The sequence below is a fragment of the Poeciliopsis prolifica genome, unplaced genomic scaffold, assembly GCF_027474105.1.
Source record: "Poeciliopsis prolifica strain line A6 unplaced genomic scaffold, Auburn_PproV2 SCAFFOLD010, whole genome shotgun sequence".
Classification (NCBI taxonomy): Eukaryota; Metazoa; Chordata; class Actinopteri; order Cyprinodontiformes; family Poeciliidae; genus Poeciliopsis; species Poeciliopsis prolifica.
Genome location: NW_026562385.1, coordinates 2,402,916 through 2,474,530, shown reverse-complemented (window position 1 = coordinate 2,474,530; position 71,615 = coordinate 2,402,916). Strand labels below are relative to the sequence as shown.

Below are 71,615 nucleotides of genomic sequence, written 5' to 3'. Positions count from 1 at the left end.
AAGAAAGAGAGTTAGATCCATAAACTATCCTCATCAAGTTTATAGTAAGAGTTATTACTTATACACACTCACAAGTTCTCTATGAATTCTAACCTGCAGCCCACAGAAACAAACAATGTTATCCAAGAAAGTAGATAAAGAGCACTGTAAAAGGTATCTGAAAAGAAAGCCTCAGTGGTTTACAGACACTTCTTCATATTTGTTTGATTTTTTGTGGCTAATTAGAAAGTGTAAGGCTATCAATATTTAATGTCCAGTTCACCCCTAGGAAGTTTCCTTCATTCAGTTCGCCACTGAAAGCTTCTTCTGCCATCTGTTGAAATGCTCAATAACAGACAACTGGAAGTTTATTTCTTATTTATTATTTTCATTATTGTGGGTATAGATCAAGTCGTCTGTTTAACCGATTCTTTAAGACATTGTAAGTCGGATCACTTGGTCAGGTATTTTTTATTTTGGACATCTGATAAATTTAGAAGACAGATTTAAAAATCCACTCACCTTCAGGTTAAAGCTTTTTCTATATATAATATTTATTTCAAAGTCTTACCTAAAGATTGTTTCATCTACTTGAAACTGTGTCTCAATGATTCCACATGTCCTCACTCTGTCTCTCAGGACATCCATCTCCGTGGGAATGTAGTTTGGCGAGATGATTCGACTTATGTTTCCAAAGAAGCTGCAGACGACCAGGAAAAAAGGAAGATATCTGACGATACACAATTGTTCTTTTTTCCATATTCTTTATCAATTCTTAATCGGTTCACAAATGTATTTTTAGAAATATTTTTAAAAAGCATATGAAAGAAAAAACAAAGGAAGCTTTAGTTTTTAAATACAAGATGCACAATTATTGTCAGCCAATAGTTTTTCAGGACTTTTGTAACAATTGTAATTTCAGTCTGTAGTAATGTCCTCCAACCTACAGTATAGTCACCAAAAGCAGCAGAAACGCTTCCTATATACACTTGGGAAGAAAAAAAACCCTTCCTATGAGTCATGATGGTACTTTCACACTTACCCACAAGACAATTAGTTCTTTTCATACCTAAGGATTGCTTACACCCCAACACAAGTAAATTGGGAAAGCCCTGTAATGTACCGCAAAACTGAATTTTGAGAATTGCCTTTGATGTATAAGCATCAAAAGAAACTGCATTAGAAACTGAAATCTCATCTCATGGAAGCATACCTGAACATTTAAATCTTTCAATGAAACTCTGCCTCCAGGTGTCTTATGTGAGTCATGCCATTAATCACTTGATGTGACTTAATGTTACACAGTAATCATTTGTGACAAGATGAAAAAAGGTTTTGCTGGAATTGCTCAAATAAAAAAAAATTAAAAAGCTATCCTGACTATCAAAATCCTGCGAAAATTTTAATTCTGAGAAAGTTTTGCAAGATCCCGTGAAATATTTGAAAAATCCCGAGCAGTTTAGTGTCCTCTTTAAATGCCTCAGAAAAAGTTAAAAATTCATATATTTGGGGCCAGCTGTGATTTTTGTATTTTTTAGAACTGGCTTCTATATAACTGGGAATGCCTTTGACTTCTTTTTTTTTTTCTACAAAGTGCTGTGATGATGACATTTGCTCTGACACTGCACTACATAAAATAAAATGAACTGAATTTTACAAAGACTCAGAGAAAAAGCTAAACCTGTTCCAAACTGATTGCAATTTAAAACATCCCAAACAGCTCGGAGGCTTGCATTTATAGTAGGGCTTAATTAGAACGCTTCTCATCAACACACCTTACAACTGCAAAGTAACTTACTATAATTACATATTTTCCTTTAGCAACATTAACCGCTCACTTCAAGCCCACGTTACCATCAGAGAAGTCATTTTGCACATTTGGGTGCCTGAGGAAGTCAAGTGTGTCACGACACAGTCTAATCCAACATTTCTGGAGGGAGAAATCAATGGCGGGCCGAGCAAGGTGAGATCACTGAAAGAGAGACAGGCGAGTCTCATATAATCCCCCAGCAAGCGACTTTATCGAGTTCCAGTAATGAAGCTGTCACACCTCCGTCCTTTCTCTGTCTGACCACCCGGAGTAGATTTTATCTAGACTGATCGCCTCCCTGTTGCCTCAAAGATAAGAAGTTCATTCTGCCCACCGAGTCCACATTTATTTAAAAAGACAAATTACTTCTTTTACTTAAAGAAATAATCACAATCCAATATTTAATCATGTTGCCACTCGGGTATCCGGCTTATTAACAAATACTGTGTGCACAAGCGCACATTTTGGATTCCTTTTCTGCAAACATATTCTATTCTTTACATAATGATGCAGCACAAAAACACTCATCAAAAATACTGACCACAGAGCACAAAGCAGAGAGGTAAGAGTTGATAAAAATTTTGAAGGCCACTCTGCTTTTAAACAACTCTTGAAAGAGCATTATTGCATGATCCAACGATAGAGCAGAGAAAAACAAGTGCTGTTCAGACAAAAACATTTTGGAACAAATGTGGGAAAAATAACAGTATTTTGCACAAGTGTTCATAGCACTTTTCAAAAGTGCTATGAAGTGTTCATAGCACTTTTCAAAATATGGCAAAATAGTATCTTCATACTATTTTGCCATATAGTATGAAGATCACAAAACCACATCTGAAAGGTGCAGCATGCACTTGATTAAAGCCAACTTGTCTCTCAACTTAAGAAGTCCATAGCTCAAGTGGGAGAATGTGTTGATAGAAAAACTTCTAATTGTGCATTCATTAAACAGGCTTTTATGAAAATGTGGCAAGTAGATGCTGAAGTCCCAGTTGGACGTGGTCAAAAGACAAAACAAGAAGCTAATGTCAAATGAGACCAAAAGTCAACATGTCTATCTATACAAACTGCCATGCATGGTAAATACATAATCCTGCACATGGCCCTGAACTCACCATCTCCATGATAAAACATGGAGATGCCAACATCACTCTGTGGGTGTGATTTTCTACAAAAGGGAAAAAAAAGCTAGTTGTAGCCTTCTTGAGACATCCCTCAAATAAGTAAAATTGACTCCTCCACATTTTTCAGATATCCATTAGCTTTTTTTTAGTTCATAGTAATCCAGTAACTTGTCCTCCCATGTCACATAAATTATTTCAGTATTATCACTTTTCAGAGCAATGCAAACTTTACAGCCAAATCATAAACACTTCACTTTACCTCAAGCTACACACAACCCCACACACATGATGCTATTCTATTCAGTTTCTCACTAAACACAAAAATAGTCCCTTTCATCATGTATGTTTCATGTTCTCCACCTTTATTCCCCTCCACCTGGACATCTGCAAGCAGTTCTTTTATTTGATGTGGTTCTAATTAGGCTTCCTATTCCATAAATGTCACACAAATCATTTCCTGACGCAAGTTATTCTCTGCACTGCGTTTACCATTTGCTCTCTATAGACAAACTGTGACTACACACTCTTTACCAAGCAATTTACCTTGACATTTCCACTGTCAGTCATAATTGGGAAAGGATTGTGCAATATAAATTGCCTGAGGTTGATGTACTCACTAGAGGGCAGAGTCGTTCAGATCGTACTCGTATCCTCTGGCTGCAGCGGCCCTCACCCCTTGGTCAGCCCAAAGAGCACAGAAGGCTTGAGCCACAAAAGGGAGCAGCTGCTGATCGTCTCCCAAACACTGGCTGCAGGACAGAATGGAGTGGGCCTGGAACATTATACAGAGAGAGTCAATAATATAATGATATTATCTTTACAAGACAGCACAAAAGGGATCAATAAGACTTTAGAGTGTATTAAAATCTCAATTGTCAGAGAGAGGTTAATTTTTGATGTAGTTTTATCAGATAATTATGGTGATTTTTACCTTACACCTAATGGAAACCTCAAAATTAACTTTACCAAATTAAAGAACACTATATAAGATCAATTTTAAAAAAAATGTTTAAAAGTAAAATAAAGAAAAAATGCTATAAAGCATAATCACCAAGACTAAGAGAGAACTGCTTGATGCTATTTACAACAGATTTATAAGATGTTAGCTTATTTACCTAAATAATTATATTCTAATTTACTTAAATGTAGATCATCTGGATAAAAATAAATAAAATTGCTCAGCAAAATGAGAATTCTCATCTAGTCTTAATGATTTCTGTTTATTACAGACTTTAACACTTGGAAGTGTCATTGAAAGCTAGAACAGAACTCAGTGTTGCAACTCACCCTCACTATGGACACAAATGCTTCTCATCTCTTTGTGAAATCAAATATTTTACAAGCGCCCCTCATGAGACGAGGATGCCATGCTTCACATAGGCAGAGAGGGCCCTCTGGTGTAATAAAAAGCAGGTGCAGTGAAAGTTAAACATAAGAAGAGTAAGCAAGGTGTCTGTGGCTCACCTTGTTCTTATTATTTGCAAGGTTTACCCGCAGCTTGCCCATTACTTGCAGAACAATCTTTATGGAGGTTAGAAGGTTATCCAACACTGCAGGCTTTGAAAACAGTTGTCCATTTTGTTCATCTTTACTCAAGAGTGCAAAAATAAAAATAATAATAAAAAAAGCATCTAGTATTTAAAAATGTGTTATAATAGTGTGAATGTTTGGTACCTTGAAACTAAGGAGTTCTTGGCAGGAGAAGCCACAGCTGTGTATCTTCATTTGTCTGATTATTGTGCTCTTTTCGCTCTCTGCAACTCCTGCCACATGGGAAGTAGATTTTTCTTTAAAGAGAAAATCTTTTATTTGCATCATACAGTAGCATGTTTTTTCATGCAGCTGCAGAAAGTGTACAAACTAATTGAACAAGATGTGTCTGTTGAAGTTTCCCAGACGGGTTATCTGGGTACTTGCTGTTTTTCCTGTGGCCTTCCCTGCATGGAGATGGTTTTCGCATCCCGTAGACATGATAGTGAATGAGCGTATAAGGTTGAACTGTTCTGTCTGTTTTTCTTTGTTTCTTTTGTTTGATCTTTGAAGATTGAGTCTCCGCCTCTGTTAGCAGAGAGAGGTGAATAAAGCAACTATGCAACTCTGAGTTCGTTGGAGCAGAATGATTTTCGCCTAATGCAGTGTATTTCTGCTCTCTGTCTGCAGATGTATTAAAGATTGTTTTTGCTCCCTGACTTTTGTCTGGACCTCAGTCTCTGAATTATGTACTTCACACACACACAAACAGCGTTTTGCATCAATTAACCATTTGGGAGCTGCTAAATGATGCAGCATATACATACCAAGCATGAGGATTTTGATTACATTCCTTTCAGCCCTGGCATGATCACAAAGGCCTTGTGATCATGCTATGCAGATTGTGGAGCTCTGCATTTGGGCTTTCTGAGATATCCTCTGAGATATCCTGTTGGAGGCACATCCCCATGCAGATCTAATGGAAACAGCAACATTTCTGCATTTAAATTCCAGAGATGCTGAAATAACCAAGATAGGGCATTTTTTTTTTCTAGATCCTCAAGAGAAAAACAAAAGGAATTCAACCAATTAAGTCCCATTTTGACAAATAAGACTTAATTAGCGCTTAGTTGAATAGAAAAATGCGCATTCTGAAACAGTGAGTGGGAGAGCGAAAATAATTTCCTGACTTCAAATTTTAGACAAAACTTTCTGAAAATAGTTTATCAAACTCATTTTTGCTGCGTACCTTTAGCGACAGAGGAAGCATTTTTAAACAACGAAACATCCCTCTGTTGTTGCTCTTCGTTTCTCAACAGCTTTTTTTGTTGCTGCTTCTCCGGGCATCAAGCAAGCGCAACTCGGAGGCGCTAATTTGCTTAATTAGGAACACACGCGTACCGGATTCTGTCAAAATAAAAGCCTGTGACACCGGAAAAGGTGAGTCAATAAATAAAATGGGCACTTTTGTATTGGCCACATCAATGGGATGTTCAACTCATTGATCATTATTCATGACAAATTATTGGTTAAAATTAAACTTCTTGGTGTGGTTGAGTGCCTTTAGTTAATTTTAGTTGTATATATTATTATTATTATTATTATTATTGTGTGTTTGTTTATTTAATATTGTATATATTTGACTTTTTGCACGGGAGTTGCAATAGAAATTTCGTTGAATCCTGTTCAATGACAATAAATGCTATTCTATTCTATTCTATTCTATTCAACAGTCACTGGGGAGATGGTCTAATATTTATATTAAATTATTAATTAGGTGACTCAAGCTAATTCGAAAAGTAGTTTCATCACAATTTTAGTTTAGGCTATATCAACAGACATATCACCACCTTATCTATCTATCTATCTATCTATCTATCTATCTATCTATCTATCTATCTATCTATCTATCTATCTATCTATCTATCTATCTATCTATCTATCTATCTATCTATCTATCTATCTAACTATCTATCTATCTATCTATCTATCTATCTATCTATCTATCTATCTATCTATCTATCTATCTAAATTGATTAAAAAATTCCCTTCTCACCCACCGCGGGTGGTTCTTATCCTCTGAGCTCGGGTCCTCTACCAGAGGCCTGGGAGCTTGAGGGTCCTGCAGTATCTTGGCTGTGCCAAGGACTGCACATTTCTGGACTGAGATGTCTGAGTCCAGAATATATATATATATATATATATATATATATATATATATATATATATATATATATCTATATATATATATATATATATATATATATATATATATATATATATATATATATATATATATATATATATATATATATAGATATATAAGCTGACTGGATAGCTCAATACATAAGGCATCAGTATATCACCCGAGAGGGCAGGGTTCGAATCCAGTCTGGGTCCTTAGGCAAGACCCTTCAAGCTACTGCCTACCTCATACCATGAGAGATACTAAGTTGCGTAACATGCCGGCTCAGACGTCGCCCGGCCAAACAAGGTCTGCGTCAGGTGTTGGGGAACCAGAGCACCTTGATGACAAATGGGCTACTGGAACAAGACGGAAATGGGCGAGAGATGAAAATGTGGATCTGTTGGAATGCTACTACTCAAGTAACCCTAGTCAGAGGGGTTACATGCAAAGACTGGGGAAGGAATGGTTACTTCGACATCCCCAGTCAACACTAAGCGCTAAACAACTAGTAGCTCAGTGTTCCAACATCCGCAAACGGCAACTGCTATCACAACTTGAGATTGACGAGATACAACACAAATGCTACGGCAAAAGGGAGGAACCCGGATGTCAGGACTGTGGGGACTTAACTACAAGTCCCCACCCAGTGAGGGGATACACGGCCCCAATGAGCGAAACAGAGCTGAACGAGACAGCTGCTGACCTGAGAGAGAGAATCATGACCCGAATGACAACCAGGCCCCCCCGGCGCCAATTACAACGGCTGAGTGAAGTACCATCAGAAAGTCTCATTGAGAATGTGAATGCAGCATTGAGAACGATCCCTACCAACACCATAACAGAAACCAATGAGCTGATCTACTCAGCATCAGTGATCCTTGAGATACTTGGCTATAAGAGCAACCATGAGACCCAATACCCACCATGGAAAAGACGGTTAGAGGCTAAAATCAAGGTAACAAGAGGGAAGTGCCCAACTGTCAGAGCTCCACAAGGGTACAATGAAAAGACCAGTACCCAGAAAGTACAGGCAGATGCCCATACCTGAAGCACTTGAAACTGCCAAACAGAGGCTCCAAGCCTTGGCCAGCCGCCTAAAGAGATACACAAGGGAGAATGAATCCAGAAGGATTAACCGGCTCTTCTCCACTCAACCAGCTAAGGTGTACTCTCAATGGCAGGGTAATAACAACAGAGCAGACCCACCAAGGCTGGAGACTGAACAATACTGGAAAGGCATATGGGAAAGGGAGGCGTCCCACAACAGCAATGCACAGTGGCTGATCTCTCTACGAGAGGACCACAGCAACCTCCCTGAGCAAGCCCCGGTAACCATCACTGTGACAGATGTTCAAGAAAGAGTCTCAGGTATGAAAAACTGGACAGCACCAGGGCCTGACATGATCCATGCCTACTGCTAAAGAAACTCACTGCTCTCCATGAGCGACTGGCAGGCCAAATGAACCAGCTGCTACAAAGTGGGACTCACCCTGAATGGTTAACTGAAGGGCGGACAATCCTAATCCAGAAGGATCCATCAAAGGGTCCAGTCCCCCAACTACCGACCAATAACTGCCTCTCCACAACCTGGAAGCTCATGTCAGGCATCATAGCGGCCAAGATAAGCAAACACATGGTAAACACATGAGCACGGCACAGAAGGGTATCGGTGTAAATACCAGAGGAGCCAAACACCAACTCCTCGTAGACCGCACAGTTGCCCGAGACTGCAAAACCCGACACACCAACCTGTGCATGGCTTGGATCGATTACAAGAAAGCCTATGACTCAATGCCGCATACTTGGATTATTGAATGCCTAGAGATGTATAACATCAACAGGATTCTGAGAGCCTTCATTGCAAACTCGATGAGGCTGTGGAAAACCACCCTTGAAGCCAACTGCAAACCACTTGCACAAGTGTCCATCAAATGTGGCATATACCAAGGAGATGCTCGTCCCCGCTACTGTTCTGCATAGGCCTGAACCCCCTCAGCCAAATTATCAACAAGACTGGCTACGGATACCGACTCAAAAATGGGGCCAACATCAGTCACCTCCTCTACATGGATGACATCAAGCTGTATGCCAAGAGTGAGCGAGACATCGACTCACTGATCCACACCACCAGGATCTACAGCACTGACATTGGGATGTCATTCGGACTAGAGAAGTGTGGTCGGCTGATCACAAAGAGGGGGAAGGTGATCCGCACAGAAGGAGTCTCACTCCCACAAGGAACAATAGCAGACATAGAGGACAGTTACAAGTACCTAGGTATACCACAAGCAAATGGCAACCTCGATGAGGCCACAAGGAAAGGAGCCACAGCTAAATACCTCCAACGAATAAGGCAAGTCCTGAGAAGCCAGCTCAATGGCAAGAACAAATCCGTGCGATAAACAGCTATGCCCTGCCAGTAATCAGATACCCTGCTGGAATATTAGCTTTTTTTTTTTTTTTATAAAAAAAAAAAAAAAGAGAATTTTTTTTTTTTTTATAAAAAAAAAAAAATTCGCTTCTCACCCACCGCGGGTGGTTCTTATCCTCTGAGCTCGGGTCCTCTACCAGAGGCCTGGGAGCTTGAGGGTTCTGCGCAGTATCTTGGCTGTGCCAAGGACTGCACATTTCTGGACTGAGATGTCTGATGTTGTTCCTGGGATCTGTTGTAGCCACTGCTCCAGTTTGGGGTTACTGCCCCGAGGGCCCCGATGACCACAGGCACCACTGTGGTCTTCACCTTCCAGGCCCTCTCCAGTTCTTCCCTGAGGCCCTGGTATTTCTCCAGTTTCTCGTGCTCCTTTTTCCTGATGTTGCAATCACTTGGTATTGCTACAGCTACCACAACGGCTTTCCTCTGATGTTTATCCACTACGACAATGTCAGGTTGGTTCGCCATTACCATTCTGTCTGTCTGGATCTGGAAGTCTGGATCTTAGCTTGGCGTGCGTTCTCCACCACCTTTGGGGGTTTCCCACTTTGATCTCGGGGTTTCCAGTCCATATTCTGCACAGATGTTTCTGTACACTATGCCTGCACTTGGTTATGTCGCTCCATGTACGCTTTCCCTGCCAGTATCTTGCACCCTGCTGTGATGTGCTGGACTGTCTCAGGGGCCTCCTTGCACAACCTACACCTTGGGTCTTGTCTGGTGTGGTAGATCTGGGCCTCTATTGCTCTGGTGTTTAGGGCCTGTTCCTGGGCGGCCAGGATGAGGGCCTCTGTGCTGTCCTTGTCCAGCTTTTCCAGCCATTGGTAGGATTTACTGATATCAGCCACTTGGGTTATTTGCTGGTGGTACATCCCATGTAGGGGCTTGTCCTCCCATGATGGTATCTCTGGCACCTCAACCTCCGTTCCCTGTTGTCTGAGACATTCACTGAGCACATTGTCTGTTGAGGCTTTGTCCCTGATGTATTTATGGATCTTAGTTGTTTCGTCCTGGACAGTGGTTCTCACACTCACTAGTCCTCTGCCTCCGTCCTTGCGGCTCGTGTACAGTCTCAGGGTGCTGGATTTGGGATGGAACCCTCCATGCATGGTTAGTAGCTTTCTAGTCTTAATATCTGTGGCTTTTATCTCCTCCTTTGGCCAGCTGATTATTCCAGCAGGGTATCTGATTACTGGCAGGGCATAGCTGTTTATTGCACGGATTTTGTTCTTGCCATTGAGCTGGCTTCTCAGGACTTGCTTAGTCGTTGGAGGTATTTAGCTGTGGCTCCTTTCCTTGTGGTCTCATCGAGGTTGCCATTTGCTTGTGGTATACCTAGGTTGTAACTGTCCTCTATGTCTGCTATTGTTCCTTGTGGAGTGAGACTCCTTCTGTGTGGATCACCTTCCCCCTCTTTGTGATCAGCCGACCACATTTCTCTAGTCCGAATGACATTCCAATGTCAGTGCTGTAGATCCTGGTGGTGTGGATCAGTGAGTCGATGTCTCGCTCACTCTTGGCATACAGCTTGATGTCATCCATGTAGAGGAGGTGACTGATGTTGGCCCCATTTTTGAGTCGGTATCCGTAGCCAGTCTTGTTGATAATTTGGCTGAGGGGTTCAGGCCTATGCAGAACAGTAGCGGGGACAGAGCATCTCCTTGGTATATGCCACATTTGATGGACACTTGTGCAAGTGGTTTGCAGTTGGCTTCAAGGGTGGTTTTCCACAGCCTCATCGAGTTTGCAATGAAGGCTCTCAGAATCCTGTTGATGTTATACATCTCTAGGCATTCAATAATCCAAGTATGCGGCATTGAGTCATAGGCTTTCTTGTAATCGATCCAAGCCATGCACAGGTTGGTGTGTCGGGTTTTGCAGTCTCGGGCAACTGTGCGGTCTACGAGGAGTTGGTGTTTGGCTCCTCTGGTATTTACACCGATACCCTTCTGTGCCGTGCTCATGTGTTTATCCATGTGTTTGCTTATCTTGGGCCGCTATGATGCCTGACATGAGCTTCCAGGTTGTGGAGAGGCAGGTTATTGGTCGGTAGTTGGGTGGGACTGGACCTTTGATGGATCCTTCTGGATTAGGATTGTCCGCCCTTCAGTTAACCATTCAGGGTGAGTCCCACTTTGTAGCAGCTGGTTCATTTGGCCTGCCAGTCGCTCATGGAGAGCAGTGAGTTTCTTTAGCCAGTAGGCATGGATCATGTCAGGCCCTGGTGCTGTCCAGTTTTTCATACCTGAGACTCTTTCTTGAACATCTGTCACAGTGATGGTTTACCGGGGCTTGCTCAGGGAGGTTGCTGTGGTCCTCTCGTAGAGATCAGCCACTGTGCATTGCTGTTGTGGGACGCCTCCCTTTCCCATATGCCTTTCCAGTATTGTTCAGTCTCCAGCCTTGGTGGGTCTGCTCTGTTGTTATTACCCTGCCATTGAGAGTACACCTTGCTGGTTGAGTGGAGAAGAGCCGGTTAATCCTTCTGGATTCATTCTCCCTTGTGTATCTCTTTAGGCGGCTGGCCAAGGCTTGGAGCCTCTGTTTGGCAGTCTCGAGTGCTTCAGGTATGGGCATCTGGCTGTACTTTCTGGGTACTGGTCTTTTCATTGTACCCTTGTGGAGCTCTGACAGTTGGCTCACTTCCCTCCTTGTTACCTTGATTTTAGCCTCTAACCGTCTTTTCCATGGGGGGTATTGGGTCTCATGGTTGCTCTTATAGCCAAGTATCTCAAGGATCACTGATGCTGAGTTGGTTTCTGTTATGGTGTTGGTAGGGATCGTTCTCAATGCTGCATTCACATTCTCAATGAGACTTTCTGATGGTACTTCACTCAGCCGTTGTAATTGGCGCCGGGAGGCCTGGTTGTCATTCGGGTCATGATTCTCTCTCTCAGGTCAGCAGCTGTCTCGTTCAGCTCTGTTTCGCTCATTGGGGCCGTGTATCCCCTCACTGGGTGGGGACTTGTAGTTAAGTCCCCACAGTCCTGACATCCGGGTTCCTCCCTTTTGCCGTAGCATTTGTGTTGTATCTCGTCAATCTCAAGTTGTGATAGCAGTTGCCGTTTGCGGATGTTGGAACACTGAGCTACTAGTTGTTTAGCGCTTAGTGTTGACTGGGGATGTCGAAGTAACCATTCCTTCCCCAGTCTTTGCATGTAACCTCTCTCACTAGGGTTACTTGAGTAGTAGCATTCCAACAGATCCACATTTTCATCTCTCGCCCATTTCCGTCTTGTTCCAGTAGCCCATTTGTCATCAAGGTGCTCTGGTTCCCCAACCTGACGCAGACCTTGTTTGGCCGGGCGACGTCTGAGCCGGCATGTTATGCAACTTAGTATCTCTCATGATATGAGGTAGGCAGTAGCTTGAAGGGTCTTGCCTAAGGACCCAGACTGGATTCGAACCCTGCCCTCTCGGGTGATATACTGATGCCTTATGTATTGAGCTATCAGTCTATATATAATATATATATATATATATATATATATATATATATATATAGAGAGAGAGAGAGAGAGAGAGAGATACATATATAACATATTTGTCCTTATAAATTTAATATTGATAAGAATGAAAAAATTGAAACCATCCTTCAGAATTTATTTTTTATTAGCAATAATATACTGTAAATCCAATCAACTTTATATCATACAGTATGTCCTTTGGGATTGATCAATAACATATAGATAATAGGCAACACTATCTACATTTCAGTTTGACAATAATATGCATTATGCTTTTAAAACATTATGCTACTATGTTTACAGCAGCTAATGGAGTGGAGAAAAATATGCTTCTACGAAAAGTGTATTATTTGACCCCATTTCATATCCACATGATTTAGGAGAAGTATGAACTCAACTTTGTCTTCAAGACAACACGATGTCATTAATTTCCACTCATGCAATGAAAACCAATGTTAAATCAGACAGTTTATCAGTGGTTATATTTTAAAAAATGCACGCAAAAGGCAGGACCGTCAGGTCTCAACAATGTGCATTTGTGATTAAAAAACAACAACTCTGTTATTAAAACAGAATATTTCCCATAATTTTTTGGGAAATCATGGGAAGTGATTTCCCAAATCACATGTGAGGTGATTTGAGAAATCACCTCATAATATTTAAATGGATTAACTGAAAAGCAGCACAAGGGTATCTGTCCTCTGATTTCCATTGTAATTTAAAAATCCTTATGGATTTTGATGCAATATATACAGATGATGATTAGTTGGTATTAGGAGTATTGCTGTGCAAAAAGCAGCAACAGCCCAGGGAAGATTTCCACCTCTGGTTAGATAAATAAATGTTTGTACCACTTCACCAACCTGCACTCTTCTTGTGCTAAAAGCCAAAAATAACATCAGCATTTTTTCCTTGTTAAAAGGCAATAAAATTATAAAAGTTTAAAATATCCAAATGTATATATTAGACTTTTGAAGATACAGGTACAGTACATGTTCCTTGTTCCAGCTTATGATTGATCTTACTGCTTACAAACAGCTAATGATCCCACAGCAGGATTGTTATCTGTAAAACTGCTATTATCCAGAGATGCTATAACACTTACGAAGAGTTGACTTTGCTATACAGACGTTTATATTTATGTAGCTTGCTAATGCTAGGTCAAAAACACAAATGGCGGTGCATGTCTACAGCACAGCTTGGGATCTTTCTTTAGTCTTTTCCTCTTCTTGTCGCTTCATAGCCTGAATCACAGCAATCTCTTTGGCTTCTTTCTTCTTGTTCCTTGCCTCAAATAGAAGCCTAATTAAACAAAAGGAAGCACAAGCAACCAAATAAAGAAGAGAATAAATCGATACACCCCTTGGATGCAATTCTGCTAAAAAATATGATGTGCAGTTTGTTCTTGGAGATTTAAACATGACAGATTAGCCTCATAATGATCTGTAATTAGCAATGATAATTAATGAAACAACTAATACTAAATAAATGGCAAAATTTTGTGCAAGACCTATCTTTTAATGGATTTGGCTTACTAATGTAAATTAGATTTGGAATCCTAAAATGAGAAAATTGGAAAGCAAACGTTTATATATATGTGAAATGTTAAAAACAACAAAAAAAAGACATCAGAGAGAAACCATCAAAGAGAGTTTCTCTCTGATAAAGTTATCACCTGTTTTTTATTATCCTTTGCACAATTGCATCTGAAGTAAGAGTGTTCCCACTGTCTACAGTTCGGAGCATGCCTCTTTTTCTTGGTTCCTGAAAAATAGGCAACAATTATTATAAAAAATATCTGAAACCATCACTGCAGACTGATGAAATGTGACAGGTGACTAAATCTTACAGCGTAAGGGTCAGATCCATCCTTGTCCGGGTAGATTTCTGTCTTACCATGGCAAACAAGATCCACCTGAACACACAAAGACACAAAAATTTTTGAATAAATGACTGAACAGCAAGAATTTAGTGAGGTTTTGTTGCACTTGCCTTAAAATGATCCAGCAGATCTTTTGTGACGGCGAAGGGTGCACCAATCACCACTTCCGAAACATACTGTAAAACCACATAAAATCAACAAATACATCAATATATTTAATGTAGAGGGAATTACTGAATTACAAAGCGGAAGGTCCTACTCTGCAAGCCAGCACACTGAGCGTTCTCTCATGGACATTCATGATGGGGTAGTTTTTTCCTTTATAACGATTCACCTCCTGAAAAACAAAAAAATGTGCCAGACATGCTAGCGAGTCTTCGAGTAGAACACAACCGAGCCGCATTATCATTTAGATTAAAACAAAAGGCGGGTTTAAAAAGTGTCACCTGATCAAAGTGCAGCCCCACTATGATGTACGGCTTTTCAGCAAGCTTATGGACCGCTTCCAGAAAGTCCACATGACCAATGTCTAGCAGAGGTATCATCAAGGATATCATTGGCTTCCAAAAAAAGCACCTAATGTTTTAGTGACAACGTTCAGAACTGTGGTCTCACATTTTATTAATATTAACTGACAACAAAGCAAAAATGTAGCAAAAACAGTAAAATATAGCAGAATATTTATGTATTCTGACATGGATTGTTTTGCATGTTATGTTCAGTTTTTATTTGTGTTTTTTTTTTCTGTTGGGCTTGAATCGTCTTTTATCAATTTGATTAGCCTTATGTTCTATTTTCCTTTTTAATTTAGTTATAAGGTTTTTCTGTTGCTGTTTTCTTTTGTTTTTTGTTGTGTGATTTGTGTTTTTTTTAATCTGGTATTAATTCAGTGCTGTTATTTCAGACTATATTGTCGGAGGTGCAATTTTACAAATATTGCGTGTGTTTTAGAGACTTAAAAGAGTCAGCATAAAAAGATAAATGTGCAGTACTCATTGTAATTTATAATAGGATACGAAAGAGGTCAAAGGCTCCTGCGACGTAGATGATGGTGTCTCCGGGCTGAGGCTCCTGGCCTGAAGCAAACTGAATTATCTTCTGAGAAGTCTGTAGGAACTGAGATACTCCAGTCCAGGGACTGTGGCCCTTCTGAACATGTTAGCGTAAAAAAGAAGAAAAAAAAAGAAAAATATGGAGCAGATTTAAATCAGACCAACTTCTGATACACAGCCATATTCAATAAACTAAAATAAGCATTCCAATGAGGCTTACTTAAGAGATTAAAAGTACCATTTGGAACAGAGTAACATCCAAGCTGTGAAGTATAGTGTTGGTAGCATCAAGTCCTGGTGTATTTTGCTACATGATGGACCGGTGCACTTCAACTATCAACAAATGTCAATAAACTATTAAATTTTGCATTCTGAAAAATTCTCTAATGAATCCCTCTCTCTTTATTCTGGCATTTAGCAAATATAAATACATTCGCAAAGTCTAACTGATCTAAAACTAAAATGTTTAATCTGATTTATTGCATCTGCTTTTCCAGAGAGGTAATCTCTATGCAGCATCACTGCCCCCTCGTGGGGAGAGCAGTAAAAGCAACCGGTAAAATTGAAGGTAACAGACTAGCGCAAAACTGGGCAACAAATTCTGAATGGATTTATTCATCACTTGCCAAATGACCAGCATTGTTCTATCAGTCAAGAGACTCTTAACTGCCTGTGACTAAAAGCTTTGTGGCTCTTAGTTACTCCACTCATTCAGGAACAGAAGCGCTATTCACAATTTGCTGGCAAGGCCTATTAAATGGGTTTAAAACAAAGCCCTTTATTTAATATCAGCTAACATCTGGTGCAAATGCCAACTACTTTCTGCTTGTATCACAAAACAGTCGAGGAAGAAGGTGAGCATGGCAAACAAAAATTACCTTTCCAAAGTTGTCTGTGTGCTGCTGATAGTCTGAGCTGTCCTGAACATAAAAAATAAAACAAAAAAGTTGGCAAAATTGCTTATGTTAGGGCCTTAAAAAAGAATTTAGTAAAAACCCACAATGTTGCTGTGGTGTGCTTTGGTCATTAGAAGCATCCTGCCAACAAGGTCTGTCGTGGAAACTCCCTGCGTCCGCTTACACTCTCTGCAACAAATCAGTGTAACATGCAAGTTAATGAAACACACAGAGAAGCTCACCCTGACTTTCTTCTGCGTCTGACAGGAACAGAAACTCACCTATAGCGTCCTGACTTCTTTACCTCCTGATATGTATCTTTTCCATCCACAGTTAGTGTTATATCATCTGGAACAAAGGGACACAGTCAGGACTGTAGCACTGTCCCACACAGCTGAACAGAGTGTTGAGTACCTCCATGAACACAGAAGTCGCAGCTGTACTTGTCGAGCGTCCCGAGGGTCGTGACGTAAGGGGCTCCTTCCACCACTTCATCCACCCACTTTATGGCCCGTACCATCTTGTACCTTTCTTCCTGAGTGAAGACTGGCGGACCTTTGTGCTTTGAAATCTCACCTTCAAATAATAAAGCAAGAGAATTAAGAAAAACACGAGCCAATACGTCTGGCTTAAGTGAACGTGGAAACAGAAGTCTCAGTTTTAAAAAGCTGATTACAACAAAATAGAATATTACTGAAAGGCTCATTTATTTCAGTAACTCAATTTACCAAATTAAACACATTATATAGATGTTTTAAATTCTTCATTTGTGTTAATTATGATTTCACACTTACTATTATTAAAAAATAGAACTCCTTTAGGCTGGCATATTACATCAGACCAATAAAAAAATCATATAGAAACATGGGTTTAATAAAAAGTACCCGCCTAAAGGTTATTTCAAAAGGTGCTTTAAATCTCACAAATGAGTCTCAATGGAGCACATATTCTAATACATTAAATATAACAGTACATTGCACTTTTCCGACTGTAGGCTGCTAAAAGATTATGTGATAAGTAAAAAAACAATTCATTTAAATGCCTGGTATTTCCACAAAGAGTTTAATTGTTGCTCTGAATCTTTTATTCAGAGCAACAATTATTCTTACTGCTGCTACAAAATGTGCCATAGTGATCATTAAACTTAGAATAGTGCAATATATGACATTTTAGATACAAACATTGTGCTGAATGTTAGACCTTTTTGCCATTATTCTCTTTGTTACAACCCACAAGTCTGTTGCTGGTCAAGCTGATATTGGTCAGCTATTTCATTTCTTGACCTACTTAGGCTCTGGGTCGGTAGGCTCCTTCACTAATTTGCACCTGTATGCTTCCCTCTTTTAGCAATTTGATTCTCTCCTGATCCAATTTTATGAACTCATGTATTATTAATGATTGATGAATGAGAATATTTTCTTTCATATTTTGTATTGATTGCAACTCTCGTCCCCTTTTGTCCAGATGACTAATAGATATGACAGATGAAATTAGCCTTGATCAAACCAAGGTAACTCTTCCTGATAGTTATTATTTATTGGATTCATAAAGCCAGATAGACAATTGAGATAAATCATTATATTGTCAAAATACATACAAAACATTCCCAAGGTGGGTACAAATTGATGCATGGTCAGTACCAGAACTTTGTACCAAAAAAGGTGAAAAAAGTGGAATAAGTTTCTACTTTTCTAGATAAACAGCAATCTGGGTCACACATACTTCTCTTCTGGTGTTTAAACAGTTGGTGGTGAATGATGGAACCTTTACAGCTCATCAAGAATATTTGCCTACTTACTTACTCTAGCAAAGGCCATGACCCAAAGGATGAAATCTTAAAACAAAGGTTAAGAAATTGTGAAAGGGAGGCAAATTTTGCAAATACCACGATGGGAATTAATGAAAACTTTGGGTAACTGTTCTGCTTATTTATTGGCTATGGAGTTAAATATGCCATAAATAAGAGATAACACTGATGTGTCTAAAAGTCAGATGAACCACAATTCAAAAATCCTGAGCTATTTCAATGGCTTTCAAGGAAACAGCACCAAATTGTACGCTGGGTTTATCACTCATTTTGTGTCATTTGGTGACTCAATGTGGTTTAGTCAGACAAACTGTTTGTCCCATTCTGGACCAACACGCTTGAGCAGCCACGACAATGGAGGGCTTCATGCTTTAGCAGTATAGCAATGTAGTTTTATGCTAAATTAAGCATCTGTCTCATTTGTTTAAGACTTAACTGTCTGTGTGCACTCCAACAATGAGGTAATCTCCCATCGCTTTGGCTTGTCGTAGCTGGTTTGAGTGGCCATAATGCACCATGTCATAGCTAAGGTGGAAAAGCACAAGAAGAAAGGAGTTAGACATGACAGAATTATATGGCATTTAAAATTTTTGGAGAAAAAAAAAAGAAAAAAAAAGACCAGAGGTTCTCCTAAATGTACAATTGTGTCTCTTGGACACCTTTTTCTTTCTGACTTTTTCTTCTCACTCAACTTTCCAGTAAAACCTTGGATACAGTGCCTTGTTAACAGACATACTCTTTAGCTGATACATTTTGTGCAGAGGTTGTCAGCCATTGTCAGCATGTTATTGCATAGACCATAACATTATCTCAACATAACATCTTGTTATGTCATTACTAATGATTACTAAGAATCATTAGTAATGTAGAACAGTTCAGCTTCCTGGCAGTTCAGCTTCCTGATTATTTTTTTTTTTTAACTTAATTAGCTGGAAACCACAAAAATGAAAGAAAGAAACCTTTGAAATGTATCACTGTGGAGTTATGATGAATGCACGACTTTCACATTTTGACTCAAGTTAATAATGTGCACAATCTGCTGGATTAGAAGGAGTATCAAAACCCAAACCTGTATGATGAACTGTCTTCCTTCCATTCTGCCTCTTTATCCACAGCTATGATAGTGTCTCCAGTTAATTAGATTAGGACAGATAAGAGACCGAGAGTGTAGCACAGTAATCTCACAAAGAAACAGAACAGATGGGTGTTAGCCTCCCTTCAAAGGCTTTTTAAAGCTCTCAGCCTACATCACACTGATATACATTTTGTCTCTTGTCTCTGGGTGAGGATTTGTGCAGTGGACATAAAAAAAAAACACAACAGCAGGACATTTGCACTATAAATAGCTTGCTCAGAAACATCAATAGGAAAACAACACTATTGCTATTAGATTACAAACGCAGCACAGACTGTAAGAGAGCCTAGTGCTGCTTCCAGACCCTGTTCGTACTGATGACGGCTGCACCGACTGCTCTGAACAAACAGACTTCGCTTTGCTTTTTTTCAACAACACTTAAAATGGAGTTTTAAATCATAACTTTGGGTAAAAATCAGCTTGTTACCAAGAGTAACAGTGAGCAACACGCCATTTGTTGTCAAATCATTGGAACGGGATTCAGGAGCTCTGAGGCGACTGAGGGGGCCAAGAGGAATGTAATAAGAAGTTTGGAGGTGACTGAATGAAAGGCCCTGAGTTACATAAGACCTTTCTGTGTGTGGGGTTTATTCCAGCACCATGCCCAACAAGTGGCCCTCTTCTTCTCCCTGTACTTTTAAGCAGAGAAGCATCATGAGCGTATCACTGTGGGGATGATGAAATTTTAATTAGAGAAGCCTGTTAACAGACACCCAAGTGGCACCTAAGCTTCTCGAGGGCAAAGGCTTTGCAGACATATGTGCACATGGCGGGGGACCATTTGGACGTGCGCAGCAAACAACAACAGCAGGATTTTAGTCAGTAAAGTCTGATACCTCCAGTAATCAAAGATAACAGGCTTTGAATCAATAAGCAAAGCGCTGCTTATTGGCTGCGTCTTTACAGGCCTACGTGTGCACAGCACCATGGCAGATTGTGAATTTGGACTTTGCACTCTGGGTTGATGATGCTTCTCTGACAGCAGACCTTTAACCAGGTTGACTAATGGGAACAGAATGTGCCACGTATTGTGAGTAAGAACAATAAAAACTACGACTTCCTAGGAAATTCCCTTTCAAACAGCCAACGAAGGGATGAGGGACAAGTAAGAGCGATACAGGAAGGAGTCAATCTGCTTGGGGGCCTTTGCAGGTGTGCACTGGGGGGTTAATGACATGAGCTCTGTTGACATTGGCTTTCTTTGCATGCTCACCCCACCGGTTAATATTCCGGCATCCCAAATATTCCGCGACATGCCGCCAAAGCGTAGATGTGCAGCCACAGAGGAACAGCAGGAATTCTGCAAGAGAAAGCCACCATAATCCTGGTCTTCATGCGCAGATTTTCAAAACATCTGTTCAGTCGCTGCTAGGATTCAGCATTCTTCAGCTTTGAATTAGCCTTTTCTTTAAAGTCAATATAAAGGTAAAGGAACTCAAATGGTTCTTAAACAAACAAGGTCGCCTTTCGAGCAGCTGAATTTTAAAGCAAGTGTAAAAGGAAACAAGTTAAAATGAATAAGATCAGGTCAAAAATAGTCTTGACTGGTACAGCAATGTCATAATATGTGTTTTCTGTTTCAGTTGGCATCAGTATTGAGTTGGTTTTAATGCAGATGAGTTGTTTTAATGCTGCAGTCCATTGTAGTTTTATTTTAGTATGTGAAGTTAAACCAGCCTTTTCTCCATCCTGGCAAAACACTTCAAAATAAATCCTCCTGTTAAGAAAGAAAAGGCAAGTGGCTTAGTTATTAATTTAGTAGTTTGGCCATATCCTTGTTTTATTCTATTTTCCAAGATGTAGAAACTTGAGTATTTAATGTAGTAAAGGAAACCATGTGATATATATTTGTGTAATGACAGAGGATGTGACCTAAAGGGAGCAAACCCTTTCAGGTGAAATCAGATATCTGTATTGGCATAATCATTTGTCCTTACCGTCTGATTTTTAAATGAGATTTCAGTTTTTCTGTTTTTAGGTCAAAAAAGGACCTGAAACAGTTTTAGGATTACCAAACTTATTTCTATTTGCTAAACAGAAGAATAAGAGTGAAATTTTTTCAAAGCATGCTTTAAACTCAGAAGTTTACATTTCCTTACTTTTCTCATTCCTCCTGACAGAACTAAAGTAACGGAATCAGGTTTGTAATCCTAGCGTCAAAACTGTCTGTTCGATAGCAAAAAATTAAAAAATAAAAATCTGTACAACATGATGCTGGCATCATCATGCTTTAAATTTGGGATGATTTTCTCAAGTTTGCAAAGTCTTGGTCTATATTCTGACCATGTAGGTTGATTTAAGTTTCAAACCACAAGACATGTCTCCAAAGATTCAGATCTCTGTGTTTATTTGCAAATTGTAATTTGGTTTTTTGTGTTGCTTTGGGACCAATAGCTTTTTGCTGCTGAGTGGCCTTTCAGTCCATGTAGCTGACAAATTTGTTTCCATGGACTAATGACGCTTTCTTAACAGTTTCAGCCAACATCTTCACAAAGTGTTTCTTTTTTGATGTTCTGGGGTTTATATAAAAATCTATGACTATAAACAGGATGATTTATAAGAATTTTCAGCTGAGCAAAGTTTTGTTGCTTAGCAATAAACAAATCACAGTGTCAGGTTATTATTGTTGTAAACAAGAATTTGTTCTTATTATATCACTTACTTTAGTAAAGGTAGAATAAACAAAGATGTAATTAGATCTGGAGTGTTGGAGAATTATGCAGTTTAAGCGTTTTGGTATACCATTAAAAACCAAGGCAGATATGAACTAATGTGATAAGGCTATGATATTAAAGAACACTGTTGTGTTTATGTAATGATGTGTGTGACTGTTTATTATCCTGTTTTGCCCTGATGCAAGATTATACTTAGTGTGGTTAGATGTGTGTTTGAGGTCACTCCCAGTTTTTAACAGTATCTATTCCAAGAGAAGCCACGTCATGGTTGATGTTGCAACCTGACAATTTACCGGCTGATTTGGATGTGTGAAAACAAGAGGACTTCATAAGAGACATATTGCAATTGAAGAAATTTGATGACAACCTTGGTTATATATATATAAAAAAAAACAATAGATACAAACACTCATCATCAGCTCCAAAAACAAAGCCAAATGTTGAAATGGACCAATCTTTGTCTTAATTATCTCCTGTCCAATCAAGAAATATTCCGATATAACTAATAGCTAGCATTTACTTAAAATCTGATTTCTTTTGACAATACCCATTATAAGCATATTATGCTATACAGATATTTGTAAGAATGTTTGTTTAATGTATAAACATTTTCTTTTCACTTTTGCCTTAATTGGGTTAACTTTGAAAATTTAAGCAAAAGTAGAAATTAAAATTAGGCCTAATATGTATTTTTGCTTAATGCCTAGGTCTTTGCTTCAATTTGGAAAACTAAAACGAAACTGTATAATACACTAATTTTAGAAGTGCTGTGTTATGCAAGAACTAAATACATTGCAACTGCAATCTGTTTGTATAATGTCAAAAGACATATAAGGAATCATCATGAAAATCTGATGTTTTATTTTGAAAATGTTCAATAAAAAAATCTTAGAAGATTAAGAGTAGACACTGTGCTGATCTTGACCTTTAATGTACACACTCAATAAAATAATAATTAACACCTAAAAAAATATATATGTTTGTACTTTTACAAGAGAACTCCTGCATATTGTGAAGCAGGTTTATTCATTTATTCACAAATTAAATTGTTATTTTGACTTAATAAGCACTTTATGATCAGCAAAAACACCCAGTTATGGGCAATAACAGCAGGAAATAATAAATTTATTCTCATAACGTGTTTACTAAGATGGAAAGGCCAACTGTATGTAAAAAGGTGAAACGTCAGTTGGTTTGTATTATAACCCACACACACACACACACACACACACAAACGCGGCTATCCCAATGAAAGCAGGACCAGGATATCTGCTGCAGAATACTGTGTTTAAAGTTTTGCCTGCGCTGAGCTGATAAGGTGTTAAGCAGCTTCCTGCAGCCTGCATGGAGCAGGCCTGTCCCGATGTGACAACTTCTCCATTCAAACAAGAGCCAAAGGCTGGGAACAGCGCGGTGAGATCTTCATCACACCAATCAACACATCCAATCAGCAACTCACCAGCCGTCGCACCACACACGGATCTTTCGCCTCCTCTTCTCCGGACTGCACGTCGCCGCGGCCAGGGTGGTCCCTGCGTCTTTCCCCGCAGCTGCGCTCACTTGGTGGAGGTGGTGGTGGTGGTGACCGTTCTTGATCATTTTGAGGCTTTCTCCGTTTCGGGGGATTGAAGCGCGCACCTCGCCGCAGCGGGTCGGTTCTGTTTTAAGCGAGGCGGTTTCTTTCACAGCAGCCTGGCAAAGGACAGTTCCCTTTTCTGTACAGGACGGCCGGTTTTGAGAGTAAGCAGCAGCAGCAACAGCAGCAGATGCAGAAGCGGCAGTGGTGCGATGCGCCAACGCCTCCTCCACCAGCGACGCATAGACGCACGGTCCAGGGTGCGTCAAGCCGGCGGAGCACCGCAGAGGAAGCGCACTCTGAGCTAAACAAAAAAAAAAAAACCTTCTTGCACTGTTGAGTGAGAGCTTTATTTTGAAAAATGTGAAACGTGCCTCTTTGTTTTCACTTGACAACAATTAAAGAGCAAATCCAACCGACACATCGTTACATAATAGACGTTGTCTTCCGTCAGGTGGCTATCTATCCATCTATCTATCTATCTATCTATCTATCTATCTATCTATCTATCTATCTATCTATCTATCTATCTATCTATCTATCTATCTATCTATCTATCTATCTATCTATCTATCTATCTATCTATCTATCTATCTATCTATCTATCTATCTATCTATCTATCTATCTATCTATCTAATGTGAATGTAAAATATGTTTCTTTAGAAATGCATTCTAATACAGAAATTTATATAGATTAATTTTGTTGTCTGTAAGCTCCAATGTAACAATTTTTTCGGTTTGTGCTTCACGAGGTCACTTATCTTGCAAAGAGCACTAGATACATCATCCAGATAATGAAAAACGTAATGATGCCACCTCCAAATATTTTTCCATGAGTGCAATTTCAAGTCAGAATCTTGTTGTTAGACTAGCAGCTTCTCCCTTTCTGCATGATCTGTCAGGACAACAATTTAACAAATGTGGGGTATTAAAATTCACTGTAGTGATCAAATTAAATTAAACTGTTATTTGTAAAAGCATATTACAGATCTCACAAATAGATTAAAAAAAGAAACAATGTATGCAATTTTCCCTATTTAATTTACTGTTGTTGCGAACTAAACTGTCAGTCAAATTCACAAGTCTTTATTTACCTCGATTATTTACTTGTAACAATTTGTCAATAGCAATACATTGCAAACTATTAGAAAGCCTGTTTATATCTTTTGAAATGGTGACCTATTAGTCGGCAGAGGTTACTTTATAGGTTTTGAAACACTTTGTCATAAAAACTTGCCAAATCAGTTAGCCACTTTTACAGCTTGCTGTTCACTAGTTTGGTCACACACTGCTGTGGGACGGGATTCCATTCCACAACCTGTCCTAAATCAGCTGATGTGGTTGTTTGAGTCACTGTCTTATACATCATGCCCAAGGTTGCTAAGAGTGTATAAATGGGGTTGCCACTGGTTGTAAGATCCTCTCCTGACAAGTTTCTGCATTGAGATTTTCTTGAATAATATTGAGCTTTATTTAACCTGTGAAGATGATGCCTCCCCGCACCATCACACACCCTACCTCCAAAAGCTGTTTGGCATCGGCAGAGAACTTGGCAAGTTTTGGCTGCAACCCACATACTCAACACTGGTTGAAGGCACAAAAGCATTTTTCTATCAACTCTAGCGCCATATAAGGTGAAATAAACAAGGTTTACTAGACTATTGTCCTTACTTATTGAGCTTTGCTGTTTTTTCCAGCAGAGGGAAACCTAACTCCACACAGCCACTTCCTACCAATCAGTGAACTAAATATCCTGATCTCTTTTGTCTTGTATTTTTCTTTTGCATCCTTCATCAGGACAGAGGCACACGATGTGTAGCGCAAACTCTTAGCAAATTATAATACTTAAAATCAATAACATCTTAATATTTAAATAACTTAAATAATTGTTGAAGCTGTCTGAAACGCAAATCCAAATGTTAAACTTTTTATTAGATGTCTTAATGCACAGGCGTGTTCTGCAATGCAGGGATCTGCAGCATGTCAAAGTTCAGCAGGTCACATGTGGTGAGAGTTTACCCCTGCTGACGGAGATGGCAACATTAATTGTACGGCAGGTTGTGGTCTGAGAACTGGGGCAGGCACCTGCTGCAGAAGTGGGTGAAGATGAAGAATGCTGTCCTACATAGCCCACCATCTCACCTTAACCCAACCCGCCAAATTAATCAACTCTTCAGAGGCCGTGTGCTCGTCTGGGGCAGCCGTCCAAGGAGAGAGGCAGAGCTTGTTTTAAGGCACAGGTCACACAGACCTGTTGGAGCATTTAGGAGAAGTGAAGAACAATATTGCTTTAAAATCACGCCGAAGCAGCTGGGGTTTGGAGTTGCCCTCAAGGATGAAGCAGTAAGATGTAGCCTGTCTGAAGCCATCTGTCTCTTTGTCTGAGCAGCTTCTCTCATGAGATGTGTTTTGGTTGAAACGCTGCTGAGGAGCCTGATGTTTGATGAGGGGGGTTGGTTCAGGAGCTCCACAGGGAGCTAAGATGACTAACTCACAACTCCTCCTAATCTAGGCCAAGCACACCTAGACATCCTTCATGACTCTAATGTTTTACTCGTGTCGGGCCAAAAATACGTCCGCTGAGGTTAGTCAAAGTGGGTCGCCCAGCAGCTTTTTTTGGATTGTGCAAAAAAAAAAGGAAAAAATAAAAAAAAATGTGCCATCTAAATGATCGCTGTCTTCTGAAACCCACCCTGGACGGCAAAAGCCTTCCCAGTCAGTTTATTTTTACAAGTATCAAACTGGGTCAATGACGCCACAGAATAATGCAAAACCCAATTTTAAGAACTGCAAATGACAGCAACGCATAAAGTCCTTTTCCAAAACATTTTATTGGTCTTATAGAAAATAAAGAAAGCTGTATCAACAAACATACAATATATACATCAATAACTTAGACACCTCGGAGAATCACATTTAAATCCACAGCTGATACTGTATAGGAATACATAGTGCTTATCTACAGATTGCAAAAAAGTACAATAATTTAATTTATAAATAGTTACAATTAACTATTGTCTGTTTTCATACAAAGTACTGCAATATTTTATTACAACCCATACAGAAAAATAACAACAGAATATTAATTTTGTATTACTCACTTATATTCTGTTTGAAACACAAACCCACTCCACAGAGCAAGAGAGAAACAAATATAACCCTGCACAGTCAACCTTTAACAAACTCCACTTTTTAAAAAAAATCCCAACGTCTTGAGAGCTAATAAATTCAACGGCCACACAAGTGCTGTTATTATCCTCTCCATATGTTGCTTACAAAGAAAAACAAGCAATGATCAATTATAACATTACATCTGCGGAAGAAATTACAGTGTTGAGATCAATTAGAAAAAACGCCACATAATGAGGACAGAAAATGCCGTGGAGGATGCAACAGAAAATAAGGAGCATAAATGACTGGTGTAGCAGCAGAGGAGGACTCACACATGCGCACGCATGTGCGCGTGCACGCAAACACACATACAAACAAATATATATCAATTAAAACAATAAACATAAAAACAGATTTTGCATTAGGCCCCTGGGACAGAGTCTATAGTTGCAACCACATCACAAACATTTGTAATTCAATGATGTCTAAACCAGTTAACGTTGAATTTAGAAATTCGGAATCTGAATAAGGATGGATATTTTACGGATTCCAGGGCTACCACTCGGTTTTTAAGTTTGAATTTCTTGCAAAAAGAAAAAGAAGAAAACAAAAACTTGGTTCAGTTTTGTCTTCCTGAAATGATGCCAAATTTGTAAGAAAAAGAAATTGAGCAGCAGAGTTTAGTTTTGAGTTGTGTTCATGACAAACCTGCCAAGTCCTCACTGCCAATGCTAACAGCTTCTGAGGGAGGACATGTGATGGTATGGGGTGGCAGATTTCTCATTGGAAAAAAATGTCAGCAGACTCGGGCGACGACACCTTAAGTTTAGCATCTTGTGTTAAACATAAGGTTAACACAAGATGCTTATTGGTGGCAAACCGATAAGGTTCCTAAAACAAGTATATTGTCAGTATGTCAAGTTCAATAATTGATCACAAGTCAAAGAAAAAATTGAAAAGGACCAACAAGCAGAGAGAGAAGGAGGAAATTAAAACCATCTCTTCAATTGATCATAATGGGTAATTAAAGAGACAGAGTTGACAAATTTGGACAGAGTTGTCCTTTAATAAACACAACTTCATTAATGCGTTTGGACATTTTTACATCTTTATTCAATTTGTTGGAGATGTAAACAGATTTTATTAATATCATTAGAATTTTGGGAAAGAGGACGAGTGGTTTTCCAGAGGATTTTCTCACACAATCACTCTAAAACTTTGATAAAAATTGTAATGTGGAAAATTAAACACAAAGGGCGCAAGTTCAGTCTAAGTGAACTAATTGAGAATTTTATTCAAAAATATAAGTTTTTTTCCCCCCATATTTGGCAAATCTGGAAAATGATAAAAGTTTGTTTCAAGACAGCGCAGAAACCCTGGAATCCTTTATGTCAAAAAAAGGGGCCAAATGCTTTTACACTTAGGATTCAAAACTTCAGAAAAACAACACACATTTTACAAAAACATATGCATCTCAAAACAAAGCAGCAAGAACATTTAAACAACAGACTAACAACTCTGACGATATTAATTTAACCTTACACATCTCTCCCACATCTTTCCACTGAGTTGCATATTAAGGGTCACTTTTTTACAACGATCATCAGTACCTACTGCAGCTACATACTATACACCAGTATGTGTGATAAAGAGTCGTCGCCTTCGAGAGGAGATTCAAAGATTGCTTGACAGTGCCACTTGAACACCTTTTAAAGACACTTGACACGAAAAAAGATCAACTCCACAAGACGGCCACGGTAATAAGGACGCCAACATCGATACTGGGCTATGTCAAGAGTCACAAATATATTTTCCCACAGTTAACCCGTCACCGCAGATAGCGAAGCATGTTGACAGAGAGAGGATAGGACAATGTGCACGTAGACGGTGTAACCAGCACCCAGATCTCAGGCGTGAAGTTTTGCTGAGATGTTTGTTTTGCGAGTGACTGTAGATTAACACCTCAATGAGGGCGATCCCTGGATGAAGTGTGTTCTGTTAATGACGTTGAACAACTGCGTTCACCTTGAGGTGTGCAGCTGCTTCTGCGCCGGTTCTCCTTCTACACAACCAGGCGGTGTGACGCTCGGCATGAGGGAAGCACTGCTGGCAGCTGCTCTTGATTGTAACTACATGTTCATGCCGTCTCTTTCTACGTGTGCATTGAAGCCCTTTATGACAAGTAAACTAAATAAAAAATAAATAAATAAAAAATAAATAAATAAAAAGGAGAGAAAACAGAGCTGCCATCCTTGTTGCCACTTTGCTTCTTATTGAGAACTGTTTGTTTTATTTTTAGTGGCCTGTTTTGTCCTGAGCAAAACAAGCAGGAGCTTAGTGCATACATACAAACCCTCAGTCGAACCATGTCACCTTCAATCTAAAGACCCAGGGGCCAATTTATGGAAGATCTGCCTCTTTATTTGGTGGATTATCCAGATATAGGCTTAGGAAACTGCATATTTTAAATATAACGCATGTATTTCTGCCATCTACAGTTGAAGTTATACATATGCAAGAGCAAGAACGGCACATAAATTTTGAGCTTTCAATTGTGCATTTTATCCAAGGTAAATATGCAACAAAAAATCCAAGTCAGGGCCTAAAGTTTAAATTTATTGTAGATATTTAAATCTACACACAGGCAAAATGTGTGTTTTGTTTAATTGTTCTGTTGGAACACAAAACTGTGAAAATGTTTAAACTATTTTACCCAAATTATTACCCACAGATTACAGAAAAATTTGTTCAGATGTCTAGAAACAACAAAGAAACAACTAAGACTAAAGCTGATGATGAAGTGAAAGACGCTAGGACTGCAGCAGTGTTACCGTTCACAGTGGAACAAGTCTAACATCACTGTGGACTGAAATTTAAAGATTGAGCTATTTGGCCACAATAATGAGTCCAAGAAGATAAGCTGAGGAAAGAAATCAAAGCAATTTAGATTAACGCAATAATTTCTACAAAAGACAGTTGTAAAATATTCAGACAGAATGCTGCTGGTAGCTACAAAAAATATTTGGTTTATCGGTACCTTGCTTAGGAAAATCTAATTAAGTAGTATTTGGGGTGCACACAAATTTGTCCATTCAATTTTTAGTATTAAAAAATATAAAAGTTATATATTATATTGTGAGTTTACCCCAGAGGAAGGAAAATTATCAATAATAATAATATGGAAAAATATGCATTAAAAGACTCCAATTAATGTCCTTCATGTCAATGAGTGTATGTAAACTTCTGAAAAGAACTGTAGTTAGCAAGTGGCTGGAAAACTAATGAGATCTTCCCAACAATAAAGTTCTTTATTTTCAGGTCACAGATGATATATTTTGAAGGTATCCAACATCAGGTGCAGCATATGTTTAGTTTAAGCTTAATTTAAATTCACAGACTATTTCATTGATATCTGCCTTACACTGCTCGCTGACGTAAACGCTTGATGACAATATGATTGGTAACTAACACCGAGAAAGCAGAAGATATCACAGATGCCAATACGTACACAGACAACTGACCTTGTTCACACCACCTAGTTTAGCTCTACAGATTAGTTTGATTTTTTTTTTTTTAGCACAGCGTTGACATCTATACAGTGAACAACACCGCCAACTTGCCACTTATACGTCACATTACGCGCTATCCCACTGTACGCGCCTAGTCACTAGAAAAAAGCTATCAGACTTCAATAATAAGCCACTTTCGGTACAATTGCAAAAGAGATGTCACAGGATTTTTTTTTATGAGTTTTCTTTTTCTGTATTTCTATAAACAATGGAGTTTGATCTACCAAGTAATAAAAACCAAGAACTCAATGATAGACAAAGTTTTCTACACTTTAACAATTCAAACAGTAAAGCTTGTGTAAAGTCGTTCTTTTGGAAATATCTGACGGACATGTTAAGAAGTAATTACAAAAAAAAATTATATATATATATATAGAGAGAGATATTTTTAAAAGAAAATGACGTATTTTCTCTATGAGCAAAATGAGTGTCCTCACAAATTGTGAGAGTATCACTGTATCAACATTCAGGTTTTCGGATATTGTAGCAGAATCTTATCATACTGGAATGGCACTCAGCTCTGGAACGATATCGCTAAGATAAATATGCAAGATCTCTTTTTTTTCCATGTGTGTTTTCAGTGCATACATATATTATTGCATCTACCAGTCATGTCGATAATGACAAGTTTACTGAAGCCTTTCACGGATGCATAAACGGAAACGAACGCTAGGTTTGTCAGCATTGTTTTATGCCTACATCACTGAGAGACACCTAACACCAAAACAAAACAAACTGAAATATCACAAGTTGGACTTAAATTGCTAGTTTTGGGTTAGTTGTTTTGAAGACTTCTGTAGCATTAAGACCAAGAAAGTGACCTCTCATTATTGATCCTTATTCAAGTCAGTGCAGAATAACAAGCAAGAGGGCATTGAATTGTTAGATTTGATTGAGTCAGTATTAAGAAATTAGAGATAAGTAAAGACAAACAATATCATCTTATATTAAAGGAAATGGATGACTGCTGAGTTGCATTGCTCAGAGTGAACCAGGAAGCATTTTATGACTGTTAAAATAAAACAAAAAACACAGGAGACCCTGGACCATGTTAAAATGCACTGACTAGTTCAGAAGTGAAAATCATCCCGTTGCCAGTTCTGCTACTACGACCTGGCCTCCGTTTTGGATTTGACAATGGTGATGACGCTGGTGGCAGCTACTTTACCAGGGATGAGGGGCCCTATCACAGAGGCCATGGGTCCCCTTCCTGTAGTGACGGGGCTGCGCGCCACAGTCCTGGCAAAGCTCTGGAGGGCTTCATACTTTGAGCGCAGAGCATCCAGCTCCACCTTCATGCTTGCATTCTCTGTTGCCAGCTTGTCCACTTCCTGTTGCAGCTGGGCTTTTTGCTTTTCCAGCTCCTCCTTCTGGGTGACCCGCTTCACCCGGCAGCTTGCAGCATAGCCACGGTTCTTCAGGGTGCGTCGCCTCTGCTTTAGCTGCAGGATCTCTTCTTTAGAGAGCCCCCGTAAATGCTGGTTTAGTTCACGCACCGACATGGTGACCAGCTCATCGTCCGTTAGACTGGTACCATTTTCCCCAGGCTCTCGCTTCACCTGCAGAGGCAAAGCAATTAGAAATGATTGGACATCAAAACTGGTTTAATAAAGTCATCATAAGAACTCAGGGTGGGCGACGTAACAATATTAGATCATGGAGGGTGGGCAATTATTTTTCTCCATTTTTACCAAAAGGCCACATAAGCAATTGTGACTGTTATAAATGATCAGATCTTTAGCTGGACACAACATTTCCAAGTACATATTTGATAATAAACAGAAAATATACAATGTGACGTATAATTTATCATCTTCTGGCAACAGTACATTGCAACTGAACAATAAAATGTGACCCACCATCCTGAGAACTGAAACGTTATACTTGTAACCCTTGGGAGTCCCTTCATTTGTGCTCCACCTGTGTCCGTTGGACACAAAAAAATACTATTTTAAAGTTTGACAGAAATTTTTTACAGTGAGCATGTATCAACATATTTTTGCAAAAAAGTATTCAATTATTTAATTCAGTCTTCATTACACATGAGAAATATATAGCTTTTTTTTTTTATTTCAGCCCTTATCCAGGTTCAGCCCTCCTTTGAAATACTCACTTTAGAGAAAATAAGAGAAGCTATTAGATTCTTCCCCCATCCCAGAAATGCAAACAGTAGTTAGGAAAGTATAATCCAAAACTGGTCATTTCAAAAATTGATAGCAACCTTGACTGATAATTTTATTGTATTTGTGCCTTATTTATAAAAATTGATGGGCTTCTAGTACATATTAAAAAATTATCATTTTTTAGTGGAAAATGAAGCATTGATTTTAAACATCTTGGAATGAAACAATGATGGTTTATTGAAAAGTACATTTTGAATGTGTCTGCAAAAATGCAAAAAGGACACAAATTACTCAACTTAGTTAAAAAGCACTACATTTTGAAATAATAATTATATATATATATATATATATATATATATTATATATATATATATATATATATATTATATTTTTTTTTTTTTTTTTCAACACCACAAAAGAAAATCACAAATTAGGAACAATCCTAATAAAACATTTTCATCACACGTTTTCTTTTTTTACCTTTAAGGCCTTGTTTCCTTTGTTTATGGTATTCATGCCACAAGAGAAGCCTCCACCTGTACTGCTGGTTGTTCTGTGAAAAGTCATAATCATAAAAAAATATTGCTGTCAAAAGAACAAATTAATTTCAGTGCAGAATATTATATTTCTGGCAAATGGGCTTCAGCCTGACTTTGACCCAAAAATATAAAGTAGGTCAAGGACTTCAGACATCCTTCTCAGTGATACCAAGAGTGTCGAATGAGAACTCTTTATGCATCTGTCAGAACAAACAAATAATTTGACGCCATGTCTGCCTCAAACGTAAATCAGGTTGATTTTAAACAGGACATGCAATTCAGAGGAAGGTACATAAACCTTCTTGTCTTTAACAAGAACTACTGGGAGTTGGACTTAAGATGCCGTTAAACTGGCAAGCAGCACTTCGCAATATCTAGGAAAACAGAGTTCCTCCTCTCAGGTACACAGGGCAGCGAGCTACCCAGTCTAGACAGTCGCACCTGTCTTGGAATCAGCTCGGCTATAATCCTACAAATCAATAAAGGGGACGTAACTAGTGCAGAGCCCAGAATAACCAGGCTGCAATGCAGTTTAATTTTTGTTGTGTCAGTACAGAGGGAACACCCAGAGGGAAGCTTTGTGAGTGAGAAATGTAACCAAGGGGTGTAAAGACAGAAGGTCGAATGCTGTCTGTCGGGTGAGCTCCATCATAAGATAAGACATAAAAACGCACACACACACAGAGTTGTGACTGTGAGTTTTGCTCTGCATGCAATAAATGCTGTGTCAGCAACACCCACCACAGTCCGCCCACCCAGCACACTGCCTCTGTAAGCTGATTTACACAGCCAGCCGTGTTACTACATAAACAAACACATGCTGGATTTCTTTTTTTTTTCTGTTTTTTCAGACAGCATCACACCAAATAAAATACAAAGAGCTACAGCTACTGTGTGTGATGGTGTGTGCACGCAAGTGAGTGTTTGGCCTCCAAGCACATTAAGCCAGTCACGTATGATGTGTGGAGAAAGCTCAGTGAGGTAAGACGAGGAAAAAACAGACGAGTCGCAGCTCTGAAGTGGACTATAAGAAGGCCAGAAGATTACCATGGCAACAACAGGGGAGCTACAGGTGGACCGGTCACCTGAGCCAAACAGGGAGAGACAGACTCTTGTTAAAAATGACCTGAATACGACACGACTGCACAGGCTGGGGACATAACATGGGGCCAGATTGTGACTGGAATTTTTTGATGCTTTTCACTCTAAAGATAAAGTCCTCTTGAAAACAGCAGTGTTCCACGGTAAAGTGGTTGCATCCTACCCCGCCTTCGGTCGACTTTTTAAATGTGGTGTTTTCATCCCTGATGGGCTGGCTATGAATAGTCATCTGATAGTAACACCTACTTTTTACAGGCCTTTGCAGTGACTCATTTCCAGTAAGCATTTGGACTACAGATGCAAAGCATAATGGGATAATGGTCTGTCTGATGATGCACAGATAATGGACAAACAGACAGGAAAGCATGAGGCTAATAGCTGTTGGGACAAGAGCGAGAAAAAAGAGAAAGAGCTACGGCTGCACTGATCAGGCTTTTCACAACCAATACTAATTTCCTCCTTTTTTTGTGATGAATAAAACTTTGATAAATTTCTTTTCTTCTCATTTTAATACAGTGACTATTATGTTCCAAGGATAAGATTATCATAATTATCATTATGCATCTTAACATATGTCCCTGCCATTTTTCTTATTTTTAATAAACTGAAGACAGGGCAGAAAAATACACAATATAGGCTGATGCATTTATAAACTAAAAATTGTAGGAGTTCTTTTACATGTTTAAGAATGAAATGCAAGGTACTTAAAAAGAAAAATCAAGTAAAAAATGGTTGCTAGCAATGTCTGGTAGCTAGGTTTAAAAACTACCGTATTAAGATTTTCCGCTCTAATGAGATGTTTGAGAAAGTGACTGAATGAAGAGGACTTTCTTCTGCCTTATGAATCACAGTGCCACACAGTACAGCCCCTCCCCTACCTGTGGCTGCTCAAAGCGAGTCGGATGACTTAAAGAAGAGTTTCCTTCCCCTTATAATAAAGAGGAATTTGGTTGTTTGAAATATTTTAGGTCAGAATTAACAAAATATTTAAGGAAACTAAAGGCACGCCACCCACCACATAAAGCTACACTATTTAAATCAACAGTTGACAAGTAGGGCTCTGTGTATTACATTTATTTTCCTCATCTTTTGAATCTTAAAAAAAATAACGAAATGGATCATATAAGGTAATGAATAAGAAACAACTCCATGAAGCAGCATACTAAGAAGATAGCACAAATAATTCCACAGTTAGTAGAGAAAAGTTAATTTAGTGATACACACAAAATGTAGCAATTTTGTTAATATTTTTTCACATGTAAATCATATTGTATATAAATTACAAGTATGAAAAATAATTTTAAAAATGGTTTGTCACTGTAAACATTACAAGTTTGCAGTGACAGAAAGTGCAAGGTAACTCCATCTGCCTGATAAGATATTCTAATAAACACTATTATAACAGTGATAATAAATCTGCGTTTTTAGCAGGAGTAAATATCATTTTCTGAGTTACTTTTTTTATTTTGATGTAAACAACATAATATATTGTGTTTTATTTATTTTCTTACCCATGGTTATAAAGTGGGAATATCATGCTACTGTGCCTATTACAGACACACGTTCTGTCACACAGCTGTGCGAAGGCATGGCTTGGCATTCTGAAAGCTCACCATATGACACCAAGGAAAGATTGTGTCCAGGCTGCAAGCCTCCAGCACAGACTGCTGCCAACAGACGGCTAGCTATGACAGGGCATGGCAGAACAACACAGACAAGGTCCAATGCACAGCTGCTCCCTTCCACTGCCGGGCATGTCATACCTCACAGAGACAAAGAGGTATCCACACAAATAGAGAAGCCAGGGAGAGGAAAACACACCTACAATTTTCTGCAGAAATGACAAGGGGATGTCAGAGGTGCTTCAGTGAGTTATTTGATAGCGACAGGATGGCTTTAAGTTCAATAATTCAAACAAAAACAAAAAGTCCTGCAGCATATTGCCTCACATTAAAAATTCCAGGCCTTTAGTGAGCATCTAGCCATCGGAGCAGTAGGTGAGATCTGCAGCTCGGAGCGCAGGGGGCATTGCAGGTGGGGACGCAGACGTCTTTTGTGGATGCTTGCTGAATTTTTATGAATCGCCTGGAAGAACGCTGACAAATCAGGGCTGATTGCTTGAGGAGGAGAGACATCACACCCACAGGAAATAGGAAAATGCTGAGTGTGGTCACCCACAGAAAAGGAATGGTGAGAGACAGACAGAGAGAGAGAGAGAGAAAAAGAGGACGAGATGAAAAGAAAGAGAGACGAAAAAGCCTTGTGTGAAATGCGTGGTCGGCACATTTAGAGGTGCCTGAGTAGAGTAGGTTGAGTGAAAAAAAAATACTGATCTCAGCAAGGACCAAAACCAAGGTGCCAATTAGAAGTTGTGAAGTTGAGCCAACACAATAAGAGCAGGCCAGCCGATCATCAAATCAGTATCTCTTCATCCAAATCTCCAAAGGTAAGCTCAGGTTCATATTCAAGAATGATAATAAAAAATAAATAAATAAATCTGCTCTTATAAAGGCTGATGTAACATGATAGATTTGGCAGTAAGCCAGCAGCCTGCCTTAAAGATCTCGTCACAGGATTTCTCCTGGGGGATGCCAAGGATGAACACCATTAGCTGGGGGACTTTTTGTTGATGGGGATCCGGAGCCAGGGCTCCCGTCCACTTTGTCCCGATGGTGAATATTTATCACTGTCGTTTACAGCCTGAAATGGGAGGGGGATGGAGGTGGGATGTACAAGGGGTTTGGAAGCAGAATAGAGATACTCAGGAGGTGATTCTTCAAGGATACATCCAAGGCCCTTCTATGAACAACTGTCTCAAAATGGCGGCAGGCTCGTGGGGGCTGGGCGGAGGTTATATTTCTGGGGACTGGAGGTGGCACGCATGGTGGTTCAGGGCTGCAGGGAGAGCCATCTCCACTTGACAGCAGTGTAACAAGATTATCAGGGCCATAAGAGCAAACAAAAACCCCTAAAACCTGTCTCAGAATCCAGATTACAACAGCATCTGCTGCCTGAATACTAAACAAAGCTGGGAAGGACTAACAGGATACAAGATTTGCTCTGTATCCTGGATTTCACATTGCCCAATACAAAAGGTGTTTGCAAAGAGACAGAAAACTAAAGCCACACAAGTGCATACATATAAAAATGCCGTGATCAATTCTTGCAAAGCAGCTTCTAAACACTTGGTTCTGGCAGCTTGATAATACGTTCAACAAAACTAGACAGTGGAGATGCACAATGAGAAAAGTTATAAAACTGTACAGCTTAAAAACATTGGGATGTTTTTATTAAAATTGATGCCAGTTTAAAAGTACATCTATAAGCAAATGAAAGTGCTGATAAGAAGGCTATTTTCAAATATCCAGCTCTGTGTGTTGTCTCAATTAGATGGCCGCTGATTGTCTTTTACTTTAATTAACAAAAGCCGTTTGATTATGTTATATATTTATTCTCAAATGTATTAACAGTGAGAGTTTATTTCTCACTCTAGAAACATAGGCACAAATATTGTCATTCACTGTTAGCCAACAGAGTAAAAACAAAACCCTCAAAATAAAATTTATTTGACTATTTAAATAAATGTAAAATTTAGTGGAGCATTAAGAATGAAAATAAAAATTATGTATATTTTTATTTACCAATGCTTGGACAATATCTATTCGGATTTTTTACTGTTGAATCACCCTAACGTAAACAAATCAATATTTTCAGCTTTTTGTCATTTCAAATCAAACCCCGTAAATACAACCGATGATTTGAAGTCGATAATTTTACTGTTTATCAAGCTTTCCACTTTTTTATTAATATAAAAAAGGCTAATGTTGATTACCTAAGTTACATTAACAGGCAAGCAAAGAAAATTAAAAAGGTACGCTCGCCTTTTCTCATTGAGTCAATCTTGTGTCTCGACTTCATTTGCCGTCTTATTCGATTGTTCTTACAGAGTTGAGATGATTTAATGTAATCAGCCAGCATTTTGAAGCCGTACGCCAAAAGCACCCCAGCTCAAGAACTCATTGCGCCTGAACAGACGCCCTACTTTCAACACCTCCCTTCTAATTCAGATTCAAAAAGATCACCCAGAAACTCAGATCTAATCATTTCTCCTGTCAGCTGAGCTAAGTCAATTATCAAGCAAGCTGCATGTGTCGGGAGGCATTTAACTGCAAATTAAAAATCAGACTCCTCTGATCGCTCTGGAGGAGAGATACGGGCTGAGTGGTTCAAACTTAAGGATGGAGAAACTGTGTACTGGTGCATCTGAGCAACAGTAAGGTACGATGAGAAGAGAGGTGGGAAGCCATTAACTACTAAGTATTCAGAGCGTGAAATAAGACTGACAAAAACAGCAAGGAGGGGAATCATTCAGAAGCTTTCAGAGTGGAAATGTGATCCGCTTGTAGTATAAGGGAAATACTCATCTATGTTCTTTTGTACAATAAATGCTCTAAAAATAAAGCTAATCAAATTTTTATGTGATCTCTGTTGTTGACATAACTCAAAAATGAAGGGCCAGTGGACGGCTTGTCAAACATTTTACTAGATTGTTTCCCATTGCTTCATTGTATGCGACAACTGCATTATTACTATTCAGTAACAAACATTAAATAGACAACTGTTACAAATGATGACAATAATATGACTGTGAAATTATTGTGACATGCATTAGCGGCTGCTAGTTTAGATCCTCTGTAAACAGCATTGATTTGAACTCCAGCAGAGAAAGGAAACTCAGCCGACAATTTAGGTTTTTTTTTATTACTGAGCTCTTCTTATAAGGTTTTGTCCCCACAGCCTGCAAATACGTAACTGACACCTTCACCTGTTGCCTGTTCATCCCAATGCCTGCAAAAACATGGGCAACTAGCTTTGGTAGCGCATATGTTAATAAGCTGAACTAATATAGACTTTGTGTAAAATTGGTGTAAAAACATTAGGTTGATGTCTAAAAATAAAATAAAAATGTACAAATAAAATAAACAATTTAAAATCAGTTTTAAAACGTTAAGCCAATCATACCTGATTATATATTTAAACATTCAATTCTTCCAGATCAAATGCACAAGAAACATCAAATTTCCAGAATTATTTCAATTTACTTTTTTTCTTTAGCAAGTAAATTTAAATATATAGGTTGTTTAGTGTGTTGTTTGGGTGATTTATAATCAAGTTTTAATATTAATTATTAAATATTAAAACTTTACATGAGAAGATTAGTCTTTAAAATGCAAAAATAATTCTGTAAAACAAATGGTTTTGTCCAATTTGTTACATCTCTTGTGAATCCCATTGTCTTCTATGATTATTTTTCTTTCATATGATTCCAAAAGTTTGATAATTTAGGAAAAAAATCTCAGCTAAAAAAAAAAAGATATTAGCCAGCACTGTAACAGAGTATACCAAGGGTACAGCTCAGGTTGACAGCTTCTGACACAAAGTCAGAGAAGCAAGGCAGACATGGCTTGAACATTTGTGGAGGCAGGTTAGTGGATATATTGGTGAAAAGGTGTTGAATATGAAGCTGCCATGGAAAAGGAGAAGAGAAAAACCACATAAAAAGGTGCATGGGTGTAGTGAAGAGGGATATTCAAAGATTGGTGTGACAGAGGAGTGTGCTGCAGGCGGGTTCAGATGGAAATGGAGGATGTGTTGTGGCGACCCCTCAACAGTGCAGCTAAGAGAATAAAAAATTGCCAGAATTGTTCCTATTTTGTGTTTTCCCTTGTTATAATAAGAAAATTTATGTCGATCGGATCACAAACGAGAAAAGAAAAAAAAACCCAACAATAAATAAACAAAGAAGCTACCACCATCCACGGAATAAAAAAAAAAAAAAAAAAAGCAGGCGGCACATTATCTCAACTTCTGCATCCAGTTCATGTTGGTTTAAAGTGAAAACATGAATCACTGCCCTCAGGGACGTTATTGTATTTTTTTTTTAAAGTCGCTCATAAAATGAGGTTTATTTAAAAGGACTAGTTTGTGCTCTCCGATGTTTTCTAGTCCTACAGAATCTATTTTCAGGCTCAGCCACCACTATTTACTCTCCGAGCTGCTCCGTCAGTACAAGCAGCAGGCTAGGAGAAGAGACTCTGGACCTTCAACTGTATTTGCCTGGAGGTCTTGCTTAAACAGGAAGAGAATATATTGTGATACTCTGGCAGAGGAAGTAAAGGTTGAGGGCAGCCAACATCTGTATACAGAAAAAAACCTTGCTATAGCGCTGGCGTTTTTGAGAATATATTGTATTGACCTGACATCGTAACCTTTTGAAGCACAAATGCAGACCAGATTTATTAATAACATTTCAATAATAAAAACTTCACTAAATATAAAGGCATAAAACAAGTCACTTTTTCATATCTTTTTCTCCTATAGTTTTTTTATTCAAACTAATTCAAAGAGCTGAAGTTCTACAGAAAAATACAACACAAACACAAGAGATTAGTTACATCTATGTGGTTCAGTAAAACTGATATTGAAACAAATTTACTTGAAAAATTATAAATATATTACTTTCGGATCATTTTTTGAATTTTGAAAACATTTATTTGTTAAACCAAGCAAGATCTATAAAATTGCCCCGTCTTACGTGTTTCTTACTGAATCCTTCAAAAGACGACTGCACATATTTTTTAATGCTCCCAAAAGCAACATTAGGGAGCATAACAGGGAGCTAATTAAACATTTCAAGTATAAATATGTTTTTACCTAAGAATTTGGTTATATTGAGTTGCTTAATATCATTCACAAAAGAAGGACATGAAAATAAATCACTTATTTTTCTATTCATCAAAACTTACTATTGGGTCCACAAAAGGAACCCAATAGCAAGTGGTTCAGAATTTTATTTAATTTTTTTTTAAATATCTGAATTGATGTATACATGGGGAAAACCTTGAAATTCCTTCATTACTGCTAGAATATAAAAGATACTCAAAACTGTACCATGCTGACAAGAAAAAGTCTAATTGGTACAAAATTATGCAATCCCAGAAGCTACTTCATAGAACCGTCCTCCGAACACTTTTACAAATAAAATGAAAAGATATACATAATTTAATATTTCATTTAATAATTCAGTTTTGTGTGGATCTTTACTAATATTCACAGAAGTATCAGAGTTTGAATCAACCAATTATTCAGCTCACTTAAACCTGTTTACTAAATCAAAAAATGCATTTGACACTGTGCTAGATTCTGTAAGAAAATCAAAGCACACACTGCTGGTTGATCAGCAGTGTGTGCTTTGATTTTTTTTTTTGTTCTTTTTAACGTTATAATTTTTTATGCATAAAAATAATCTTACAGTTGGATTTAAAACTTTTACCACTCTCAAAGAAGCTGCACCACATTTGTGTTTTATTGTCACAGTCGTTAGAAAACAGACAAAAAGTAAACAGTCAAAATTGCAATTGTTAGGTCAGTCCTTTAAAAAAAAATTCTAATCAGTACTGGCCAGAAAAGTTGTGATAAGTGTAACTCTAAATCCAATGAATACTAGCAATTTGTAGTTCTCACAATTCTCCAATGTATCTTCACAATGTGGTAGCTTTAAAACAAGCTCCTACCATTCTAAAGCTTCTCAGAAAGTAAGACATCTACTAGAAACAGTCCTAGTTATGTCTTTTTAAATACCTGAAAAAAAGTAAGGAGACTAACTCTGAGCCTTTCACTAGTTTTATCTTGACTTTGTTTTTACAGCATTAAAGGAATATTTTTAAATCCCTTGCTTCCCCATTGGAGTTTAAAGCTGATCTGTTCCACACAGAATTTAGTCAAGATAAAGAATGAAAGGTTAGCCATGAGAAAAACGCGCACTTATGCTCATCACGTTTACTCCACTAAATTCTGAGTAAACAGAGAGCCCTAATGAACACAGCATGTCTAAGTCAAGCTCCAAGAAATCCATCAAACACACTTTTTCGACTCTATCTGGATGAAAGTATTACTTTGAGGAGTGAAGGGGGGCATATCGCAATGCTTAGCAATCCTAATCCGCAGCACACTTGCAAGAGGTTTCATCACCAACATTCCCTCCCTATTCCAAAAGGAGAGGGCTGAAAAAAAAAATATTGATCTTTTCCCTTCCTTCCTCCAAGCCATTTCTATTTCCCTGTGCAGCTTAAGCAGCACTTTTGTGGACAAATCCTGCATTTGTGTTCCTTTCTGGAGGCTAATAATTGTCCTGAATAGGCGTAACGACTCCCAAAGCGCAGCTGAGTTGGCTGTACAGTGGTGTTGGTGGCCAGACTGTACCTCTGTGCACAGCTAAGTCTTGCTTCGTGTTTCATCAACCTCACATATCCTCTTCCACCCTCCGCCGCCTGCCCACTACAAGCAACGCCACTGGGTATAAGTTGTGCACTCAGTTCACCTCTACAATACCTAGCTTTATTTTATCCTCACCACCTCAATGAAAGAGGAGATAAATCTAAGAGCTCATCTCCGCCATTCTCTGCCTCCGTCCGACGCTTATATGGACCATCATCTTTCCTCGTTACCTGCAGAGAGAGGCAGGGCAATGGGCATTACGCTTTATTGCAAAGCCAAGCTTCTGATGTACGATTGCCCTGTCTGCTAAACACACTTCAATGCGCTCCCCCTCTCTTGCATGAACAGAGATGATGAAATAAGTTGGGATATCTGTGCAAGAATGGACAACTTCTATGTGTTTTAGCCCTGGCTATGTGTGCTCAACAGTTTCCAAGGTGACTTTTCAAATTGCACAGAGACTATCCATGGATAATTCATTACCTGCAACCCCTCTATAAGCTCTAATAGGCAGCAAATTTCATCATGTCACACTCAGGGAAACAAGAGCAGCTGCCATCCCAAAATTAAAGTAATTAAGAGCTGCAAGACTTTAAAATAAATCATAAGGAAAGTTAATCTTAAAAGATGTGATTCACATCATGCCTCATTCAATATTAAAATATACATTTAAATGCTAATTTTCAGGTGCTGTTTTTGTATTTTCTTTTTTTTCTAATCATAGAACAATTAGAGATGTCCTAATATTAAAACGGTATTTGTTTAAAATATTAAAACACACAATATCTGCTTATAGTGCATTTTTTTTTTATTTATGCTTTTGACATCGCGGTTGACACCTAAGCATTTAGTCTAAATGTGTTTGTTGATGTACATCATGACAACGCTGCAATAAAAAGCCACATTCTCAGCGAAATGTCGATGAGGCTATTGATAAATTGCCTGATGGGTCATCACTTGATGCTGATGGCTTGAGGAAAGATGAGAGATCAGCAACCAGATCTCCATCCGTCTCCTACTAATAACGACGGGCTCGGTGATAAACATCGACACTCATCTGGCGAGGAGACCTTTGTCCGGTGGTGCCATATTTCGGGGTGGATTCTGACTAAGAGAGCGCCTAAATACATCATTGTGATGATTCAGCATGATAAAAATATCGCGCCTCCGAGTTGGGATTTTAAAATGAAACAATATTGATGAGGGACGCAAAACCGACTGGTCTGATTTGACGATCGTTTCAAATAGTAGTGAAATGAATTAAGATCACTCCAAGTGAAGCAATTCAGCACGAAAAGGATGGAAGCGATTTCCTGGAAGATCAAATTCGTGCACATACAAAAGCGACATCGTCGCCCTGTGATTTACAATAATCGCGTTCGCTTCTGACCAAAAATGTCACAAAAGGACACTGCAACCAACCTGATCTGGCAACACCGCTGGCTGGCTCGGCTGCCGCTCGTTCCTTCGCACAACGAGGTGATGAAGCAGCAGGTTTGACCAGCGAGAAGCGCATGAGTTGACAAACCCCACAGAGAGGCGCTCGGACACGGTGGGCAAGCAAAGCACACCGGGCGTAATAACACAGAGCAAACTAATTATGGCAAAGGGGAACCTGCACAGGTTACACGCTGGTTACACGCTCCTGACATTCCGCGACTCAACCCCTCGGCGCCCCGCTCGTGTGAAAGTGGCAAACAACTCCCCGCCTACAAAAACAAGCAAGCAAGCAACGCGATGCAAGCAAGCGAGGAAATCCCCGTGCCTCTGTCTGCACATTACAACTGTGGCACCGAGCCATTCCTCGCGGGATGGGAATTGGCCACCAGGTGTGAAACGGATGGCAAATCCCGCTGCACCAGCACTAAAATCTGAATGTTTTTCCCTTTATTGGCATTTTACGAGCGTACAAAAGATTAGCCCTGCATAGTAAGAGCACAACCTCGTCCGCTAAGTCCTATATAACGTACCAGGTTTGAACTTTCAAAATAAACCCCCTAGTAAGAAGATAAACACGTGTCTTAAAGGGTCGAGTGCAGCGGACGCTTTAGTTTGAAAACCGTTTGTGGGAGCTAATATTGTTAGCTTGACGAGCTAACTGTGCTAATACATCTCTGCACACTCAGCACAACAGCGAGTCGCTTCTCTTTCTAGACTCACCTGGATTTAAAACGATGTAGCTCCCTGAAGTCAGAGCTGCCAAACTCCTCTTCTCAAACCGCGGTGAGGAAGAGCGAGCATTACAAATAAATATGTATTTGGTTTTAGCAACAAAAAAAAATAATAAGCGACTTCCAGATATCAGCTCGTGCGCTCCTTGTTGATTGCTTTCTTGTACCAAAGCCAGACGTCATCGTGTTTGGTCACGTGTCTCCATTCATGAAAGGTCTTTTTTCCTCAAAAGAAAAGCAAACATTTCACAAATAACAATAAAAAAACACTGCACCTATTGTTATTATTGAACACTGCTTACATTTGCTGTACCTACATAAACAGAGACTGCAAATGTACTTTAAATCGAGCAGAAAGCAGCATTTGACAGAACTATTGTAATAATTAAAATATTACATTTTTTAAAAAAAGTATTTTTGTTTCTTCCAACGATAAAATTAACACAATTTTCCCTCTTAATGGCTTTTCTGTTGCTTATTAAGGCCATTTTGTAGGAGGTGGTTGAGTTGGATAATATCACAAGTATCAAAGTAAACTGCGCATTACATTGTTGAATTTTTTATTGAAGCATTCTCCACCAACTTCACACCCATTACTTGGGTGTTGGGCAATCCCAATGTATTACATACATTTTGCCATTGTAAAGTGATGAAATGTGAAAACGTACTGGGGTTATCTATATTTTGGTAAGGCATTGCTAAAACAAGCAGACAAGATCATCTTACTTGGGAATGAAAATATGTTAAAATTCATAAAACATTGTGATAATACAAAGACATTTACTTATGTTTTTTTTTTCTTATTTGCAAGCACATATAAGGACCTAAACAAATGGATGAAAAAAAAAAGTGCCCTTACTTCCTCTTTTTAAAACAGGCCATAATAATAGTCTTTAGGTATCTGATTATAAAATTCTAAAGTGCCATCTAATTTGTTACAACTAAACCTTGTACCAAATCTTTACACAAAAAATTCTAATACTTATTTTTTTTTTTTAGAAAAATAGCAAAAATAAACCTTCTGCCCTCACATTAAATATATAAAAAGTTAAACATGACAATTTCTGTAGGGCAAAGAACTCAGTAGCATCAAACCCAAAGGGATTGTCAAGTTTCCACACAATGTCAAATTAAAGGGTTCGACTATATTTTGTCAATTCCGAAAAATCAAACTTCCCACATAAATAATTATTCACATAATTTTCCTTTAATATAGTCAAAATTTGATTTAATCTCCCTGAAGTGACCACTGCTCTACAGTGTTAAATGTTATGGGTTCATGTTCGCAAACAGCAGTCAATAGTGGTTTCTCGTCAGTGTATATACAGAACGGGGTATTTCAAAAAAGACTCAGTTTTTCTTTATCCTGGGATTGGTGTTGTTAAAAATACTGATTCCACGAGTTCTGACACTGACAGCATCTGCAGTGACGCCTGGCTGCTGAAGAACTTTATCCAGAGTCGTTTTCTTTATCGCAGCTCGGGAGATCTTCTCTTGGTCAGCCAAAAACTGAAGCTCCCTTTTTAAAAGATACACATAAAGCATAAGAAAAACAGAATATATAGCTTTCATTGCAGCATGAAATCAGGTACTTTAAAATCCGGAAAACTAAGAACATTAAGAAATCTTTGAAATATGTCTGCATAACAGCTCCATCTACTGTCTGAAGTTCATATTTAGTTTAAAATCAATTTACATTAAAAATAGTTAAGAATTGCATTTTTGTTAGGTACCAATAGAAAATTCTTTCCACTTCATTTGATCAGCTTACCTTGTTCTTACACAAGAGGCCTCAACTGCATTTATGAGGAGGCTTCGGAAGCCACCACTCTCCATGACGTGAAGGGCGTGGATGGTGGCGCCCCCTGGTGAGCAAACATTGTCTTTAAGCTGTCCAGGGTGTTGCTCTGAGTCCAACAACATGCGAGCTGCTCCCTTTAGAGTAGCATAAAGAAGGAAATTATATAAAGACCAATGTTTTTTTTCTGTATCATTATTCAGCACCTGAATAATGATACTGAGCATCCAGATTCTGTCTGCTGTCAACCAAGATGGGCTTAATTTATCTCCACTGGAATGAAAATGTGCCTAAATAAATACCATGACTGTCTTTTGCTTGCAGTTTCCAGCCAGAAGGTTGGAATTCATGTTTAAAATTTTCAGTTTTATATAACAAAGAAACAAGACCCCCCCCAAAAAAATTATAAATTTAAATCCCAAGAATTAAATTAGATTAAATCTAAAAAAAAACGAATATAGATAAATCATACACAAACATGTACAACAACGGCCAGTTCACACGAACAAGTGCAAAGTAAAAAAAAAAGATCATATTATAGTTTGGAGAATCATTATGCTAAAACCATTTCCTATATCTTAAGCTTACATGTGTGAATGCTCAGGCAAAGTAAAGATACCATAAATTTCATTGTTATTCACTAATCCAAAGAAGAAGCAGCATTAAGTTCCTCTTTACTACTTCCATAGATATGAAAAGACATGAAGTAGCCCAGAGTGTCTTTCAAGCTGTTCCTGCATCAAAGCTCTGGCTCTTTGCTTAACACTGCAGTCATGATGGGAAGTCTTTTTTCTGGGATCATTTGTAATGTCAATCATCTCTGACTAGCTTCGCAGTCAATATTAAAGGAATGTATCCCCATAGAATGATGGAGCCACCACCATGCTTCATTGTCTGTTCAGAGTAATGTGCAGTGTAAGTTTTCTACCACATAATATGTATTGTATTTTACATTTCTCTGTCATCTAACCACAGAACCCTCTACACATCGTCTCCATTAAGCAACACTTTTTTGCGTTTTCTTTCAACGACAGCTTTCTTTTCTCCATACTTCCATATAGCAATTCTCCTGACAATAGATTTGTCCCCCAGCTCCTCCGGAGAACAGGGCATCCTGCTGACATCTCTGATCACTTAATTAGTACTTCTAAAGGCAATTGGTTGCACTAGATTTTATTTAGGGTGTCAAAGTAAAGGTGGATGGATACACTTAATGGACACCACAAATTTCAAATTTGTATTTGGGAAACAAATTTAAAAACATGCTGTTCAACCATTTCAAAATTATGCAAAACTATGTGTTGTCCTATCCAATAAAATTAAAATTTTTGTGGTGATAGAATGACAAAATGTTTAAAAACTTATGAACATCATTGCAAGGAACTGCATAATCAAATGTAGCATAGCTATATAAGAACATTTTAAAGAATTATTCTATTATGATTGCTTTGTTAACAGAAGGAAAATAGTCAAGGTGCTAAGGTCACCCTATGGATCAATGGTGCAATGCTCAGAGTGACTGCATAAAATCCAAGAACTACATATCAGAAAGTTTATTTATAGTTAAAGATTATGAGAATTAAACAAAACAAAAACAATAAAAAAGTGTGTCCCGTTGTTTAACAAAATAAATAAATAAAATTACTAGCATTTAGGTATAAATTTTGGACCAAACTCTGCCATCGACTTTATTGTCAAATATGAGGGTCCTACCAGCAGGGCTTGTGCACCGAGGCGTACTGCCAACCTCCTGGGCAGGCCCATTTTTACTCCACCATCAGCAAGGGCATCCACAGCTAGGAATGCCTGCAAGACAACAATTATGCAATTACAGTGATAGAAAAGAGGTAACTATCCAATAATAATCGTATAAGCGGTAAGGCAGCATTTCCTAAATGCTGTTAAGCAAAGCAAGCTCACATAGGCGGGTCCACTGCCGCTCAGGCCTGTGACGGCATCGATCAGGTCCTCCTCCACCTCAGTGCAGTAGCCAACGCTAGCCATCAGCTGTTCCAAAAGTTTCCCATCCTCCACCTCTGCATGTGTACCTGTTGCGTAGACGGTGGCCCCTTCACGCACCACTACTGGAGTGTTGGTCATGCAGCGCATCACCTTTGGAGAAGTACGATACTGCTGCAGTTTCTGTGAAGCGGCAACAACAACATCTTCAAGGACCTGTTGTCTTAATCACATGCGAAGAAGAAATAAATGCAACGGCTAAGACTTGCCTTCTCTATGGAGCTGATAGTCACACCCGCAGCACAGGACACAATAAGGTGGCGGTCTTCGATATCTGGCCCAATCTCATCAAGAACAAAGGGGATGATGTGGGGCTTCACGGCCAGGAAGAGGACATCACTTCTGCTGACCGTCTCCTTGTTGCTGGTGGTAAAGTTCACACCCATTTTCTATAAATACAGAAGTTGTATACAAATTAGTTCAATGCAAATATACTTGTTGAATATACAGAACTGTTCAAATCCAAAATTAATAGGCTGTGACATTCATGGACATGACAAATGTATGTATATATGAACCCACCCGCAGCTGCTGCACTGTGGGAAGTTCAGTGTCTGGAGAGCTCGCTGTGATTCTGTGGGTGGCAATCACGCCTTGGAGGGGGAAAATGTCCAGAAACAACTTCAGTGTCTGATTGCAATCTTCATATGTCAAAAATACAAGTCAAAACCGATTAAAACACAAATGTAAAAGTCTAAATTTACCTGCAACCGAGAAGCCTCTCACCAAAGCCTGCGCCAGCTGGCCAGCTCCTATGAATCCGACGCTCATTATGCCTGAAAATAGAATAAATTTAATGTTGCATCATACACCGTGTTTATTTGTTTCGCCTGTTTTTCGTTTCTTCCTGAGTACGTAGTAAACAAACCCTGACTTCCTTGTTATCCGAACGCATTACGTCTCATAATGTGTAAAATCACATTTTTGACAAATCGCATATTTAAAGCAAAACACAGACTTACAAATGAGGAGGATTCTTCGAATTAGCAATGTAGCTACAAAACGATATGATTACACAGCCAACGTGTTTCGGCTTCCTCTCCACGTCCTTGTCGCTGCCTGTAAAAATACCAGGCATTGGGCAGATGTAATCAGCCAATGAGGGTGTACCTTTGGGTATACGTAAGTCGTGTAACCAATCAATAACCTTAATGGGCGGGACCTGGAAAGATGAAGAACCAGTTGTGTCGGTACATCAGATCCCTTGACCCAGATATTGAAGAACCATACAAAATTAGTCGAGAGAACGGTATTTGTCGTGATTCCTCATGCGTTGACAACACCAAACATGCCAAAAGTCACTTGTTCTGTTCTCAATGTGTGCCCCAACATGTTATGTTAATAATATTTGTAGAGTGGAGAGACTCCATTGTGTGTCAAACCAAACATCCAATATCCAAAGATCAACACGGTGTTGACTGTGGTTATATCTTGTACTCAGAGAAAAATCCAAAATATGGAAGTTGTATTTTACAGTTTGTTTATCAAGTTTGGGTAACAACAAACAAAGATCCATCTTATTGTTTATTGCTTCTTCTATTGGAATAAGAAACAAAAACAACATAGACAAAAAAATACCAAAAAGACAAACTCCTTTTGTGTGCAGGTGCACCCTGATTGCAAAATTCTCTGCCATTATTTTTTACATGTGTCAATTCCGCTGATTACCATTATTGCAGCAAAAAATCTATTTCTGCAGACAGGCTTTTAATTTAATTTGATGTTATTTTTCATGTGTTTTCCCTACATGTTTTGTGAAGCACTTAGTGAGTTTCATTTGTGAAAGTTGCTAAGCAAAGACAATTTTACACACTTCTACTTACATACTTGCAAGAACCACCTTCAAAGTATTTATGTAAGTCTCTACAAACAAAATCCATGAAAAATATAAATGAAGGTTATGATGGTATAAACAAATGACAATCTAGCAGGTTAAAATGCTTGTAACAGAACATAAATATAATCTTTTAGAAATCAAGTAAAAGTCCGCCTGAAAAATTGTACGCTTCTTCAGATAAAAAAAGAGATGCAAAACTAAGCATGGTCTGTATTTGGGCATTTTATTGAACACTGGAAATACTAAAAAACATTTGGAAATAAAGAATGCCACATTCATTCAGTGCTAAAACATTGGTTATGTATTGTAACCCCAGACCTTATGAGAATAGGTGCAGCGCTTTAACCCACTAGCAATAGCCTTAAATGGCAAAGTCTATACGAAATAGAACTGTAATGTAGATAGAAAGCAATTAAATACTCAAGTTAGGTTACATCAGATAGGATTTAAAATGTATCAGATACATTTACATTTCTGTACGAAATTGCATCCACCAATTATATAATGCAATAAGAAGAGAAAAACAAAACATAAAGAGAAAATTCTTGAATATTAAAACCAATATCCAGTCTACACAGTAGACCTGACATATTAGACAAATCTCTAAGATATATTTAACCTGTTCAAGTCTTTAAAACAATAAATAAGCTGCTAAGTATGTATATTGTAATGTATATTTATGGGACCAAATAGCGGCAAATGGAGAAAGCAACATGCTTAATACTGTCTAGTATTTTTAAGGTTTTTGGTATATAACACTATTAAGCTATGGATCAAATATTCTTCACAGAAACTGGAGTAAAAAATTCTTTTCATTTTTCAGACAGCAGAGCTGGAGACAAATCGAATCCTCTGAGAGTAAACAAGGTCAATAAAATATAACACAAGGTTGACACAGGTGAAAACTGCCACAACCAGCTTACTGTCCCAAGAACATTCTCCCCGGGGACAATCCTCAGGACGAGCAGTGCTGCCGTACTTTTTATCAAAGCTGAAGATGGACCAGATCAGTGCGGTACTGAGGTAGAGGATCACAGCAAAGAATGTGTAGATGACCACAAAGCGGTCAAACGGGAACCTCAGTGCGGCGGTTCTTCCGGACACTGTCACTATGATGACGATCACTGTGACAGAGAAACAGAGGCTGTACACCACCACGCAGTATTGGGTGGCAATATACTGGTTGTATTCGCTGTCATTAGCAAGAGCCCCAAAAATGATGCAGGCCACAAATCCCTGGACCACCTTGAGCAGACCAGACACAGTGGCCATGTAGCCCACCACAGCTCCTGGTTTTGCTCTGGTCAAGAATACTTCCACTCCGTATGGGAAACAGCAAACACTGGAACAGACGGTTACGGAAATGCGGTAGATTTGTACTTCGTAGTTCTCGTCAGAGTTTTCTGTTTGGAGAAAGTATACTGGGTAGACCACAGAGGCAGTGATGTACATCAGTGTTGCTAACATGGCGAAGGCGACAGTGAAGTTGTCCCAAGAAATTGGCATGCAGCTGTGGAGCCGCGTGATGTCCAAGGTGAAAACAAGCAGTGTGACGGTGAAGCTGAAGCACCAAACAAACATACAGAAGGTCCCATAGTTTGCACTGTAACCTGCGCTGTGGGACACCAGGGCAATTATGGTACATCCAAGCACCAGCTGGCATATTCGGGCTGCACCCAAAGGTGACAACACAGCGTCTTTGTTGAGGTAGTGTCCCCCATGTGGATCCATAACGCTGCTAGGTTTATGAAGTTCAGATGTCTTCCTTTGGGATATTCTTGATCTCAGTGTTGGTGTTCTTACGGCCTACTCCCCTCTTTCACACGGACCTCACCCTTTCCTGGTTTGCTCGTAAAGATGACCACTAATTACAAATGTCTGAACTTGCTTTGTAATTAGAAAAGCTTGCTTGAGATCAGGTTACATTTACAGACAGATATGTAGAGGTTTCTCAGGAAGACTTCACAATCAGATTTTTAAAAACAATTTTGGAAAGTTTCTTCTTTACCACACAACTCATTAAATTGCATTCATCTTCAGTGCTGAAAACTCACTTAATAAGGCAATAAATTCCTTTTGTCAGTATTGGTACAGTAGAAGTCCATTAGAGTATATTCTTTTCTTGCTTACTGTCTTCCTTTGTTGTTGTCCAATGTAGTAGAAGTTTCTGTTCTCATTGAATTCCTTTAAGAGTTGTATCCAGATTTAGGTCTTCAGCAATAGCTATTTATGATAAGAGGTGGACAAGTTGTTGTCCTACCGATCAAGGCCTTTAATTGTCCATCAGATTCGATCTTGTTCTTCTGCTTGCTCTTCCTTCAGCCTCTCTTGGATTCGGTTTTTTAATTTTCTCTACCTGATGAGGCACATCCTGTTCCTCCCTGTCTGAGTGTCACTGTGCACTTGGTGGACTGCTAGGGGTGACTGTTTAAATGAAAAGTTTGTGAAGAGCCCAGGCTCACCAGGCCTTTGCCAGCTCTATAAATAGGGGGTCTATATTCCACAGAGGGCGGGAGGCTACATGCGGCTGGCACCCTCGGAGTCGTATTTCTGGAGAGGCTGACTCAGTGCTCCCTTCAGTATAAGAGACTGACATTTACATGGAGTGTAATGACAGGGAGGGAGGTTAAAAACTTCCATTAAAGACATAAATTACACATGAGTTGAGAGAGATGATTATACACGAGTGATAGCAAATTTAGCCTAAACACGTGAGAGGGAGGCGGCATTTCCAGAACAAAGCTTCAACATGTAGGATCAGTGTTCTCTTATTTTTGATTTATGAACCAAAGAATGTTTTTTACTGGGAAAACTACCCCAAAATCTTTTTCATAGCTGTTGATGATTACCAATGCATCTTGATCCATTGCAACTCTACAATATAGACAATATTAAATCAAGATAGCTTAGAAAGCACAATCTGGGGCATTTTGAAACACCCACAAATTTCATAAGTGAAAAAAATTCGCTGGGATAAAAAACCTGTTATGGCTCCTTTAAGCCTGGTAAAAACAAGCCTTTTGTCTTGTGATATTTGCTTTGTACAGAGGGTCAGGGATGTTGGCTATTGAGAAACGATTGCTTCCGGGAGGTGTGGACTGTGTTTAGGTTTTAAATTTGATTGAATTGCTAATGTTTGTTCAAAATGTAAAATACGCCAGTTCTATGCTAAGAAACTTATTGCAAATTGCTTGAGCCGTAAACAACCACCCTGCACTGCAAATACAGTTATATTATTAATTCAATATTTGGAAGTGCGGCCAGCACGGACTGAACAGCTTCAATCACTTCCTCTGGTGCTATTCCTAAAACAGAGCAGAAAATCAATGTTAGCTTTTACAACTTCTGCTCGCTGATTGGCACCGTGGACAATCTACTGGAAACAATCTATGTCAAAGGAAGAAAGCCAGACTGTGCTGTAAGCGAGATTTTTTTTTTCCAAGTGGTGTTGCACAAGAAGGCCAAGCTAGGCTCTTCTGGGGGTTGCTCAAAACTGAAAAAATGCCTCAGGTAAAGCTTGTGGTTCCAGACCAGCCTGGAAAATCTGGAATGTTATGGTGTTTTTGACCATTTCCAGATCAATATATAGAAAAATATGCGTTTCAAGTTTTTTTCCTCTCTGTCCATCCATTCAGGTGAATTATCCAAAGAAAATGGAGGGAGATATCTTTGACGATCCCAATTATTTTGTTTCTTCTTCCTTCAAAGAAGTCAGCAAATAACTATCTTAGCCACTCTACAACTTGTTACTAGTGATCATTATAACATGCAAATAATAAAGAGACTGCTCAGCAATGTTCACCTTATAGTATATGTAATGTCTTCCTTTTTGGGTGTGATACAAAGACATGCAATCAGCACAAAGCAAAGAACAGCAATGTATTTACAATTTACAAAGAATCACTTCTCTGTAAAAAAAAAAAAAAAAAGCACTTATAAATATGATTTACATAACAAAATAAATATGTAAAAGTTACCAATGTAGCTTGAGTTACTTTTTTGTTAAAAAAAAATATGTTACAGAATAAAATTACAATTAGTAATACTTCTCCTTTTTTTCCGGTATGATGAAAAATAGAGGTCCTTTACAAGCATATTTTATAAAGTCATCATTACATACAAACAATGTCATTATATTAAAACGTGATCTCTATGATAAAATAAAAGAAGGGAATTACAATGGTGAACACTTCCAAATAATCTATACAAATACTCATAAAATATACAATACACAACATTTGTCTCCCTTTAAATGTTCATCGTGCATTGAGTTTGATGACTGTTGAGCTGTAGGGAGTTGACCTGACATAAGTGTGTGTCCTGTGATGAAGACACAGTCCGTAAGAAAGAGGTATGGATGTAATGGCACTATAATATTTATGTGTAGCTGTTTGTGACTTGTTTCCAGATCCACCTTAGCACCATTTATGATTAGAGCTATAATATATTGCTATATCTTCAACTGCAAAAATTTGAATGTCCGATTTCAACTAGGTGTAGACCAGTTTCAGGTATCAAGGCATATCAATATTTTATCAAATTATCATTTCAAAATCAGCAAAATGTTTCATTATAAAGTTCCTACAGTTTAAATGACATGCCAGAGCCAGTGGCATGTGGTTGAAGATTTCTCTGACTGCATGGAGATTGGAGAAAACCGATTGCTTGCAAAATCACAGAGAGTCATGCTGTGTAAATAAAAAGAAGCATCACCCATTCCTTTTGTTCAAGGTGACATTATTTTAACACTATAGTTGGCAACTCAAGAGCAGCATGATTGAAGGCAGCTGACTACAAACTAGCCACATGAGCAGATACCTGAACTGATTAACCAGTCATTTATTTTTCAGGTTATCATAATGAAAAACCTCTTATCATGTGTCAGTGATGGTCTGCAATTTATAAAAATATATTTCAATGGGAAATGGGAGAGGGCATTAATCTTTTGGAACAGATTTCTCAAGTTACTCTGTGTTTTTGCTTGGTATCAGTCAAAATAATTTCTATAAACAAATTTCATAGATATAGCAATGAAAACTGTTATAATGATAATAGATCATTTTAGCAGCAATTGAAATAAATGTTGCTCCCTGTTTTAATTGAAATCAATTTGATCATGACCGTTTTGCTGAAACATGATCATATCGTAAAAGTCTCAATCAAACTCATGTGAAATTCCAACTTTTGCTTATTTTCATAATCATCGCAATGTTTAGTGCAGATGCTATCTGACAATTTATTTTTATTTGGGTATCTAAAATAAAGGCAGCTTACTTTCTTTTTTACTTTTAAGAGCTTTACTGACTGTGCTTTTCTATAACGTTTTACACTGTTTCTGATAAACACATGACCCAATGTGTTTTTCTGTTAGAAATTATACAAATACATCTCTAATACACGAGAGGTAATAGGACTTTTTCTGTAATCAACACTATCGACTACTTAAAATGTAAAACAGCATTTGTTGTACCAGTATTGCGTTCACTAAATCTATTCAGTACAAAAGGATGACAGCACTAAAGACATAAAGTCAGTTAGCATCTTTAAAACTGGATTACATTCATGTTATAGTTGTTTTTCTTTTTTTTTTTTTTTTGCTTTTAAAAAAATAAAATATAATTTATTGTAGCATTTATATTAGCAAGAAGTGGTGCCTGGTCATGGTGGAGGCTGGTGTGTTAGACCTGACTTCAGGGTCAAACTGAAGCACCTGGGATGGAAGGAGGTCTGAAGCAACAGAAGGGGAACTGCAGTAAGGAAGGTGAGCAGAGGTATCAGTTATGGGAGACAGGCCAGAAAGATCATCCAGTCCTGCTTGGTTCTAGCTTAAAACTGGTTGGTGTGCCCCTTTTAGCTGCCACTGCTCAGCATGCCCAGTAATTTGCTCGGGTCCATGCCTTGCTGCTGGGCCATCTTCTGCACGTCGAACCCCATGTGCATGAGAAACTGCACGACACTCATCTCTTGCCCTGTGAATTGGTCCCGGATGGTCGGGCAGGTGGGGTTGCAGTGAGGCCAGGGGCAGTTATCAATCAGATGCACAGGACAAGCTTTGGGCGGTGGCTTGTTGTTCCGGCTGTCATGGAGGCTGCGATCCCAGCAGTGAAGGGCTCGGGGTAGAGAGGTCCCTTTGACTTGCACGTCGATCCAGTAGCTGAATCACAACACAAGAGGGCGCTGTTAGCTCACAGTAGAAAAACAATACACGAGAAGTCCCCCAGGATGCTAAATTTCACTCACTTTCTGGTGATAATTTCATGTGATAAACATGCTGGAGCAAACATAGCCCTGAATAAAAGAAGACATGATAAATAATGAGTAAATAAATATATATATATATTTAAATTCTCGTTCTAAATTGCAAGAATGCAGGCTTACGGGACATCTTTGAGTGTGTTCCTCAGCTCTATGCCTAGATTCTGGATGTAGCGCCACTGGCCTTCCTGCACAGGTTGACCTGTTAGCTGGATGTTGTCCACTGTCAATTGAGCCTCATCAAACAGCCACTGGACCACAAACACTGGACCTGCATAGAGATTAAAACAAAAAGAGAGAGAGAAAAAAAGGTAAATTAATTTAAAATGTTGTAAACCTTAAAAATAAATGTGGATACAGGCATTTTAGTAAAATAAAAATAATTCAAACAGAGCCAGTCCATGTTTTGAACAGGTTTTCATTTTAGGACTTGTGTCCAGAGGAATCCAACTTTTTTTCTTATTAATGAATCTCCTTTTTGCTTTTACATTTATTTAGCTTTCTTTATATTTTGCTTTATATTCAATACAGTCTCTCTTCACTCAGGCAAGACGAGCTAAGTTCATTGTTATGTTCACCAGAAAGTATGAAAGAACGTTTCTATAATTGATCATTTTGCCACTTTGCAAATGTGTGCCTTTGCAGCGTAGGAAGAAATTGAACTATCTTCCACAAGACCTTTATACTAATCAGGCAACATTTTATACCCACCAGAGAGAGCTGCTTTCTAACTGAGGAGCTAAAGTAACTTCACAGATTCTGTATATTGTAGTAATATAGCGCCAATTAATAATACATACCAGTCGGCAGTTACTTTGGTTTGGTCTGAGGTCATCATTGGATATATTTCATATCAGTGAAGTGTGAAAGGCCATTGTGAGGGTCACAATTAAATGTGAGATTTTAGCATTTCTATGGTTATTTGTCTGAACAATTTATAATATATAAAAAAACAACTTAATTACAAAGAGAAATAAACTGATACTCATTTTTTTTTTGTTTATGGGTAGGAAGCAATATGTTTATGGCTACACAATAGAAGAAGAAAAGGACAAAATTACATAGCATACACACACACTGTGGAAAGTAATAAAAAATATTACTAACTGATGTACTTATGATCAAAAATGTGCCGCTGGCTTAGATACAAGATTCAATCATCAATACAGTTTTGAATTATGACTCTGCTGTAAAAAAAAACTGAACTAATGCTGGGAAGAAAATTTAGTATGTGACATATAGTATGTGAATTTATCTGCATGTCCTCTGCTTGTTCCAGTTGTATTGGTCTAACCAGGCCAGTAGGGGGCCCCACATGATAAACTCACTTTTAATTGATGGGAAGACTCTGTATCCAAAGAAACAATTCCACTCCTCTCCTTCATGGCTTTGCCTGCACCTATCAGGCACCACACTTCCCCAGTACCTTATAGGAAATAAAAAAATAAAAAAAAAAACGTAAGCAAACATGGTCTAAGTTGCAAAACAATCAAATGTGAAATGAATTTTTGATTTTATATTTATTCCCTACTTGATTCCTCTCTTGATAGTCTCTGTGGGTGTGCAACCGATTGTGTCCACACAGTCCGTGCAGTGGTACTGCTTGTTGTCCAGGAACCAGCCCGAGTCGGACAGGCCTCGCACCTGTATCCCAGCATAGCCCATCCCCTCCAGGAGCTCAGCTACACGATCCACATTGAGAAGAACCCCTGTGCCACCAGCACTGCAAACATCAACAATTCACATTTGTATCAGCAAGCATACAGCAAAGCTACACTGATTTGTAAGAATTTCAAATTAAATACCTGCTTCCTGCTAACAGAAGGACCCTGGCATTGTCTAAGCCTTTGCCCAGAAGATCTTTTATAACTTCCTGGATAATCAGGGAGCCCATGAAAGCATAACCATCTGAACAAAACAGTAAGGAGAGGTTTAAAATAGCCATTCCTTAAGGATGAATACATTGTCCTGATTGAGAGGACTTCATAATTTCTTACTCTGCTCTGTTTTAGCCGTAACACCACTCCACACGTCACTGGAGCAGTAGGGAATGAATCTGCACAAATGATGCAAAGTTAAAATTGGCAGTAGGGAATTCAGTGAAGCAGTCACTGCGCATAGAAACAGCAGCCAACTTACACCATGTTTGCGTTCCACCAGTGAGGGTTTTCCTCAGGCAGTGGAGACAGGATCCCCGTGCCTGCAGAGACAAATGTATCATTAGCCATCCTGGCTCCCCCCCAATCCCCAGACACATCCTCCTCTTACTCATCATCATTACCAAATGGATTATAGTCATTACACTGCAATGACAGAGAAAGGAATCTATGCTTTCTTAGCAGTGGGCGCCAGGTAACTATTCTGAAGCACCTCATGACTGGATGCAAGGTCTTAATAACACTGTAAATGGGTGCACGTCATATCCGATCTCATTTCATTGCAAATAAGTCGAGGCAGCTTCTACTTTGCACTCTGCGGTGCAAACAAACTGACCTCTTTTAGTTTGGGGCCACTTGGAAGAGCTCATAAAACGCCTCATGGTCTCGTATCGGCTGTCGCAGTTCTCCTTGTTAAAGCAGTACCAGCCGCCTGGAAAACAATATGTGAAATGGGACGAGTCACAAATCAGTTCTCTTGTCAACTAATTCCTAATTTGATTTGGAGATAAATTTAGAAGTTAGAAGTTTGTTAGATACGCACCTTCGAGGAATATCAACCAGCGTCTGCTGCCCCGAGACTCTTTCAGGTAGTACCTGTGGGGGAATAAAAGTCAGTATGAATTGCATGTCTACGTAAATAAATAAAAAGAGCAAACAAACAATGTAACAACTCATTTTTTATTTTATATAAACATTTTTCTAAAAAATGTGATACTGATAAAAACCTGCAAGGTAACACTCTAAATACTCTTTCACCAGCATAAAACAGAACAATTGTGACTTCATTGCTTAAAAATAAACAAAAAGTTCTTTCACTTCATTTGATTGTTATCTGTGAAAACTGACAGAAAACAGCAACAGTGGAGAACAATGAGCTTATGTGTGTTTTCTGCTCTGATGCGACGCTTGAATGGGAGATAAACATCACAACAACCCCTATCCCAGGTTATACCATCATTTCTCAGGGTAGAGCTCATCATTCTTCTGTCTTTCCCACAGTGTGGATATAAGTCGAGAAAAAAAAAAAATTAAGAGAAATTAAGAATTGTCAAGATTCAAATACACTTTGAGGCATAGAAAAAAAAAGAATTGAAAGTAGTATTTTCTCCAAACAACAGCTACAGAACAACTGAATTAATGGTGGGACATTCAAGGAGAGCATGGCTATCATTTTTGGATGCACTTATTAAAAACATACCATTATTTTATTGAAAATTATCTAACCTGCTATGTAAAGAAGAATCTTCTCAACTGGATTTCATTTTTTCTATTCTTTCAACTTCACCAATTACTCAACTCAAGAGGCTGCCAAAAGACATTTCAACGACTTTAAAGAGGACAGACTTGGCTTGAACCTCCCAGCTGCTTGCTCAGACTGCTGAATCACACTTTTTGGCTTCAGATGATGGTTTATGCAACTATTGCCAGCTAGAGTCGGCGATGCAATTTCCGAACAACAAAGCATTTATTGGAGCATTCTTGGGAAGGTTAACGAGCTTCGCTACGAAGGTGTCATGTTGACCCACTCGCGTTAAACAAGTGTGATTCTGGGTGGTGAATTACAACACCATTCCTGAACGATTAGCTTTAAGCGTTTAATCTTTGGATGTGTGTAGCTCTGATTAATAGCTCTCAGGAAAATGGCGTTTATGTCAATGAAAGGCCATCTGCCAACACCATGCTGGGTCTCCAAAGCGCTCAGAATCTTATAGTGAAAGCAGCCTGCTCTTACCACATGCCACTTTGAAATTTAACAGGACTCGGACTGGATTCTAAATCCATAGGTACATGAAATTTAGTCCATGTGATCCAGGTCTAAATTCTTCGAGGATGGGTTTTTATGAACTAAAACCAACTGAAATTAATACCTATGGGAGGAGAAGATACATGTAGTTCATTGTGTCTTTTTTTCATTTCCCTTTTTAACTTTTATTTATCATTATCCTCCACACACCCTTGCTATTGTAGATGCTGATATTTTTGGTTGATGTGTGCCATCCACCACAAGATGCTTCCTGCTGCCATATGTCTAAATTCATTCCCACGGGGGAGATTTTGGTTTGATCTAGGTTCAAAATATATCATAATTACTGCAAGCAAGCAGAGATTACAACTAAAACAGGTTTTAGGAAAATAAAATGTACCTAAATTGAATTATTCATTAAATTTGAGAATTTATATGATTATTTAACTCCCTAAAAACCTGAAATGAAAGCTTAAGTACAACATGGTTTATATTGACTAAAACAGGAAGTTAGGAAGGACAAAATGTCAGTCCACCAGGACAACTTGAGGAAAGGCTGAATAGAAGAAATCTCACTTGTATCACTTTCTGATTTTTTTTTTTTTTTTTGTTATGGGATGAATATCTCAATTCCCCCGTTTTTAAAGAACAAATCTTTAAAAAGGGCATCCAGACCTACCATAATGGTTTTTATGTTGCCAGAACAGGACACAGTTAAAAGTGACTTATATAACAAAGAAAACTGCAAATAATAACTGGATCATATGTTAAGAATTTGTCTCAGACTTCCATTATGTGCAGATTGTATAATCTAAAAACCACAAACACACATGCTATTTCTGTGATTAAATTGATGCACAAGCATCCATTTTCATAAACTTAATTTTTTTTAAAGAATCTTGACGTACTACAATTTTTCAAAGCTTGCATCTCTTTTCCCAATCAAGCACATAACAGGCTGAGCTGTCAGTTTTGCAGAATAAACCAGAACAGTTCTGAAACATCCCAACTCCACCGTTTGGGTCTCGATCTCAAACATTTTCTGTCAGAAAGTGACGTGCACGCTGCAACAGGCAGGGGTTTCCGCGAACTATACACCGAGGCTTTCTGCAGAGCAAATCCTGAATTCTAATTTGAAGCAAAGGAAATGAAGCGTGGACCATGTGGCTCCCCGCAAATTTCACGCTCCGCTGACGCAAAGCAGCTGTCCAGATCCTACCTTATCCTGACTGAGCCTCCGCTTTTTGTACTTCTGCACTTTTTACACACGTTTGCCAATCATGTGTTTCCCAACCGAGGCTGCAAACACTGCGATGATACAAGATTAATCGGTCAAGAGATGGAGCTTAGGGGGGTAACAACGCGGAACTTTTTATTTATTTATTTTTTAAAGTCCATATGTTCAGTGTAAACAAGGCCAAAGGAATTACATCAAAAAGTCAGGGTTGGTTAGCCTAAAAAGAAAACTCTAAACACCTGAACCACATTCTGGATGTCTCAGTTCATCAGAAAGCTTTTTTACAGCTCACTTTCATAAATAACTTTACTTTTCTAAGTATATATGTAAAAAGCGAAAAGATTTGAATCGATTTTAGTTTTTAACTTGGGAAAGAAACTTGGATCAAGTTGCGAAAGTCAGCTTTTGGAGAAAAAGAAGCACTTTCTTTCTCAGGTCAGATGGGACTGACTGCAGGTGACCGGGAGCAGAGAAAAAACCCCGGCGAGGCGCAGCAGCAGCAGCTCAGATGACCCTGAGGCTAAATCTGACTCCAGACGCGTCTGCGCTCTCATGTGAATTGCTACGTACCCGGCGGGACTCCCGTCGTTGCAGGTGACTGACGCGTTCACCAGAAAGTTCAGCTTCATGTCGTGGTCGAGCTTCTGTGCCGAGCACGGGTACAGGGACTGCGCGAGGTTCTTCACCTGCGTCATGAAGTTATCCATGTTCTCCTCCACTGCGGTGAAGTCCAGAGGGAAGCTCTCCGTGGTGTCGCCCCTGTCCGCCCGGTGCGTGGGAGGAGGCGGCGAGCGGCGAGGCTGCGGGTTGCGGCCGCCCCGGAACCTCCGCGCGCACAGAGCACCGGACTGCATCAGCACCAGCAGAAACAGCGCCAGCAGCAGTGATGGGACCATGCTGACGGCTTTCATCTCAGATGACTCAACTAATACAACACACACGGAGCAACTTTCCTCAATAAGCAAACGGCTATCACGCACGGATTCGACGCGGCTTATCGAGCTCCTAAGATGTCAAATTTGAAATAACCTAAAAGCAAAAACAAAACAAGAAGTCCTAAGAGACCAACAAGTCATCCACTAAACTTTCTGGATCTGATGCAAACCCTCTCAGACAGCGGTCAAACCTCTGTTTTACAAGATGGACTGGAGTGCCTCTGGATCAAGCGCACAAGCTTGAACAACAACACTTGTGCCATGCTCTTGTATTTTATTCAAACTTTCCCCCCATGTGCGTCCACCCAGCCAATCGCTGGTGCGGGGGGGAGGACTTAGGGCACGATCAAGCGTGGCAGACTGGCCCCACTTTTTTTTTTTTTTTTTTTTTATTTAAACAGGAAAAAATGTCGATGCGTTGGTTCTTTTGATCCACAATGTTTTATTTGATGTGGTAGTTTTTACTGGCCTTGAAATGCCCATTTCCCATCCTACCGCAAATTTATGAAGTGAGAATACACTCAAAGAAAAACAACTGAGAAAAACCTACAAATATTTTTGCGGCAAAAGAACTCATTTAAGAAAAAATGTATTATTATTATTATTATTATTATTATTATTATTGTTATATTATTATTATTACTATTATCGAATTTGGACTTGTTATTTATCTGCTGTATTTGTTTATGTTTATATTTGATTGATTCCATTTCCATTGCTCACATTTCTTAAAGGAAAGGACACTTCTGTTTTTTCATCCAGACTGGGCCTCTGAAGATCAAAGCAGCCATCACTCTTTCTTCCCCTGTTTGCGTCCTTCCTCCCACTTCAGTCCTTCCCAAACTTTCCTGCTGTACTGTATATTTTAAGTGGAGCAGAGCATCCTGATGGGAAGCCAGCTTTTTAACACAGGAATGCCTGGTTATGGTTGAGGTGAGCTTCCAGGGAACAGCTTCCCTCTTGTCAATGACACCTTTGGGTCAAAGCGCTTAAGGGGCTTACATAATAATTTTCTACAAAATAAAAAAAGGCACCCCAAAAGGGCAGGCACACGGCAGGACGAAACCCATATTAGCAAATTACGACACAGATATTGAGTTTGTTTGTTTAGTAACAAAAACTTTTGTGGTGCTCAAATCTTGTATGTGGGGGAGACACCAGAAGCCCAAGACATTCTAAAGGATGCTGTAGATCTATTTTGCAAGCCAAGCCATTTGGCGTGGAGTTTGACATTTATTCATGCTCAGTTAAATGTGCTTTGGATGTTCTATGTGTTATTTGGAGCCACATTTTAACACAGCACAAATCAAAATCTGCCATGCCGCCATGCCTACCCACATAGCCACACCCTCCAGTGAAAAGTCATAACTCTTAATCCTGAGCAACCTCAACTATAGCTATAGTTGGAATGCCTCCACCAGTAAAACATGTCACTTCCTGTTCTCAGTAGATTGTGCTTGCTCACCTTTGCCATGTTGAAATTTTGATGTCACTCACATATTGTTGACATCATACCACTTTTATTAAACGTTTGTGTTTGATACATCTGATACATTAAGAAGAGGCCTGTTAAAAGATAACTTCTATAAAATAAAAAAAAATCTTTTTCATTTTTTTTTTTACAAAAATGGCTAACTTCCTGTTTTGTTTTAGGCAGTCTTCCAAGAGACTATTATTTGTCATCCAGAGTCCTATTACTGTGCACATTTCTATTGCTGTGTGTGAATTTGGTTTGAGGAGCAGCACTTTAAGGGTTGTTTCAGAGCAACTGAGGTAGCATTACATTATCTGAAATAAATAGCTGTACTGATTGCCGTTAAAAGTTATGATTTCATTGTGAAAAAAAAAACAAAAAATAAAAAGTTGATCAAAATATTTGAAATTCCATATATACCATCCATCAAAATTCCATTAAAAAAAAGCCCAACATGACCAAATACCTTAAAATACCCTAACTTTGTCCTTGTCGAAATGACGTGAAGCTGTTGTGAGCAAGGAAACATGAATCTGATGGTGCTCAATGTGAACTTCAAACACATGCTTGAATAGATTAAAACATGTGCTGAGGTCCAAGAGTAGAGGTTCTGTCACAGACGGAGTGTATAGTCACTTTGACCCATACCTCCCTGTTTTATCACGCATCATCTTCAAAAATGAAACCCTTAAATCACTCACAGATTGACTCTGGCCTCTGACACGCACAGTGACCTGGCGAGGAAATGTTCTCTGACCAAAAAAGAGTGAATTGTAGATGATTGCATCTAAAGTTCTATGTATTAGGCATGATAACAGACTTAAGAAATTTTAAAAAAGGTTACAACTTCCTACCATTGTGTGAAACATGGGGTTTTCTGCATAGCTTTGCTGAAACTGAAGCACTAAGTCCTTCTTTTGCCAATAATTCTCTTTCTCTTCTTTGTGTAGCATACCCTCAAATTTACCCATGCGGGCCTGACTGGATTAATCCAAGAATTAGGTCATCTGAAAATGACCCAGCTGTTCTGATGGCAGACCTTCAGAAGTGCCCCTGTATAGCCCCCCCACCCCAACTCCAGGCCTCCTGTGAAAGTCAAAGCTTGTCTTTCATCTCCGATCAGTTGCATGTGCCCTCACAGATTCACAGGTTTTACTGCTTAAGTCTGAGCTGGCAGCAGTGATCATGTGACTGCTCGCTGTTTGGCGTTTAGACACTTCATAGTTCCATGAGCTCCCTTTCCGTCTTTGTGCCCTACCAGGTCTGCGTGCACATCCCCATCTCCTATCGCCCCCATTGCTGTTAGCTCTGATTCGTGCAGACTTGCTGCTGAGGGTCTGTCCGTGATCGTCAAATCCTGCTAGTTGGAACTGTTAGGTCAGGTTACATCAAAGAGATCAGGAGGGATCAGCCTCTTGAAAGGGACAAGCTCTGGCTCACATCATCAGAAACAGGTGGAGGTCCTCATTGGAAGAACAAAGAAGGGATCGCCAGCTATAAAACTTTTATAATTCATTGAAGAGTTTCTTTAAATTTCCTTGAATCACCATTTATTTTCCCACACATTATGCAAAAGCCAAAAAGTAGGAGTATGAAACATATGAAAGCATTATGGTAAGTTGAAGACTGTGAGCCTCAAGTAAATCTCATACAGGTCACAATACCAAAGACCGGGATTTAGCAGTATAATACCACAAAGAGTTTTAGCTTGGAAGTCTGATCAGATTCAGAGCATAAAGGGATCTGGAAATTTTTGGAATACAGCACAGGTGTGTTGAATTTTTTTTTTTAATTTAAAGATATTTTGGAACACAGGAGAAAATATAAGTATTCGACAAATCAGTATTTTTCTCGGTTAATGTATTTGTAATAAAGTAGTTGACATGAAAATCATGCAATAAGTCAGCAACAATTCAAGCAACCCAGGTATGCAAAGAAATTAGCAAAAATCAGTCAACAGGTTAAACTATGTGTAAAAATGTATGCTAAATTTATGCTAAAATAACACTGGAGACATTTGTAACATATATCTACCTGTATAGCTATATATCTATCTGTATATCTATATCGATATAGATATTTGCAGATATCTAATCTCATAGATATCTGCATATATCTATATATCTATATATATATCTATATATATATATATATATATATATATATATATATCTATCTATATATATATATATATATATATATATATATATATATATAGATATATATATATATATATATATATATATATATAGATATATATATATATATATATATATATATATATATATAGATATATATATATATTCTCACATTTGGTCAAGCAAACCAAATAGGGAATATACTGAGGTCAGAAGAGCTCAAAACTTAACTCATTTGATTTTATTGTAGACATGCCATGGTAAGAGGAGAAATTGTGCTGCACATTATTCCTGAAATGACATACGGATAGTGTAGTGTTGAGGGGAGAATATCTCCCTGTCAAAACAATTTTGCTATGAAAGTCATGATGCACAACCAAGAAAAATCTTAATGTTTAAAGCAGCAACAACAATGGAACTGCCAATTGCTCAACTATGATCCGATGAAAAAATCTGTCAAAAGAAAGAAAGAAGTGTTTCTTTGTTTGAAGACAATTTCCTTGGAAGAATGAATCAAAATCACTCTTGAGCAATGTAGCTTCCGGCAGACGCTCTGAAGCATTGTTTGCCAAAGCAAGTCTCTACCAAGTATTAAATACATTTCAGTACAAGTTATTTCTGTACTTATTTGTGTTTGTCTCTTTGTAGGCATGGATTACTTGGGCTTATACTAACATTTTGACTGTCTGTAATGTCAACAAACCCATTAGGAACATATTTACTTTGGAATATTTGTCATTAAAACCTTTTCCCCCACTGAATATACTATTCATGCTTCCTTTCCTTTCTTTTCTTTTCCTGGCACTGTGGAGTTTCCTTTACAAACATGCACTGTTATAAGGTCCCTGTGGAAGCCTTTCTAACCACAGCTTCTGTTCTGCGTCACCTTGAGGCAACCCTACGGAAGCAGGAGGTCCCCCTTAATTTTAATGCTAGAACCTTTGTTTGAAACCCCAAACAACAACATGTACCAATGCTTTTGGGTGTTAATGCACAGTGGAGCTCCTTTCATGTGCCCTAACCACATGTTCTTGATATTTCCTAGAGAATCAGTAAACAACCTTGATCCTGACTGAAGTCAAGAGGTGCCATCTAAGATGTGCATGTAAACTGTGGATGGGGGGGGGCGAGTAAGACAGAGTAAGAGAGACAGGAGACATCTGTCGAGCAGGCTCTCATTTCGTAAGAGGAGAACATCTATTGGTTGCAGATGATGCCCTCTGATAAAAAACAAACTCTTAAGATAGCATTGGAGATCTCATTGACACTAAATAGCAATCAAACCGCTGATTTTGCAGCTGACTTGTTTGTTGATGGAAAGGAAGGACTTTCTGCCTGCTAACTTTTTTTGTCACATCATTTACCCCGAGAGAGATGGATGTGTGTGTCTGTCAGGGCGGGGTTTACATGTATGCTTTGTGTGTTTGCCTGCATGTGTGCAGGAATGTGTCAGTACGCTTCAGGATGACTGGGGGTGGACCAGGGTGTGATGGAGATACTGGTGCATGAAAGTGCGTGCGACTGTTCTCCGGAAGTTTTGTATTCATGCTTGGTTCCTGAATCACCCTTTACTATGCCCTCTGCCTGGTATTCAGGAGAAAAGCAGACAACAAAGACCAATTACCTTTTAAAATGTGCTATTATTATCCCCGGAGAGGCGGCAGCCCTCCTGCCACTATGTCTAATCTCATCTCAGAGGGAGAATCCAGCTCTTCCGTCTCCAAAATGTTTATTTATGCCGCACATTTGCCATAGGACATGGAAAAGCCCTTATTACAGGTCATCACAGCAGAGTCACAACACATTACTCATTTTTTGTCCTTTAACCTGCCATTCTCAATAGGGAAGCTCTTTTGAAGTCCACACCCTGTCATAAAACATGACCATTATTCTATTATAAGAGCTGTATTTTAAGCTGTTTTTGAGCTGTAGATAAAAAAAATGCATTTTCCATTACTTTTATGATGTTGTTTTCTTTTTGTGTTGTTGACCTGCAACGTATATGTATAACAGTAAAACCACTGGATGAGTAAACATGGATTGAAACTGTTGATACAAGGATAAAGGTATAATTCACAAAAATGATTTATAAATATCCTTCAATATATTTGGCATGCAGCACCTTCCTGTTTTTGTACCACTGTAAAGTCACCAGCATGTAGTAAGGTTCTCATTTTGACACTTTTGACACCATTTGCTTTCATCCCCTCACCCGGATGTTGAGGCCATTGGTACTGCAGAAGACAATGATCACTGCCAGCATCTGGGGCTGGCTTTGTACCTGCTTTGATGTCACATTTTAGTGCACAGTGGGCTGTGGGTGATGCCAAAGAGCACCCAGAGTCGCCAGTTTCTGACAAGCCATCTTTCATCAGAATGACATAGTCTTGCCACTTGATTACTTTCCATGGGCTCTTCCCAGCCTGGGAATTTTTTCGCCAGAAACATGAAATCATCACCTCAGCTTTTACAGCCCTCTCTGTCTCTGCCCCCCCCCCCCCCTCCTCAAAAAAAGCACATCGAAGACATTAGTTTGTGTGGTATCCAAGGAGTTGCTTTTGGAGAAACCCAAGAAAACTTCAGTTTGGGCTGGACTTTTGTTACCACTTTATTTGCCCATACTCTTGTATCACTGCTTAGGATTACCTTCACAGTGTTGGTATCTGTCACCCACAGGTCAGCCTTATTTCTTTTTCACCAGCTTGAGATTGGAAACTTCAGTCTTAAAAAACATTTGAAGAGTAAAGGCAACATGGTTTTACATTTTCGATGCTACCTACTGATACTAATTGTTCCCAATTCTGATTTTCTTCTAGTCATCATGTGTGAGTAGTTAAGCAGTCTGTGTCAAGAAAATATAGTTTTATTGAATTAAAAGAAAGATGATTTTGACATGCTGCACTGCGGCACAGTAGGTAGCTCTGTTTTCTTGCAGCAAGAAGGCTTGGGGTCTTTCTGCATAGAGTTACCATGTTCTCTTTGGGCATGTGTGGGTTCTCTCTGGGTACTCCAGCTTCCTCCCACAGTCCGAAAACATAACTGTTAGGTTAATTGGTCTCTACATTCTCCTTTGGTGTGTGTGTAATTGACTGTTTGTCCTGTCTGTCTGTGTTGTCCTGTGACAAACCGGCGACCTGTCCAGGGTGACCCCGCCTTGCGCTCAAAACATCTGCTGGAGGTAGGCACAAGCACCACTCCCTACCCCAGTAGGGATAATGGTGTGCAGAAAATGGATGGATGCCTTTGACAGACTAAACTGTTTTGTGTATCTTACATTCGCAAGAAAAAATTAGCATGACTAGCATTATTTGCTTTAAATATTGGTCTCTAATTATATTCCCCAGTCATGGTTTGTTAACTAAAACAAAAATAATACTGGTGACACTGGGGTTGCCTTTAGTGGTACTCAGATTACGTTTTTGTGAATTAAATAGTAAATACAGCATAACTATGATGAAACCGAAAATAGAGAAACCAGAAATTTATTAAGTTAACACATAACTTGTGTTATGTTCTCTGTACTTATGAAGTTGTAACTTTGGAGAATTAACTTAACCCTCTTCCAGTTCCAACATTAAGAGGAAGTGGTGCCATAATGTAACAGCTTGCAACATGATAACAGATTCCATGTCTAACTTTGTGTCATACTGTATGTGCAAGAATTTTACAGTGAAACAAACAGCCAAAAGTGCAAACAAATGTTTATTGAAACTCTTTATATGCAGAGCAACTTATTCTGGATTCTGAGGTGCCAACTTCCTGTTAATTTTCAAACTTTTTGCATGTCGTCTTCAAAATAAAAATAAAATGCATAATTATGCTGTATCTTTAAATGTGTCTGTATGTGATGTTATGGAAATTGCCGATTGGAAAAAAAAAAAAAAAAGACTACATTTTTGAGATTTCCATCAGGTGGTAACATGTTGGGGTCTGTCACGCTTTAAGTTCACCAGTGGCTGGAACAAGTCAATTTGAACCATATTCAACAGAGCCTTTGATGGTTTGTGTGAAAGAGCATCCTCTTACAAAAACAGGTAGGTATTGTGGGATCCAAGTAGAAAAACAAACAGACGTATTGAAACCACTTCCAACAAATCCACGTGTTACTTTTAAAATTGTGCGTCATCACCACAAATATTCTGTCTTTGGTTTGAGGTCATCTGTAGGTATATTTATTCTAAGGAATTTAACATATCTGTTTGGGAATGTACAACGCCCACTTTCTTTTCTCCTGTGTCCAGAGGAAGGTGGTCATTTGTGGTTGGAGAGAAAAGCATTACTCAAGCTTAACTCACAGAGGGAAGAAAAAGCAATGAGCGGGACACATCATCTTGTTTTTGTCATGACTAATAGGGTGACTGCTACCAGCATCCTCTGCTATGTCTATGAAGTTATGATCATCACATTCCTGGAATCTTCTGTGAACTTTATAAAATACAATGGTTCAAAAGAACTTTACAAATGCCTTTATGATGCTCCAGTTAATTTTCTTGGTGATTCTTCTACTAAAAGTACAAAAATGATCGATTGAAGAACTAAGCAGTTATTATGGTGGAACAATGTTAATTTTGGGGATGAAAAAACTGGAAAACATCAGGAGAACAACTTGAATTCCCACAAAGAGAACACTGTCACATCTGGTGTGCAGGTGTAGCAGAGTGCATCTTGTATCAGAAATATATCTTTGCAATACTATTTTTAGGGAGCTCCTCGGAGTGAGACTGAAGGGGTTACCCACTATCAGGGACACCGAGCGGAAAGCTTATCTCCTTAAAGAGATTGTTGAACAGCCGGGTTACCGCTGGGAAAGGACAACTGTAACGTGTCTGAAGCGTAACCTGTTCTCCAGCTTTACCTTTGAAACAAGATGAAGATCAGCTGTGGCTCTGAAGTCATTGCACCTTCAAAGGTAATTAACACATGGGTTTTGTTTGGGCCCGATGAACCCCAGATTATGTAGGTACAGATGGTCCGTGGGGTCGACGACAGACTCCGAGAGCAAGGTGTGCTCCGATGTGCTTTCATGTCAGCAGGAAGTGCTTGACCCTTGGCCCCTCTTGACCTCAAATCTAGACTGTCAACACCACTTTCTTGAGAGGCCTGTAAAGTTTAACATGTGGACAAAGACAGAAGGCTCGAGGAGCAAGTGGACCCAGCTGGCATCTCTGCTTTGCAATCCTCTTTGACAGTTATGCAAATGCAGAGTTATGTAAGATCAAAGGCTTGTTTTATCAGTCGTGTGACTGAAAGTACATCAGTCTCTAAGCATGAAAACATAGATAAGAAAAATGTTTTCTATTTTATCCAGAATGAGTTTTTTTGTGTGCCCTTTTTGTTTTGAGCGTGTGCCTCATATTTTTACTCTCTGATGTTTTCGGGTTTTTTTTTCTTTTCCTGCTGTATCAAAGGGACAGGTCCTGTTTTCACCTTGATAGATCACAAACGTACGCTTGGAGTCGGCTCAGACAAGTCACTTTTCGCTTCATCTCCTCTGATCTCTTGTTCAGTGCAAAACCCCACAGAGATGCTGATCATCAAGTTCAGAAAGGCTTTTTGAGTCATCCATTACCAACTTCATATGTGATCAATTCTCTTTCACTGACTCCATTTGATGGTAAAGCTTTGATTTGGAGTT

The 71,615-nt window shown here is 38.8% G+C and overlaps 5 protein-coding genes and 1 pseudogene across 6 annotated transcripts; all 6 read right to left on the bottom strand.

Moving 5' to 3' along the window:
• Nucleotides 1–5,685, bottom strand: part of LOC129363762 (guanine nucleotide-binding protein G(o) subunit alpha-like) — a 10,795-nt pseudogene extending 5,110 nt beyond the window's left edge.
• A 6,911-nt stretch (nt 5,686–12,596) lies between these two features.
• LOC129363781 (ethanolamine-phosphate cytidylyltransferase-like) lies at nt 12,597–23,727 on the bottom strand. Of its 2 annotated transcripts, none has more exons than XM_055036069.1 (13): nt 23,376–23,727; nt 18,543–18,631; nt 16,714–16,875; nt 16,581–16,647; nt 16,404–16,488; nt 16,282–16,323; nt 15,368–15,500; nt 14,798–14,880; nt 14,611–14,688; nt 14,462–14,527; nt 14,319–14,384; nt 14,145–14,233; nt 12,597–13,771 (listed from the first exon to the last, which is right to left on the bottom strand). In XM_055036069.1, the coding sequence occupies exons 1-13, from the start codon at nt 23,513–23,515 to the stop codon at nt 13,657–13,659; spliced, it is 1,215 nt and encodes a 404-aa protein (XP_054892044.1). In that variant the 5' UTR covers nt 23,516–23,727; the 3' UTR covers nt 12,597–13,656. The 2 variants fall into 2 exon arrangements, with proteins under 2 accessions (XP_054892044.1, XP_054892045.1); XM_055036070.1 differs by lacking the exon at nt 23,376–23,727 and adding an exon at nt 19,176–19,229.
• A 5,083-nt stretch (nt 23,728–28,810) lies between these two features.
• On the bottom strand, nt 28,811–43,973 carry LOC129363785 (transcription factor MafG-like). The gene is given in 4 exon segments (XM_055036074.1): nt 28,811–31,732; nt 32,777–32,849; nt 43,636–43,673; nt 43,676–43,973. Coding segments are annotated over 4 exon segments (618 nt in total). The 5' UTR covers nt 43,730–43,973; the 3' UTR covers nt 28,811–31,279.
• Nucleotides 43,974–44,927: 954 nt separating this feature from the next.
• pycr1a (pyrroline-5-carboxylate reductase 1a) lies at nt 44,928–49,256 on the bottom strand. The gene is made up of 8 exons (XM_055034937.1): nt 49,164–49,256; nt 48,906–48,977; nt 48,724–48,794; nt 48,411–48,590; nt 48,103–48,324; nt 47,896–47,988; nt 46,156–46,319; nt 44,928–45,903 (listed from the first exon to the last, which is right to left on the bottom strand). Exons 2-8 carry the CDS (start codon nt 48,970–48,972, stop codon nt 45,735–45,737), a joined length of 966 nt encoding a protein of 321 aa, XP_054890912.1. The 5' UTR covers nt 48,973–48,977; nt 49,164–49,256; the 3' UTR covers nt 44,928–45,734.
• A 988-nt stretch (nt 49,257–50,244) lies between these two features.
• On the bottom strand, nt 50,245–52,486 carry LOC129363144 (myeloid-associated differentiation marker-like protein 2). The gene has a single exon (XM_055035025.1). It carries the CDS (start codon nt 51,767–51,769, stop codon nt 50,858–50,860), a length of 912 nt encoding a protein of 303 aa, XP_054891000.1. The 5' UTR covers nt 51,770–52,486; the 3' UTR covers nt 50,245–50,857.
• Nucleotides 52,487–53,530: 1,044 nt separating this feature from the next.
• Nucleotides 53,531–62,589, bottom strand: notum1a (notum, palmitoleoyl-protein carboxylesterase a). Its single transcript, XM_055036304.1, has 11 exons — nt 62,004–62,589; nt 58,994–59,046; nt 58,787–58,882; nt 58,433–58,493; nt 58,291–58,349; nt 58,099–58,201; nt 57,825–58,016; nt 57,622–57,719; nt 56,417–56,564; nt 56,279–56,326; nt 53,531–56,192 (listed from the first exon to the last, which is right to left on the bottom strand). Exons 1-11 carry the CDS (start codon nt 62,342–62,344, stop codon nt 55,889–55,891), a joined length of 1,503 nt encoding a protein of 500 aa, XP_054892279.1. The 5' UTR covers nt 62,345–62,589; the 3' UTR covers nt 53,531–55,888.
• Between the last annotated feature and the right edge of the window lie 9,026 nt (nt 62,590–71,615).

What these genes read in the sequence shown, in the direction of transcription:
- notum1a (XM_055036304.1), bottom strand. Translation starts at nt 62,344, where the DNA reads ATGAAAGCCGTCAGCATGGTCCCATCACTGCTGCTGGCGCTGTTTCTG. An exon ending in CTTCTGTTAGCAGGAAGCAG is followed by an intron (nt 58,017 to 58,098) that starts GTATTTAATTTG and finishes TGATGTTTGCAG; the next exon opens with TGCTGGTGGCACAGGGGTTC. An exon ending in AGTCTTCCCATCAATTAAAA is followed by an intron (nt 56,565 to 57,621) that starts GTGAGTTTATCA and finishes ATCTCTATGCAG; the next exon opens with GTCCAGTGTTTGTGGTCCAG.
- pycr1a (XM_055034937.1), bottom strand. Translation starts at nt 48,972, where the DNA reads ATGAGCGTCGGATTCATAGGAGCTGGCCAGCTGGCGCAGGCTTTGGTG. An exon ending in CCACAGTGCAGCAGCTGCGG is followed by an intron (nt 48,591 to 48,723) that starts GTGGGTTCATAT and finishes CTGTATTTATAG; the next exon opens with AAAATGGGTGTGAACTTTAC. An exon ending in GCCTCTTGTGTAAGAACAAG is followed by an intron (nt 45,904 to 46,155) that starts GTAAGCTGATCA and finishes TCTTTTAAAAAG; the next exon opens with GGAGCTTCAGTTTTTGGCTG.
- LOC129363144 (XM_055035025.1), bottom strand. Translation starts at nt 51,769, where the DNA reads ATGGATCCACATGGGGGACACTACCTCAACAAAGACGCTGTGTTGTCA.
- LOC129363781 (XM_055036069.1), bottom strand. Translation starts at nt 23,515, where the DNA reads ATGATCAAGAACGGTCACCACCACCACCACCTCCACCAAGTGAGCGCA. An exon ending in TCAGTGTGCTGGCTTGCAGA is followed by an intron (nt 14,528 to 14,610) that starts GTAGGACCTTCC and finishes GTGGTTTTACAG; the next exon opens with TATGTTTCGGAAGTGGTGAT. An exon ending in CAAAGGATAATAAAAAACAG is followed by an intron (nt 13,772 to 14,144) that starts GTGATAACTTTA and finishes TTGTTTAATTAG; the next exon opens with GCTTCTATTTGAGGCAAGGA.